At 48.0% G+C, this 70,259-nt stretch overlaps 4 protein-coding genes across 5 annotated transcripts in view; 2 read left to right on the top strand and 2 right to left on the bottom strand.

Moving 5' to 3' along the window:
• Positions 1-1,836: 1,836 nt before the first annotated feature.
• FPR2 (formyl peptide receptor 2) lies at positions 1,837-14,417 on the bottom strand. Its single transcript, XM_007997815.3, has 2 exons — positions 14,101-14,417; positions 1,837-5,539 (listed from the first exon to the last, which is right to left on the bottom strand). Exon 2 carries the CDS (start codon positions 5,526-5,528, stop codon positions 4,473-4,475), a length of 1,056 nt encoding a protein of 351 aa, XP_007996006.3. The 5' UTR covers positions 5,529-5,539; positions 14,101-14,417; the 3' UTR covers positions 1,837-4,472.
• A 5,802-nt stretch (positions 14,418-20,219) lies between these two features.
• Positions 20,220-26,482, top strand: FPR1 (formyl peptide receptor 1). Its single transcript, XM_007997809.3, has 2 exons — positions 20,220-20,330; positions 25,250-26,482. The coding sequence occupies exon 2, from the start codon at positions 25,261-25,263 to the stop codon at positions 26,317-26,319; it is 1,059 nt and encodes a 352-aa protein (XP_007996000.1). The 5' UTR covers positions 20,220-20,330; positions 25,250-25,260; the 3' UTR covers positions 26,320-26,482.
• Positions 26,483-41,239: 14,757 nt separating this feature from the next.
• On the top strand, positions 41,240-54,735 carry HAS1 (hyaluronan synthase 1). Of its 2 annotated transcripts, none has more exons than XM_073016111.1 (5): positions 41,240-43,011; positions 47,069-47,776; positions 50,371-50,596; positions 51,173-51,305; positions 53,737-54,735. In XM_073016111.1, the coding sequence occupies exons 1-5, from the start codon at positions 42,727-42,729 to the stop codon at positions 54,410-54,412; spliced, it is 2,028 nt and encodes a 675-aa protein (XP_072872212.1). In that variant the 5' UTR covers positions 41,240-42,726; the 3' UTR covers positions 54,413-54,735. The 2 variants fall into 2 exon arrangements, with proteins under 2 accessions (XP_072872212.1, XP_007996003.1); XM_007997812.3 differs by having other exon boundaries at positions 47,072-47,776.
• Positions 54,736-61,446: 6,711 nt separating this feature from the next.
• The window catches only part of SPACA6 (sperm acrosome associated 6), a 14,399-nt gene continuing 5,586 nt past the window's right edge, over positions 61,447-70,259 (bottom strand). The window contains exons 3-9 of the mRNA XM_007997808.3: positions 64,705-64,773; positions 63,813-63,836; positions 63,372-63,449; positions 63,133-63,242; positions 62,268-62,424; positions 61,974-62,184; positions 61,447-61,549 (exon numbers count right to left, since the gene is read on the bottom strand). Coding sequence (XP_007995999.2) covers positions 61,516-61,549; positions 61,974-62,184; positions 62,268-62,424; positions 63,133-63,242; positions 63,372-63,449; positions 63,813-63,836; positions 64,705-64,773 — 683 coding nt within the window. The 3' untranslated portion in view covers positions 61,447-61,515. The remainder of the gene's footprint in view (positions 61,550-61,973; positions 62,185-62,267; positions 62,425-63,132; positions 63,243-63,371; positions 63,450-63,812; positions 63,837-64,704; positions 64,774-70,259) is intronic.

Genomic DNA, 70,259 nt, shown 5'->3' on the forward strand with positions numbered 1-70,259 from the left:
GTTCTTTGGTATTTATCCAAACAAATTATAAACTTCTGTCCACATAAAAACCTGCATGTGGATGTTTATAGCATCTTTATTTATAATTGCCCAATTGGGAAGCAACCAAGATGTTTTTCAGTAGGCGAATGGATATATAAATGATGGTTCATCCAGAGAGTGGACATTATTCAATTCTAAAAAGAAATGAGCTATCAGTCTATGAAAAGACATGGAGGAAACCAAATGCATCCTAACTAAATGAGAGATGCCAATTGTAAAAGGCTACATACTGCATGATTTCTACTATATGACATCCGGGAACAGGAAAAAACTATAAACACAAAGAAAATATCAGTGGTTTTCCAGGGATAGGGAGGAGGGAGGGGTGAATAGGCAGAGCACAGAGGATTTTTAGGGCAATGAAATGAGTCTATATGATACTGTAATGGTGAATACAGGTCATTATACATTTGTCCAAACCCACTGTATTAGTCTGTTTTCATACTGCTATAAAGAACTGCCTGAGACTGGGTAATTGAGAAAGGAAAGAGGTTTAATTGACTCAGAGTTCAGCATGGCTGGGGAGGCCTCAGGAAACTTGCAATCATGGCAGAAGGCAAGGGGGAAAGAAGCTACCTTCTTCACAAGACAGCAGGAAGCAGAATTGCCCGGTGAAGGGGGAAGAGCCCCTTATAAAACCATCAAGATCTCATGAGAACTCAGTCACTACCACAAGACCATCATGAAACTGCCCTGGTGATTCAATTACCTCCACCTGGTGTCTTCTTTGACACGTGGGGATGATGGGGATTACAATTCAAGATGAGATCTGGGTGGGGATGGAAAGCCTAACCATATCACCCACTGAATGTAAAACACCAAGAATGAACCCTAATGGAAACTGTGGGTTTTGGATTAATGATGTATCTATGTAGGTCTAGCAACTGTGAGAAATGTATGACTCTGGTGGGGGATGTTGATAATGAGAGGAGTTGTGCATGCGTGGATGCAGTGGGTTTATGGGAAATCTCTTTATTTTCTTCCCAATTTGCTGTGAAGCTAAAATTGCCCTAAAAAATAAACTCTAGGCCAGGCACGGTGGCTCATACCTATAATCCTAGCACTTTAGGAGGACAAGGCAGGAGGATTGCTTGAGCTCAGGAGTTCAAGACCAGCCTGGGTGACTTGGTGAAACCCTGTCTTTACAAAAAATACAAAAATTAGCTGGGCATGGTGGCACAAGCCTGCAGTCTCAGCTACTCAAGAGGCTGAGGTGGGAGAACCACCTAAGCCTGGGAAGTCAAGGCTGCAATGAGCCGTCACTCCAGCCTAGGTGACAGTGAAACCCTGTCTCAACCAATCAACCAATCAATCAATAAACACTCTGCTAATAAAATAATGAGGCAGCCCCTTATGTACTAATATGATACTATTTTTGTATCTTATTGCTTGGAATTTACCCACATCTAACTGGAAGGATGACTGAGAAAATGATTATTTTAGCTGAATGAATTGCTGCCCACATTTGTTAATAAAGTAGGGGGAAGAATATTGGGTAGGCAGCTGGCAGTCTCCAGGGGAGCTTACACCTTTGGGTACTCAACATTCTCTACACTCTTCTCCCCAAACAGAAAAAGTGGTCTTGTTTTTCCCATGGACACTATCCCCAGAGTTTTATTTTCGACTTCCAGATTCAAGCAAGTCTGGAAATGTTTATTGGTGGCGAATGTCCCATAAACACCAAGAATCCTCAGCTTTTGAAGACCCCAGTATTCAAGGGTGCAATGGGAACTGAGAATCCACAGTGACAACTTCCAGTGAAGAAAAGAAAAATGGGGAGGATGCAGCAGGCCCTGTTCCACTGCAATTAACCAAGGCCAGTGGGAAGGAAAGTAAGACTCCTCTCTCCTGGTAGTGGAGGAAGGCTGTTAATTAGCCAATCCAGAAGCCCTAATTCTCCTGTCTCAAGGTCATAGGCTGTGCTTGGTTCCTGGTTTTTCCTTCTTGCATTTTCTCCTTGTTCCTTATTTTCTTGGGCCACAACTTAGTTGGGCATTAAAGGGTATACTTTTCTTAGGAACTGGAAAGCATTTCTAGGAGTCAAGAATGCAAATGAAAACCGGGCGCGGTGGCTCAAGCCTGTAATCCCAGCACTTTGGGAGGCCGAGACGGGCGGATCACAAGCTCAGGAGATCGAGACCATCCTGGCTAAAACGGTGAAATCCAATCTCTACTAAAAAATACAAAAAACTGGCCGGGGTGAGGTGGCGGGCGCCTGTAGTCCCAGCTACTTGGGAGGCTGAGGCAGGAGAATGGCGGGAACCCGGGAGGCGGAGCTTGCAGTGAGCTGAGATCCGGCCACTGCACTCCAGCCTGGGCGACGGAGCAAGACTCCGTCTCAAAAAAAAAAAAAAAAAAAAAAGGGAATGCAAATGAACTAAGTAAACTTCTCTGCTTTGGAAATGTTGGAAATGCAAATAACTTTAATAGAAACAGGAGGGAAAACGAGAGGAAATGTGACTGAGTAAAAACAGTGGAGTGAGTGAGGACGCTGATAACAGGACTGCCTCATATTCGCACAGAGTTGAGTCTTTTGCTAGCGCATCCGGAAGGTGCGTTCCGCACCGAAGGACCATTTCTAAGTGGTTATTTCCTGAAAGCAAAGTAAAGGGCTGAGTACTCTTGTGGGTTGATTTATTTCAAAACAAAGGCGTGAGGCAACAGTTAGCCACGGTACTTTCCTTAAAGCAGAAGCTCAAAACCAGAAATTCATAAAAAAGTAAACCACATGAGAATTTCTAAATATTGTGTGCTTGAGGATGGGTGTTTACTGGACATGGTCTGGTTCGTGTAATGAGGACTGGAGATAATTTTGATTTGATATGAAAAGCTCTCACTTGACACCTAGGTGATACTATTGTTTATTGATTCATTTATTCAATGAATATTTAATGAATGTCTATTACGTATCAGACAATATTTTACATATAGAGGATGAGGTTCAATCAGCAAACCATACAGACCAAAATCCCTGACTTCAGAGAGCTTACATTTTCATTGTTTAAAAGAAATCATACCTCCAAAGGCTGTGCTCTAGGATAATAACAAGAAGAAGAACAAAAATCAGAAATCAATAAATAAATAAAAGAAAGCATTTCAAGTTTCATGCTTTTTTTTTTTTTTCAGACAAAGTCTCACTCTTGTTCCCCAGGCTGGAGTGCAATGGCACGATCTTGGCTCACTGCAACCTCCACCTCCCGGGTTCAAACAATTCTCCTGCCTCAGCCTCCCAAGTAGCTGGGATTACAGGTGTGTACCACCATGCCTGGCTAATTTTTGTATTTTAAGTAGAACCGGGGTTTTACCATGGTGGCCAGGCTGGTCTCGAACTCCTGACCTCAGGTGATCCGCCTGCTTCAGCCTCCCAAAGTGCTGGGATTACAGGCATGAGCCACCGCGCTCGGCCAAGTTTCATACTGTTTTATAACTTTTAAACAGTTATTATACTATTTCATGCTGATGAGTTTGACAGTTTGAATTAAATGGCCAAATTCCTTAAAACTCACAGTTTACCAAAACTGACAGATAGGAAAAAACAAAAAACAAAAAAACAGAAGAGTCTAATGACTATTAAAGAAAACAAACCTGTTATTAAAAATCTTCCCAGAAAGAAAACACAAGACCAAGTTGGCTTCACTGGTGAGTTTTTCTGAATATTTAATGAAGACATAACACCAGAAAACAGAATCAGAGGAATTACTTCTCAATTCCTTTTAAGAGACCATTACAAGTTTGATGTAAAACTTAGCAAGGATAGTAGAAAAAGTGAAATAACAGAACCATTTTTATATAAACATAAACACAGAAATTCTAACCAACTCTTGTGAGATATAAATATTTAAAGTATATCAGGACTAAGTGTGGTTTATTCCAGGAATTCAAGAGTAGTTTAACATTCAGAACTTAATGAACATTATTTATGATGATTTACATAAAAGAAGAATAATATGACCAACTTAATACATGTAGAAAATGCATTTGATAAAATACAACGTCCATTCATGATGTAAGAAAAAGAAACAGAAAACTCTTAGCAAACTAAAAATAGAAGAAAACTTCCATAGTCTGATTTTTAAAAACAGCTATAAAAAACCTACAGCAAACATTCTACTTTGTACTTTAAAGTCTTCCCCTTATTATGCGCTATCTCATCTAAGTCTTACAAATTCCCACCACTCTTTCTCTTCTGTTTCCCACCTCCACTTACCCCAGTGTATAGGCAGAAGTCAAAAAAACCAAAAATAACAATAATATTATAGTAGCCTGACTGTCTATTTCTTAGCCCCAAATCGGGGACACAAAAGCATTTTTCCTGAATAAATACTTGAACTGTGCATCCTTGAATGCCTCAATATGACTCAAAGGTAGATCAAGCTGGAACTGGCATTAGGGTAGGATCAACAGAACTCAAAATAACCCTGACCCCATCCTCACATTGCCTGTAACTCAGTCTCTGCAGGAGGTGAAGCAGAATTGGCAGCCGTGTCATTGGTTGGGGCTGAGTCCTCAGACAGGGCCCTCTCCAGACTGGTGGGCAGGGAGTGAATCAGTCTCTCTCGGAAGTCCTGGCCCACAAAGACATAGAGCATGGGGTTGAGGCAGCTGTTGAAGAAGGCGAGGGAGCTCGTTGGGTTAACCAGGATATTAATGATTTTGTACTTGCCCTCGAACAACATCTCTTTGAGCCAGACGGTACTCAGAAGGGCAACCAGTTGAAAGGGGAACCAACAAATGAAGAAAGAAGCCACCACAGCAGTGAGGACCCGTAAGGGACGGCTGGATTTAATCATGCCCTTTTTGTGGATCTTGGCTGCAATGAGCCCATAGCAGATGGCAACAATGGACATCGGCATACTAAAGCCAATGACAAACCGGATAATCCCTCTGGCTGTCAGCATGGTAATGGCTACATTCTTCCTCTTCTCAGGGGTGTCACCCCAGGATGCAAAGTTGAAAGTACAGTACGTGTCCCCATTTGGAATAGTTACTGTAGTCAAAAAGAGGAAAACTGGCAAGGTAAGGACTAGGGCAAGAATCCAAGGTCCGATGATCACCTTCATGGCCAGACTCACGGTGCGGTGGTTCTGGGCCCAGACTGGATGCAGGACACAAATGCAGCGGTCCAGTGCAATGAAACCAATCAAGAAGACACTTCCAAAGAGGTTGATGTCCACCACGATGTGAATTAACTTACACAGGAACCAGCCAAAAGGCCATTTTTCTCCCATGGCCATAGAGACAATGAGGAATGGTAACGTGGCCGTGAAAGAAAAGTCAGCCAGGGCCAGGTTCAGGTAACAGATGGTGGTGACTGTGCGTGTCATCCGGAATCCAGCCACCCAGATCACAAGCCCATTGCCCAGGACCCCGAGGACAAAGGTGACCCCAAGCACCACCAACGGGAGGATCTGCAGAACAGTGTAGCCAGCAGACTCATAGGACGCTTCTTCATACTCATTCAGAGGAGTGGAGAGGTTGGTTTCCATCTTGCCCGCACCTGAAACATTCCAACAATGGCCATTTCTCAGCTGTGGAACCATCTTACAGCATCTGTATTTATAGCTCACATCAACTTCCACTAAATCTCCCACTCCTACCAGGAGACCCACTCTATCTACTAAGCCTTGTTGACAGTGGTGCTATGGAATTGGCATTCTCTTGGATGCTCCTTTGGGAAGGGATAGTCCTCCATATTCCCATCATTATCAATACGCACTTCACTTATCGGGCTGATCACTTCACCAAGAGGATTACAAGGCTTGTCCACCAGCAAAAATACTGATCTTATGTTGTACGGGCAATGGAAAATCGAGCATAGGCAGCCTGAACATTGTGAGGAAGGCATAAGACTCAGAGTCAGAAGGTTCACATCTGTGTCTCCCATCACTCAATGCAAACATGCTGGCAAGCTCTGCAACCTCTTTCAGCCCCAGGTTCTTCCAGTCTCCCAACTCCTGACCCTCACAGATGTGAGAACCCTTGACCTATTGCTTGGCTAGTACTCAAGATAAAGTTGAAGGGTTTGGCTTGAGGTTATTGTTGAAGAGAATCTTGAGAAGTCACTGGTAATATGTAGTAGTATGTTATATCCTGAGGATTCTGCACTAGAGGAAGTCAGCAAAGAGAGTTCTATCTCTGCTTTCTACCCTCTGCTTTTTCCTGTACCTGCTTGATGTGGAGCTCATCTCTGTTTGGAATGCAAATAATCAGTACCGATTTGTATAGCTTTGGTGTCTGTGGGATACAGACTATGAGAATAATAAGCCATATTAATACTTGTAATAGAGACTATGCATTGTGTTAATTACTACATACGGGATCCAGTTTGGCTTACGTAATAGCTGTGTAATATTCATTACTTCTAGTTTTCATTAGAAGAAATTAAAGCTCAGGGCAATTGTGAAATGTGTTGAAGGTCACTTAGGGAGTAGATAATAGATTAAGGACTTCAGTTCAGCTTGGTCTGACTTCTAAACCCTTACTCTTGACAGATATTGCTGGTTGCCCACCCAGCAACTGTTCCCCATTCTTCTCTGCCCAAAAAACCACAATCGTGTGTTTAGTTACTCACCCTGAAGAGAAGGTGTCCTTTCTCCATATTGGGAGTAAATCTTGACTAGTTTAATTAGCACTAACGAGAATTCCTTTTACTTTGCAAGGGATTGCTTTAGCAGTGGACATGTGACTGAATTGTGGACAATAGCATTGTAAGAATATAACCTGCAGAACTTCTCAGATCAAGTTTTGTTGTTTTTTTTTTTCTTTTAAGAACAAAAATCCAAAACATGTAGTGCCTGCCTCTGGTCCAGGTCACATCTGTAATTTTTGTATCCAATTCAACACAAAGTCCCATGCCACTTGAGCACATTTTCTTGGTTTTTTTTTTTTTTTTTTTTTCCTTGAAACAGAGTCTCACTCTGTGGCCCAGGCTGGAGTGCAGTGGCACGATCTTGGCTCACTGCAAGCTCCGCCTCCCGGGTTCATGCCATTCTCCTGCCTCAGACTCCTGAGTAGCTGGGACTACAAGTGCTCGCCACCATGCCTGGCTAATTTTTTGTACTTTTTTTTTTAGTAGAGACGGGATTTCACAGTGTTAGCCAGGATGGTCTCGATCTCCTGACCTCCTGATCCGCCCGCCTCGGCCTCCCAAAGTGCTGGGATTACAGGCGTGAGCCACCGCGCCCAGCCCACTTGAGCACATTTTCTTATGCTGTGGTCTGTGGACTTTACCAGAAACATCCAGGCTGCCTGTTAAAATTGTATTCATTATCCTTAGCAAACTAATACAGGAACAGAAAACCACATACCACATGTTCTCACTTATAAATGAGAGGTAAATGATGAGAACACATGGACGCAAAGAGGAAAACACTGGGGCCTACCGGAAGGTGGAGGGTGGGAAGAGGGACAGGATCAGGAAAAATAAGTAGTGGGTATTAGGCTTAATACCTCAGTGATGAAATAATCTGTACAATAAACCACCAGGATACAAGTTTACCTATATAACAAACCTGCACATATACCCCTGAACTTACAATGAAAATGAAAAATAATTATATCCATAAATCTCACTCTAGAATCTGTTTGTGTAAAAGTCAGGATGATTTATTATGGCCATGAGAATTTGAGAATCATCTCAGACTGGGCTATTCAGCATCTTTAAGAGAAATAGCAATTCCCTAGCACTTGTTCATATCTAATGCTCATAACATTGTGAAACAGCCGTCACATCCGAGGGAATTCGTGGCCTGGGGACTCCTGTAGTTTTTCAGCATCATGCCCAGCCAGTCAGTGGAGGCAGCAAGATATGAAAACCAAGATGAACAACTCCAGAGCCACTGCCTTTGCATACTGAAGTCCTGCCTTTGAAAGGGGGTCCCCCAAGATTACTAGGATAGGGCTATGCCCCAGTCTGATGATTTTTAGCCTTCTTCCTTTCACTTATTTCCTTCTTTTCCTCCTGCTATTACCAGTGAGTTTCACTGAGGTCTTCTTCCATGGGACATTATTTAATGTAGCTCAGGGTTTCTTAACCTTGGCACCATTGACATGTGGGTCTGGGTAATTCTTTGTTGTGGTGGACCGTTCTGGACACAGTAGGATGTTTAGCAGCACCCCTGGCCTCTATCCACAGATTCCAGTAGCAACTCCTGCTCCAGAAATGACAATCGACAGGTTCCATAAACATTGTCAAAGGTCCCCTCAGAGGCAAAGTTACCCCCAACTGAGAGTCACTGTTATAAAGAATACTGGGCTCGGCCGGGTGCAGTGGCTCACGCCAGTAATCCCAGCACTTTGGGAGGCCAAGGAAGGCGGATTGCCTGAGGTCAGGAGTTCCAGGCCACCCTGGGCAATATAGTGAAGCCCCGTCTCTACTGAAAATACAAAAAATTAGCCGGGCCTGGTGGCTCGCGCCTATAGTCCCAGCTTCTTGGGAGGCTGAGGCAGGAGAATCGCTTGAACCCGGGAGGCGGAGGTTGCAGTGAGCCATGCCACTGCACTCCAGCCTGGGAGACAGAGCGAGACTCTGTCTTAAAAAAAAAGAAATACTGGACTCTGGAGTCAGCTAGATCTCTCTTCTAATCTCATCTGTGATGTCTCCTCACTATGAGTTCTTAGTGATATCTCTTTAAGCCTCGGTTTTCTGCTCTGCAGAACGAGGACAATTTTATGGTGAAGTCTAACTTTCGGGTGAAGATTAAGTGAGAATAGACATGGAAATCTTTTAGGCTAGACTGAGTACATCTATGACAAATGGGAACTCTTGGCCCTCACCAGGCTGTGTGCTGTGTCCTGGGGCTCAATCCATTATGAAGCTCAAGGTCAGGACAAGAACGATGCTCAGAGCAACATTTGCTTCTACGTATGAACATTACCCACACGCCAAGAGCTTCTTTAGCCCTAACGACGCCTCTCACGGGATGTGTGGATGGGCTGTGTTAATATGTGTAAGCACTGAGCACACCCTCAGACACGGTGAATATTGACTAATCTTAGTGATATTAGGTTGGTGCAAAAGTAACTGCGGCTTTTGCCATTGAAAATAATAGCAAAAACAGCAATTACTTTTGCAGCAACCTAATAATTAGTATAACCATTGTACAGACAAGGAAGTTAAGATGGGCTTAGATGGGCTATGTTAATTGTTCAACGTTCCCAGGTAGAAAGAGGTAGAGCCAGAATTGGAGCTCAGCCAGACTGATTACAACAGAATTGTGCTGTTAACCCTTTTCCACCCCATAGTTCCTCAACAGACTCAGATTTTCTCTATCCACCCTCCAAACATTCTACGAGGCACTTAGAAGACATGATCTGTCCATAATCTCAAATTCATTTTAAAATGTTGATACAGGCTGGGCGTGGTGGCTCACACCTGTAATCCTAGCACTTTGGGAGGCCAAGACAGGTGGATCACTTGAGGTCACGAGTTCGAAACCAGCCTGGCCAACATGGTGAAACCCTGTCTCTACTAAAAATACGAAAATTAGCTGGGCATGGTGGCGGGTGCCTGTAATCCCAGCTACCTGGGGGGCTGAGGCAGGAGAATCGCTTGAGTCCGGGAGGTAGAGGTTGCAGTGAGCCCAGACTGTGCCACTGTACTCCAGCCTGGGCAAAAGAGTGAGACTCCGTCTCAAAAAAACAACAAAAAAAATGTTGATACAACAAGGAAGGATGATTGTGAAATGACAGGTGGGGACAGATTAACATGGCAAAAATTGCAAAGTTTTGGGTCCACCCTAGTTGTAACGTAAGGAGAAGAACTGCGAACCACAGGTGATACCTGTACTGATTATGCGGGCTGCTATTTGATGAGTCCTTAATATGTGCCAGTCACTGTATATTTTATCATCTCTGATTACAACATCCTTGCTTTGGGACAAGTGCCGTCCTTGCATAATATGTAGGAAAGTACGGCTCAAAGAGGGGAAGTGACTTGCACGATTATTGAGGGTTGCAATTGAATTTATGACCATAGATGTCAAATGAAAACTCAGCAGTTCCTCATTAGGTTACTCCACTTCTCCAGCGCGCTTGCTATCCCACACCTTAATTATTTCAGTCCTGCTTTCTCCAAAAAATACCTCATTTACTGTGTTTTTCCCACTCCCAGCAGATGCTGTTGACTGACATTATAATGAGAAAATGGTGATAACTAGATGTGAAATTTTCAACCTTTTCTCCCCTGACCCTCAGTCTACCTGCCCCTGTCACTGTGAATAAAGAATTCTTGTTCTTTCCAATAATTTCCCTCCCTACATGGGCCGGGGATGTCCTCTCACCTTCCCACAAACTTTGCCCCCTGCATTGGTCCTTCCATTTTCTGCCAAAACCGAACCCTCAAGATTTTATTTCTACTAGATCATTCTCACTATTACATAAACGTTATCCTATCCCCTCCCTATAAAAAGAAACTATTCTTGGCTGGGTGCAGTGGCTCACGCCTGTAATCCCACCATTTAGGGAGGTTGAGGCGAGTGGATCACTTGAGGCCAGGAGTTTGAGACCAGACTGGCCAACATGGTGAAATCCCATCTCTACTAAAAATACAAAAATTAGCCGGGTGTGATGGCGCGCACTTGTAATCCCAGCTATTTGGGAGGCTGAGGCAGGAAGACCTCTTGAACCCTTGAAGGCGGAAGTTGCAGTGAGCTGAGATCGCACCACTGCCCTCCAGCCTGGGCGACAGTGAGTCCGTCTCAAAAACAAACAAACAAATAAAACAAAACAAAACAAAAACAAAATAAAAACCACCCCCAAAAAACAACTGTTGGGAGCAAGCCCCCCCAAAAACTGGCCATAAACAAAATCTCTGCAGCACTATGGCATGTCCATAATGGCCCTAATGCCCAAGCTGGAAGGTTGTGGGTTTATGGGAATGAGGACAAGGAACACCTGGCCCGCCCAGGGCGGAAAACCGTTTAAGGCATTCTTAAGCCACAAACAATTAGCATGAGCGAACTGCGTCTTAACGGGGTGTTCCTGCTGCAGTTAACTAGCCCAACCTATTCATTTAATTCAGCCCATCCCTTCGTTTCCCATAAGGGATACTTTTAGTTAATTTAGTATCTATAGAAACAATGCTAATGACTGGTTTGCTGTTAATAAATATGTGAGTAAATCTCTGCTCGGGACTCTCAGCTCTGAAGGCTGTGAGACCCCTGATTCCTGACTTCACACCTCTGTATTTCTGTGTGTGTGTCTTTAATTCCTCTAGCGCTGCTGGGTTAGGGTCTCCCCGACTGAGCTGGTCTCGGCAAACAACCAAAAAGATCCTTGGACTATATTCCTCTCCGGTGTTAACCCTATTTCTCCTAAGAGAATTCTTTCTGTGAAAAGAATTTGCAGCCAGATTGTGGAAGGAGTTGTCTGTGTTTGCACCCTCAGATTCCTTGCCTCACTTTTTCTCCTGAATCCAGTCTGTATTGACTCCAGTCCTTAGCACTGACCCATGGTGCATTTTCCTGAGGATGCTTATGACCTCAAGGCTGCAAATGCAGTGGCTGCAAATCCATCTTGGTTCTTATCTCAATATCTTCGTGATATAGAACCCATTGGATCTCTTCCTTCTCCTTAAATCACGTTTTTCCTGTGCCGTGAGATGATAAATGTACACACAACACACTTTCACTTGCCTTTAAATCTCCGTTGGCCATCTCTTTTCAGTCCCCTTTGTTAGTATTTTCTGCTCTAAGTTTGACTCTAAATTTAGGAGTATCCTGCAGCTTTTACTTGTTCCCCACCTCTTTTATCTCTATATAGTCTTTCTACAGGTGATATTATCCAGTTTCAGGGCTTAAAATATCATGCTGTCTTTTCATCTAAATTATCAGCCTTGGCCTCTCTCTGGTGCTCCAGTCTGATATAACCTCTCCCCACGGGAGTCCCGTAGACACTCCAAACCTAACGTGGCTCAACCAAACAGCTGATTGTCTCATCCTCCCAAACCTGCCACTCTTCCAATATTTTGTGTCTATTTGAGTTTAAACATTCAGTTGTTAAAGCTTCCAAACTAGAACTTATCTTTCATTTTCCTTTCTCTCACCACAGTGCCATCCAAGTCCTATTAATTCTATCTGCAGAACCTGCTGAATGCACAACCAGAGCCATCTCCATCTCCACAACCTGTGTCCATGGTCCTGTCAGGCAGGAATGTTTGCACCAACTTTGCAAATAAACTTGTTCCTGGTCCTGCTTTTCCCTGCCCTACAATCCAATCTCCAGAAGAAAACCAAATGAGCTTTTTAAAAGTTCAGAAAGGGCCAGGCACAGTGGCTCACTCCTGTAATCCCAGCACTTTGGGAGTTCGAGGCAGGCGGGTCACCGGAGGTCGGGAGTTCGAGACCAACCTGGCCAACATGAAGAAACCCCATCTCTACTAAAAATACAAAAGTAACCGGGCGTGGTAGCACATGCCTGTAATTCCAGCTGCTCGGAGGCTGAGGCAGGAGAATCGCTTGCACAAGGGAGGCGGAGATTGCAGTGAGCCCAGATTGCGCCATTGCACTCTAGCTTGGGCAAAAAGAGCAAAACTCTGTCTCAAAAAGAAAAAAAAAAAAAAGTCCAATAAGGGCCAGCATGGTGACATGCCTCCCAGAACTTTGGGAGGCCAAGGTGGGTGGATCACCTGAGGTCAGGGGCTCGAAACCAACCTGCCCAACATGATGAAACCCCAACATGATGAAACCCCATCTCTACTAAAAATACAAAAATTAGCTGGGCGTGATGGTGGGAGCCTGTAATCCCAGGTACTCGGGAGGCTGAGGCAGGAGAATCGCTTGACCCTGAGAGGCAGAGTTTGCAGTGAGCCGAGACTGCGCTACTGCACTTCAGCCTGGACGACAGAGCAGACTGTGTCTCAAAAAAAAAAAAAGTCCAATAAAATGGTGACGTTTTCTTTTTTCTTTTTTTTTTTTTTGAGATGGAGTCTCGCTCTGTCGCCCAGGCTGGAGTGCAGTGGCCGGATCTCAGCTCACTGCAAGCTCTGCCTCCCAGGTTTAGGCCATTCTCCTGCCTCAGCCTCCCAAGTAGCTGGGACTACAGGCGCCCGCCACCTCGCCCGGCTAGTTTTTTGTATTTTTTAGTAGAGACGGGGTTTCAGCGTGTTAGCCAGGATGGTCTCGATCTCCTGACCTCGTAAGGCGCCCGTCTCGGCCTCCCAAAGTGCTGGGATTACAGGCTTGAGCCACCGCGCCCGGCCTGTGATGTTATTTTCAACACCTTCCAATGGGTTCAAACTTCTAACTTATCCTTATCTTAAGTTCCCTCAAGCACCCCTGGACCTGCCCTGTGCATCCCTCAGATCTCATTGCTGCACTCTCGTGGGGCACACTGTGCTCCACCCACAGCAGGCTCTGATTCCTTGAACATGCCACTCATTGTCATCTCAGGGCTTCTGCTTTCTCTGTTCCTTCTGCCTACCGTGCTCTTCCTCTTAAGCTTCTCACACCTGGCTCCTGCACATGTTTATTTATTTATCTTTGAGGTAGAGTTTCACTCTTCTCGCCCAGGCTGAAGTGCAATGGCGCGATCTTGGCTCACTGCAACCTCCGCCTCCTGGATTCAAGCGATTCTCCTGCCTCAGCCTCCTGAGTAGCTGGGATTACAGGCTCCCACCACTACGCCCGGCTATTTTGTTGTTGTTGTTGTTTTCTGTATTTTTAGTAGAGACGGGGTAATGCAAGCCCTAAATGCTAGCCACACACGTGACTTACAACTTTCTAGTAGCCATATTAAAAAAATAAAATCACTGGGATAAATTAATTATAATAATATGTTTCATTTAACCCCACAAATAAAAAAAGATCATTGGAACATGTAACCAAAATTAAAGTTATTAACGAGATAAGTTGTATTATTTTGATCATACTAGTGATTAAACTACACTAAGTATATTTCACACCTAAGCACATTTCAGATCAAGATAGAAACATAAGCACTCAAAAGTTGCCTGTGGCAAGTGGATACTCCATTAACAGCACTACTCTAGAATTTAGGGAGGTGTTTGTCAGAGAGCAGGAGTTCCAACGATAAATTTTAAATTGTCAGTCCCCAACTTACCAGCAGCTAAGCTCCTCTTCCTGTGTGTTTCTTGGCTTCCTGTGGAGTAACACAAGCTCTAAGGGCTTTTACAGAGACTACTAAATGACAGGGGAGGGACAATGGAGCTGGAACCAATCCCCTAACAGAAACTCAGGATATCTTATAATTTTCAGAAGACACCTTGGGTATGTTGTCAGTGGACTCTTCTTGGAAACCTATGTGTCTGAATGTTCCTTCATCTCTAGCTTTCTGTGAGAGACTAGAGTTAATGCTTCCAAATGTCAAGGGTCAAGGAACCTGAATGTCCAGCCCTTCCTTCTTCAGTTTCACGAAAATGAAAGAAACAATTACTGAAGTGAGAAGAGTTTCAGCCATATATTAAAGCCCAAATGGGATAGTTAAGTCAAACTCAATTCTCGACTTATGCAGTCCTTCTGGCATCAAATGTGTGGGTCTGTTCCATATCAAGCAATTCTCCAATTCTCTGGGGACATCACTGCGTATCTCACAATTCAGTTCAGCTCTGACACTGTCCACCTGGAGTTAGTGTCAGATCCCACAAGTTAAAGGGTTTACTCTCCCAAGACTGTCCTCACTTCAGACACCAATACAAGTCCCAGGTGGCCACCTGTACTTCTGACTGACTGGCTGTAAATTGGGGGTGGGGGATGTTTATAACCCCTTCCTCTCTTTTGATAATTTGTTAGAATGGCTCACAGAACTAAAGAAGGCACATTACTGGCCGGGCGCTGTGGCTGTCACTTGTAATCCTAGCACTTTGGGAGGCCGAGGTGGGTGGATCATTTGAGGTCAGGAGTTCAAAACCATCCTGGCCAACATGGTGAAACCCCACCTCTACTAAAAATACAAAAAAAAAGTTAGCTGGGCATGGTGGTAGGCACCTGTGTTCCCAACTACTTGGGAGGCTGAGGCGGCAGAATCACTTGAACCCGGGAGGCAGAGGTTACAGTGAGCCGAGATTGTGCCACTGAAATCCAGCCTGGGCGACAGAGCGAGACTCCGTCCAAAAAAAAGAAAAGAAGAAGGCACATTACCTACAGTTACTCGTTTGCTCTCAATGGAGTTCACATATCAAGAAATAGGAGGTGGTAGGTATTGTATAGGTGCAGGTCTCTAAAGAGGTGCTTCCTTGCTGGCTGCTGGAGACATAGAAATCAATCAGGCATGGGCTCTGCGGACCACCTGAATAGAGAGGTAAGAATGCAGTGCTTAGTTACAATAGGGTGGGGGTATGTAGTGATAGGCAGGCTCCTTGTGGGATCCCCTAAAAGGAACAACTAACTCAGATTCACAGATCTAGAGTCAATATCCGGAGGAGGGAACATCTAGGCTGAGTCTTATAGAATCAGGAGAGTCTTTAAGGAGACTAAAGGAGAACAAATAATGCATTCTAGTCAGAGGGGAGTAAAAACACCCAGGAAAGGGGTCACAAAAAAGCAGGTTACTTTTGGTTACTGGAGCACAGATGATGAGAGAGACAGCAATAAGCATTAAGTATGTAGAGGGTGGCAGAGGCAATTTCTTGGATGGTCTTGAATGCTACAAAAAGAACTTGGAATTTCTCTTTAAGAACACAAAAAGCTTATGAAAAGAGGAGAGTGACTAGTCAGATGTATGCTTCCAAAAAACATTGTTCTAGAGTCCTCCTGCAAAGGGATGGCTCTGAGAATGTTCCCAGTTGGAGGCAGAGGTCTTAAAGGGTAAGAAGTTGCCAGAGATCAAGGTGAACTTGCCAAATAGTTGCCTGTGCTGAAGTAGTGTGCTACAGGGGAGGGGTAGTTTAGGGAGCGATTTCCAGGCTTGGTAGACTGTGCTTGGAGACCAAATGGCTCTGGAGAATGAGGAAACATGAAGGGTCTTTATGAAGCCCGCATTCATAATTCATGATTGCTGTATAACCACCCAAATCATAGCATGTAAAACAACCATTTCATTATGTTCATGGATTATGTGGGTTGGGAATTAGGATAAGGCACAGAGGAGATGCTTGTCTCTGCCACCCAAAACTCAAAGGTTTAGGGATGACTAGAAGACTGGGTACTGAAGTCATCTGGAGCTCCTTCATTCACATGTCAGACGCCTGAGTTGGGATGACTCAAATGCTGAACTAGGCTGGGATTGCCTCAAGTGCCTACAGGCAGCCTCTCCAGCATGGTGGTCTCAGGGGAATCAGAGTCCCTACACAATGGCTGCCTTCCTCCAGAACACGTGTCCCAGGAGAACTGGAAGATGCTTCCTAGCCTTTCTTGACCTAGCCTTGAAAGCTATGTGGAGTCATTTTTACCATATTCTTCAGTCAAAGTAGTCCCAACCCTACCCAGGTTCCAGGGCAGAGGGGATAGAATATGCCTGTCCTCCTCTCAGTGGAGGGAGTGTCCAAGAATATTGTGGCCATTTTCTTCAGAACTGTTGCAGCAAGGTAACTGTGTGGATTTGGGGGCTGTCATTGAGATGAGAATCAATGAAAAGAAGCAGAATGTTTAGTTTGCTAGAGCTGCCATAACAAAATACCATTGACTGGGTGGCTACAACAATAGAAATATATTTTCTCACAGTTTTGTCAGCTGGAAGTATAAGATCAAGGTGTCAGCAGGGTTGATTCCTCCTGAGTCCTCTCTCCTTGGCTTGTAGATACCGCCTCCTCCTCATGTTTTCACCTAGTTTTCCCTCTGTGCCTGTCTGTGTCTGGATCTCCTCTTTTCATAAGGATGTCAATCATATTGAGTTGGGGCACACCCTAATGACCTCAGTTTCAGCTAACTACCTCTTTAAAGGTTGTATCCCCAAATACAGTCACATTCTGATGTGCTGGGGTGTATTAGTCAGTTCTCATGCTGCTAATAATGGCATACCTGAAACTGGGTAATTTATAAAGGGAAGAGGTTTAATGGACTCACTGTTCCACATGGCTGGGGAGGCCTCGCAATCATGGCGGAAGGCAAAGGAAGAACAAAGGGATGTCTTACATGGCAGCAGGCAAAAGAGGATGAGAGCCGAGTGAAAGGAGAAACCCCTTACAAAATCGTCAGATCTCGTGAGCCATATTCACTACCATGAGAACATTATGGGGGAAAACTGCCCCCATGAAACAATTATCTCCCACCTAGTTCCTCCCACATCACGTGGGAATTACGGGAGCTACAATTCAAGATGAGATCTGGGTGGGGACACAACCAAACCATATCATGGGGTTAGGGCTTCAACCTAAGAATTTGAAGGGGAGTGTGACACAATTTAGTCCTTGGAGTTATGGGAGAAGGTGAGGAGAACAAAGGCTGGAGATGAGTTTGAAAGGAAACAGGAACACAAAATGATGTGTCTGGACATCAAGGGTAGGTCTGAGCTAGAGACAGGGATCTGGTGAATGTTAGCTGAGGTGTGGTTCAAGTTTTAAGCATGGATGGGTTCACCACAGAGAATGTGAAACAGCAGAAAGAGAGGTTTATGTAATTACTAAGATATCAATAATATGTATTGCACTGGAATTCATGCCAAGTGCTTTGTATCACTGATCTTATTTGTTCTGCTCCAGAAAACACCTCTGTAAGTATCATTGCTCTCAATTCACAGGTGAAGTGACTGGGACTCAGTGCAGTTAAATTAGGGGTCAAATCTAGTCCACCACTTGTTTTTTTATGGCCTGAGAGCCAAGAATGGCTTTAATGTTTCTTACCAGCTAAAGAAAATCAAATGAAGGGTATTTTGTGCCATGTAAAACTTATATGAAATCAATTGTAGTGTTTTAAATAAAGTTTTATTGACACATAGTCATGCTCATCGTTTACAGCTTTGCTTGTGGCTGTTTTCAGGCTACAACAGCAGAGCCAAGGAGTTGTGATGGCCTGCCAAACGAAATATATTGACTCTCTGGCCCTTTATAGGAAATGTTTGTAGCCCATTGCAGTGGTTTCCTCCTGTAATCCCAGCACTTTGGGAGGCCAAGGCGATCGATTGTTTGAGGTCAGGAGTTCAGGACCAGCCGGTCAACATGGCAAAACCGCATCTCTACTTAAAAATTACAAAAATTAGCCAGGAGCGGTGGCAGGCACCTGTAATCCCAGCTACTGGAGAGGCTGAGGCAGGGGAATCGCTTGAACCTAAGAGGCAAAGCTGCAGTGAGCCAAGATCACACCACTGTACTCCAGCCTGGGCGATACAGTGAGACTCTGTCTCAAAAAAAAAAAAAAAAAAAGTTGGGGGAAATGTTTCAGACCTCCGGATTAGCTGGCTTGTCTGGAGCTAGTGAACAGTGTTCCTGGGATTCTAGTCCAGGCAATCTAGCTTCACCACCTCAGTCCAGTGCTTTACGGGGAAGTTGTACTGCTCGTCGAGGCCATTTCCGATGTTTCAGTTACCAGAAGGGTCAGGGATTTTTGCAGCACAGACAGCAATATCCCCATCCGGTCAACCCTAAGGCATCTTCCCTTTTAGCCTTACGCAAACACAGAAGTGAAAGTCCATTTTAAGACTTTCCTTTTTTTCTTCACCACAGTCACCTTGGAACATATACTTGGCTCTGTTTTTGCCCAACCTAGTGTGCTAATCATGGGCCATTTTGTAGCAAGGAAAAAAATCTACTTGTGTTTTAGAAAAGAGGGCTCATGGGAAACAGGCAGGGGTATCCCAGAAGCCCCGTTTTAGGAAGAACAGTCAGACTTCAAAAGACCTACAAATTTTTCTGGCAATTACTCTCTGTGGAGTTCCTTGTCTCTTGTTTTCTCTTGATATCTGGGCCCTTCTCCTCCGTGCATAAAGATGTCCTCTGCCATTCCCTTTATTTTAATCCCCTTACAAAATGCTGGCTTCCATGTGACTCCTAGATACGTCTTCATGTGTTACCCTTCATACCTTGGGAACCTTCTAAAACGCATCTGTTGTTATGATCCCAAGAAAATGTTTATAAAATACAAACACAAATGTTTATAGAGTACAAATGAACATATCACCCTTCTGATTAAAGATCTTCAGTGATTCTCCATCTTATCCCCATTCTCCTCGTGTGGGATGCTGGAGTGCAGCGGTCCCCAACCTTTTAGGCACCAGGGGCCAGTTTCATAACAATTTTTCCGCAGACTGGGGGTTGGCGGGGTGGATGGTTTCAGGATGATTAAAGCACATTGCATTTATTGTAGACTTTATTTCTATTATTATTATTATTACATTGTAATATTCAACGAATAATTACACAACTCACAATGGTGTAGAATCCCTGGGAGCCCTGAGCTTGTTTTCCTGCAACTAGATAGTCCCATCTGGGAGTGATGGGAGACAGTGTGGGTCAGGGAATGCAAAAGATTGGACCACCCCCGGTTTAAGCCATTGTGAGGTGTAATTGTAAATTGTAAATTTCTTAGTATTAAAAACAGCCTGGCTCAAGCCTGTAATCCCAGCATTTGGGGAGGCTGAGGCAGGAGGATCACTAAACCCAGGCGTCTGAAACATGCCTTGGCAACATAGCAGGATACCATCTCTAAAAGAAAAAAACAAAACAAAACAGCTTTAATGAAACAAGGTCTTGGTAATAATGCTTTTAGAATCAGTGTCGTTATCTCTGGTTCTGTAACTGCCTTACTGTATTTCTCCATATCACTCTGATACCCTTGGAATGATGCTTAATATTTCAGAAAAACAGTTATTTCTTTGCAATAGAAGACTACAAATGAGCTTCCACAAGATCAGAGGATTATGGGGTTAATCTTGATGGTGTGCGTGGGTGTGAACGCGCTGTCCTGCCAACTGTCTCAACTTCCCTGCCTCCCTTACCTCTGTCTGTGTTTCCGGTCTCCATCCCTCACGACTCCTTCTCTGCCTTTCACTGCTTCCCTCTGATTCCTCTCACCACAGTACTTGCTCCTTTCTTTACCTTGACCCTTGGAGGGAGCAGGGGCCTGGACACCTGGATTTCTTGACCCTTGATGTTGAGAGCATTGAACCTCTGCATCCCACAGGGACTGAGTTTGAGAAATACAGTCAGGTACATGAGTTTCTAAACAGACCCAGCCCACTGTCCTAATGCCATTAAAGCAGACAATATATTGATGTACTCTTGGGGTCATCAGAAGTTCTGATTTCCTATTTCCTCTTACCCAGCTGATTTCAGTTCCTTTACCCCTCCTCCTGTTCCTTGGGGTATGTTTTGCTGAGATCATTAGAGCCTGAGTCACTCTCCCCAGAAGACCCAGACCTAGAACTACCCAGAGCAAAACCACAGCTGGTGGACAGTCCGGGTAAGAATCAAATTCTGGGGGACTGGGTTGCTTGGCATAGACACACTTAATACACTGGTGAACACAATAGACTCTCTGGTTGAAGAAGGATGTGGAGCTGAAGAATAATTTTTTTAAAGAGGTTCTAGACAGGCCGGGCACGGTGACTCATGCCTGTAATCCCAGCACTTTGGGAGGCCAAGACAGGTGGATAACTTGAGGTCAGGAGTTCAAGACCAGCCTGGCCAACATGTCGAAACCTTACCTCTATTAAAAATACGAAAATTAGCACAGTGTGGTGGTGGCCGTCTGTAATTCAAGCTACTTGGGAGGCTGAGGCAGGAGAATTGCTTGAATATGGGAGCCGGAGGTTGCAGTGAGCTCAGATTGCCCCAATGCACTCCAGCCTGGGTGACAGAGTGAGACTCCATCTCAAATAAATAAATAAACAAATAGGCTTTAGACTTTATTGGGTTCTTGATGGGAATAATGGAATATAGAGACAGTATGATGTTGCAGGGGAGAGAGGGGATAAGCGAAGGAGGGAAGTTCTTGAGTAAACGGGGGAATGAGTTTTGCGGGACCAGTAGAGGGTAGTTCTTGGATGGGAACAGTTGTTTTCTGGTCACTGAGGTGAAGGCAGAGAACAGTGATGCAGGAGCCGGCAGGAGGAGAATCTGGTGGGGGAAGAGGCAAGAGCATCAGCTTGAGGGCATGAGTCGGGGTGGGAAAGGATGTTTGGTTTGAAGCTTTCAGGAGAAAGCAAAAGAGCCCTCATGATTTTGATGGGCCATGGGGAAATGAGTGTTATACAGAAGCAGTCACCTTTCAGATCAGTGATGAGTCTCCACATGAAGACACTGGTTCTGCGTGGTGCGTGGGACCCAGCGGCAGAATACAGCCCTGCCCTCTCATGAATTTGCAGACATTGGCTGGTCATTTCTCATCAAGCTCCTAGTTTCCTCTTCTGTCACACAGTGATGATGATGTGTAATCAATGCTGTGCTTGTTGAGATCAGAGGCAAGAAAGTTGAGGATGTGGTACAATGATTGCCAAGTATAAAGTGCTTCATCGACGGCGGCCACCATGGTCTGTGTTCATTGCAAATCACAGGATTTCTCCCTTGAACCATAATTGGACAAAATTGCACAGGTTTTCCTCTCTGGTATGTTCTGGCTCATTATTGCAGAATCTTCCTCATTCATTGCAACAATCTTCTGAACTGGTTGCCTTAGAGATTCTTGAAGACAAACAGTCCTCAGGGTATTTTGGTGGTTGGATGGGTGGTAGGGGAGGGAGACATCTCTGAGTTATTTCTGAGATTGTAGAGTATCAAAGTTCATTAGAAATGTGAGCCAAATACGTAATTTCAAAGTGTCAAGTAGGCGGTTTAAAAAGATGGAGAGAAACAAGTGACCTTAATTTTAATAAAATATCTAAGGTAAACTTACATAGCCAAATTATTATCATTTTAACATGTAGTCAATATAAAAACTATTAATGAGATGGTCACAATATTTTTTTCATACGAAGTCTTTGAAATCTGATGGGTATTTTATTCCTGCAGCCCATCTCCAGTTGGACTAACCACATTTCACGTGCTTAAAAACCCCATGTGGTGAGTGACTAGTGTATTAGACAGCTCTTCTGTGCCGGTAGCGTGGCAAGGCAGAGGCAGAAAGAGACTTTTGCTGGAATTTGACAGCCTGGGTTTTTGGTTGGCTTTAAGGAATTAACTGAAATGCTCTAAGTCTCACTTTCCTCATCTGAAAAATGGGTACCATAAAGAAAGTGACCCTTATAGTAACACTTTGGAGGAAGCCTCCTGCAAGCATTAGAAGAGAAGATCAGGCCAGGCACAGTGGCTCACACCTGTAATCCTAGCACTTTGGGAGGCTGAGGCAGGTGGATTGCCTGAGCTCTGGAGTTTGAGACCAGCCTGGGCAGCATGATGAAACGACATGTCTACTAAAATACAATTTAAAAAAAATTAGCCAGGCATGGTGGTGTGCACCTGTAATCCCAGCTACTCAGGAGGCTGAGACAGGAGAATCGCTTGAACCTGGGAGGCGGAGGTTGCAGTGAGTTGAGATCATGCCACTGCACTCCAGCCTGGGTGATAGAGAGAGACTCCATCTCAAAAAAAAAAAAAAAAGAGAAGACCAGCTCTTGGCAAGAACCTGACATGCACTTTGCATACCTGATCTAATGAAATGTCATACCCAATACGTATTTAGACTATTATTTCTATCACGGTCTTCTGCATCCCCAAGAGTGCTGAGCCCATCCAATGGATGGAGAAGCACCTCCCATCCATCTGGCCAAGGTAACCGCAGAGACAAGAGTGGAAACGGAGTCTGTTGTTCTGACTTCTTGTAGCATAGAATCCATTGGATATAATACTTGATTATCCATCGTTTATTATCATTCACGGATCCATTTGGCCTATCTTGGAAAACTAACCAAATACTATGCCTTGCCTCCCATGATGAGAGAGGAAAGGGAGATTTCATGACCTTAAAGAGAGAGAGGGAGCAGAATTTGGAGTGGAGAAATTGCATATCTTTTTTTTTTTGAAATGGAGTCTCGCTGTGTCACCCAGGCTAGAGTGCAATGGCGCAATCTCTGCTCACTGCAATCTCCACCTCCCAGGTTCAAGTGATTCTCCTGCCTCAGCCTCCGGAGTAACTGGGACTACAAGCGCCCGCCGCCATGCCTGGCTAATTTTTGTATTTTTAGTAGAGACGGGGCTTCACCATGTTGGCCAGGCTGGTCTCGAACTGCTGACCTCGTGATCCGCCCGCCTTAGCCTCCCAAAGTACTGAGATTACAGGCGTGAGCCACTGGGCCCGGCCAAGAAGTTGCATATCTTATAGTTCTTATGCAGAGTCATGGGTGAGAGAAAGTCTTAGTCCACGTTTGCATGGCACTAGGTCACTGTAGCTGTCACCCACTGATTTTCTGATATCATACATTGTTATTTTTTCTTTATTAAATTGATGGTAAAATACACATAACAAAAAGGTAACCATTTTAAGCTGGGCACAGTGGCTCACGCCTATAATCTCAGCACTTTGGCAGGCCAAGGTGGGCAGATCACCTGAGGTCAAGGAGTTTGAGACTAGGCTGACCAACATGGTGAAGCCCCATCTCTACAAAAATATAAAAATTAACCAGGCATAGTGGCAAGTGCCTGTAATTCCAGCTACTCAGGAGCCTGAGGCAGGAGAATCGCTTAAACACGGGAGGTGGAGGTTGCAGTCAGCCAAGATTGCACCACTGCACTCCAGCCTGGGTGACAGAGCAAGACCATGTCTCAAACAACAACAAAAAAGTTAATCATTTAAATGTACAGTTCAATGGCATTAAGTACATTTACAGTGTGTTGCAACCATAACCATTATCTAGTTCCAGAACTTTTTTATCACACCAAACAAAAACTGCATAAGCATTAAGCAATAATTCCCCACCTCCTACTTTCCCTAGTCCCTGGCAATCACTAATCCACATTCGGTCTCTGTGAGTTGGCTACTCTGGATATTTCATGCAAGTGGAATCATACAATATGTGACTGGTGTTGTCTTCCTTCTTTCTCTCCTTCCTTCTTTCTTCCTTCTTTCCTTCCTTTCTTTTTTCTTTCATTTTAGAGACAGGGTCTCGCTTTGTTGCCCAGGCTGGAGTGCAGTGGCTCAATCATAGCACACTGTTAACCTTGAATTCCTGGGCTCAAATGAGCCTCCCATCTCACCCTTCTGAGTAGCTAGGACTACAGGTGTGTGCCACCACATCCAGCTAACTTAATTTGATTTAATATTTTTGTTTTGTAGAGATGAGGATCTTGCTGTGTGACTCAGGCTGATCATGAACTCCTGAGCTCAAGCAATCCTCCTACCTCAGCTTCCCAAAGCTCTGGGATGACAGGTGTGAGCCACCACATCCAGCCCTCTTTTGTTTAGCGTCATGTTTTCAAGGTTCATCCACATTGTAGCGTATATCAGTGCTTCATTCTTTCTTACGGCTGAATAATATTCCATTGGATGGATAAACCACATTTTGTTTATCCATTCATCTGTTGATGGACATCTGGGTTGTTTCTACCTTTTGGCTATAGTGAGGAGTGTCTCTATGAACATTTTTGTTTGAATACATGTTTTCTCTGTACATCTTTGGCCCCATATTCTCCTCTTGGAGGTCAAGGACCCTATTTCCTTAGCCATTTAATCTCCCTGTTAGGGGCTCGCATGTTAGCAATTATGAGGATGTGTCATAAGATGCAATCTTGGCCACGCACGGTGGCTCAGGTCTATAATCCCGGCACTCTGGGAGGCTGCGGCAGGTGGATCACCTGAGGTCGGCAGTTCAAGACCAGCCTGGCCAACATGGCAAAACCCCACTTCTACTAAATATATAAAAATTAGCTGGGTGTGAGGTGGTGCACACCTGTAGTCCCAGCTACTCAGGACACTGAGGCAGGAGAATCGCTTGAACCCAGTAGGCAGAGGTTGCAGTGAGAGATCATGCCACTGCACTCCAGCCTGGGTGACAGAGCAATATTCCATCACTAAAAAAAAAAAAAGAAGGAAGGAAGGAAGGAAGGAAGGAAGGAAGGAAGGAAAGAGAGAGAGAGAGAGAGAAAGAAAGAGAAAGAAAGAAAGAAGAAAGAAAGAAAGAAAGAGAGAGAGAGAGAGAGAGGGAGGGAGGGAGGGAGGGAGGGAAAGAAAAAGATGTAATCTTGCCTAACAGGTACAATAAAAGATTGCCAATGTATACATGTGGACATGTGTAAGGGACAGTGGTGAAGATGTTCCAGCTGTTGTGGGAGCTCTAGGGGAAGGTGAGAAAGCTATCAGTGGGAAAACTGGCAGGGGCAGAAATGAGGGGATGGGGAAATGGTGCGGAGGATCGTAACTGAGGAATGACCATGACTGCACTATTTCAGGAGTGGACAAAATGGAGACAAATTCCTCTCTCCCCACGAACATCTCTGGAGGGCCACCTGCTGTAGCTGCTGGCTATCTCTTCCTGGATATCTTCACTTATCTGGTATTTGCAGTCACCTTTGTCCTTGGGGTCCTGGGCAACGGGCTTGTGATCTGGGTGGCTGGATTCCGGATGACACACACAGTCACCACCATCAGTTACCTGAACCTGGCTGTGGCTGACTTCTGTTTCACCTCCACTTTGCCGTTCTTAGTGGTTGTGAAGGTCATGGGAGGACATTGGCCTTTCGGTTGGTTCCTGTGCAAATTCATCTTTAGCATAGTGGATATCAACTTGTTTGGCAGTGTCTTCCTGATCGCCCTCATTGCTCTGGACCGCTGTATTTGTGTCCTGCATCCAGTCTGGACCCAGAACCACCGCACCGTGAGCCTGGCCAAGAAGGTGATCATCGGGCCCTGGGTGATGGCTCTGCTCCTCACATTGCCAGTTATCATTCGTGTGACTACAGTACCTGGTAAACTCGGGCCAGGGACAGTAGGCTGCACTTTTGACTTTTCACCCTGGACCAACGACCCTGTGGAGAAGACGAAGGTGAGGATTGCCATGTTGACGGTGAGAGGCATCATCCGGTTCATCATTGGCTTCAGCGTGCCCATGTCCATCGTCTTTGTCAGTTATGGGCTTATCGCCACCAAGATCCACAAGCAAGGCTTAATTAAGTCCAGTCGTCCCTTGCGGGTCCTCTCCTTTGTCGTAGCTGCCTTTTTTCTCTGCTGGTTCCCATATCAGGTGGTGGCCTTCATAGCCACAGTCAGACTCCATAACATATCACAAGGCCTGTCCAAAGAACTTAGAATTGCAGTGGATGTGACAAGTGCCCTGGCCTTCTTCAACAGCTGCCTCAACCCGATGCTCTATGTCTTCATGGGCCAGGACTTCCGCGAGAGGCTGATACACTCCCTGCCCACCAGTCTGGAGAGAGCCCTAACCGAGGACTCAGCCCAAACCAGTGACACAGCCACCAATTCTACTTTACCTTCTGCAGAGGTGCAGTTACAGGCGAAGTGAGGAGGGAGCCAGGGGACACTTTCGAGCTCCCAGCTCCAGCTTCGTCTCACCTTGGGTTAGGCTGAGCCACAGGCATTTCCTGCTTATTTTAGGGTTACCCACTCATCAGAAAAAAAAGCCTTTATGTCCCCTGATTTCGGGAGAATAAACAGATATGAGTTTATTATTGACTTCTTTTTTGATTTTGGACCTCAGCCTTGGGTGGTCAGGATGGGAAATGGTAGGAAGAAGCTGTCATCTGCATCCTAGTTTGCCTGAAATGAACCCAAATATACCCATCATGATTAGTCCTGAATTATGAGTAGTGAATGATACCCTCATTCTGGCATAATGCTGAGTAGTGTCCACTTCCATTCTGAAAAGTGCCCTGCTATGAAAAATAAATTATGTAGTCATCCTAGGTAAATGAAGGAGGAGGGAGAAGTGTGAAAGAGTATGGCTAAAATCAGGCAAGATATACAAGAAAATACTTCATATATGCCAAGTCCGGTGGCTCACACCTGTAATCCCAGCACTTTGGGAGGCCGAGGCAGGCAGATCACCAGAGGTCAGGAGTTCGAGAACAGCCTGGCCAACATGGTGAAACCCTGTCTCTACTAAAAATACAAAAATTAGCTGGGCGTAGTGGCAGGCTCCTGTAATCCCAGCTATTCAGGAGACTGAGGCAGGAAAATCACTTGAACCCGGAAGGCAGAGGCTGTAGTGAGCCAAGAAAACGCCACTGTACTCCAGCCTGGGTGACAGAGTGAGACTTCGGCTCAAAAAAAAAAAAAAAAAGAAAAAAAAAAAGAAAATACTTTATATAAAGTCCTCAGCCTTTATTGGTCAACAACTCAGTAAAAATATAAAGTTATGGAGATGTCAGTTGAAGACCCCTCATCCCCTTGAGGTCTACCTGATTGCCTAATCTTTTACACCATAAATTTTGGGAAACAGATTGTCCTCCCCACAAGGGAGGGCCCCCAGAGCCTGTGATTTTACCTGTGGCTCTAAGTCTTGCTTCAACTGAGTTAGTCCAATTCATACAATGTCTGGTGGTTGCTGCCCTGAATGAAATTAACCCAGAGAGGAACTCAGACATTTCCCTCAATTTCCTGAAAAGCTACCTGCACAAGGTATTTAAATATGAAACACGCTTTACAGAAAGAAGCTTGGCAATGTGAGAGTAGGCAACTGGCCAGCAACAGACAAACATGAAAGCTTTCCGTTGAACTTAAGACATCCTTTTAAAAGTCCACCCTCCCTCCTATCTCCTCACCTTCAGATTTCTGCTTTTTTTTTTTTTTTAAAACGCGGAGAAATTTAGCCATCTTACCCTTGACTCTGACTCTATCCCTCAGGTCTCCTTTCCCAACTCAAGTCATTTATCAATAATAGCATCCTCCTTAAGAAGATTTCTGGTGCCAGCTCTTTTTTTTTTTGAGACAGAGTCTCACTCTGTCACCCAGGTTGGAGTGCAGTGGCACAATCTCAGCTCACTGCAACCTCTGCCTCCTGGGTTCAAGTGATTCTCCTGCCTCAGCCTCCAGGGTAGCTGGGACTACAGGCACACGCCACCATGCCCAGCTAAATTTTTTGTATTTTTAGTAGAGACGGGGTTTTGCCATATTGGCCAGACTGGTTTTGAACTCCTGACCTTGTGATCTGCCCGCCTCGGCCTCCCAAACTGCTGGGACTACAGGTGTGAGCCACAGCACCCCATCAAGAAGATTTCTGTTGCCAGCTCTTGAAGCAATCATTTAATTACCATTACAGACATCTATTTAATTTAATTTAATTTTATTTATTTTATTTTATTTTATTTTATTTTATTTTATTTTAAGACAGAGTTTCACTCTTGTTGCCCAGGCTAGAGTGCAATGGCGTGATCTCGGCTCCCTGCAACCTCCACCTACAGGGTTCAAGCGATTCGCCTGCCTCAGCCTCCAGAGTAGCTGGGATTACAGGCATGCATCACACCCGACTCATTTTGTATTTTTAGTAGAGACAGAGTTTCTCCATGTTGGTCAGGCTGGTCTCAAACTCCCTACCTCAGATGACCTGCCCACCTCAGCCTCCCAGAGTGTTGGGATTACAGGCATGAGCCACCGCGCCCAGCCATCATTTTATTATAAATAAGAAACAGAAGAGAAAAGGAGAATGAATGGAAAGAAGAGAGATGAAGGAGTGGCCTGGAGCATCCAAAGTTAACCTACAGCAGAACCTGTCTTTGGGTGAGGAGCTGGGTGATGAGGGCTGATTTCATTCCAGTGCAAGGGGAGATTCCTGAGTTTTGATGACATGATGTGGTCCTTGGGAATCTAGCTCATCTCTGGACTCCCATGATGGTTTTTTCTGCATACCCCCACACCCCCCATGAAGCTCTGCAAGCTTTACTCATCAGCATCTAATGCATTTATTTAATCTATGCCACTGACCCCAGAGCTTCTGGAGGGCATTGTGTTATCCTTGCCTTCCCCCTGCATACAAAAGGCTTCAATAAAGGATGGTTTAACTAAACTTTTTGCTTCTGTACCTCTTTTATAATTAACCAGGATACTTGCAAATCCAGGAACCCCTTAGGTCACCAACTCCAGGAAGTCAGCGAGTTCTTCCTATGTTGACACATGGAGAAATTGAGGCCTAGAAGGACAGTGCAGTAAAATAGGACCCTGCTACAAAGTTAGGGGGCACCGCCTTCGTATGAGACCACCCTTGCTTCTGACACCAACCGCAAATTTGCAGAATCTCCAGAACACCCTCCGGCTGGATCATTTGCTAGAAAGAGTCACAGAGAGAGAACGGAGCAGAGGATTTAAACAGAGAAGAAGTGAGAGATGATGAAGCCCCAGATTGCAAGGGTGGGGGGGAGAGAAGCTACCAGATAATGTTCTGGTTCCTCTAAGGTCTAGACACACTGTCTGCAGTTGGCTTCCTTTAAATTCCCTTGTGTTCTTCCAGCAAGCAGGTTTAACTTAAGCCAGTTTGACTGAGTTTCGACAACTCACAACTCAACCATCCATTCCTAAGCTACCTATAATAATCGTCAGGATGAATCAACCACAGGGTGGTTCCTGTGACTGAGGCTGAGCAAGAGAATGGGGAGAGACATGGCTTGCGGGGGATGGGTATTACCCTTCAGATCACTTACTGGGGGAGCTCCTGGTCTTGCATGAACCAGCAAACAGAGAAGAGGCAATGGCCTATGATGTGGTCAAAGAACAAGAATAAATGATAGCCCCGGTTGGCTCCCAAATCCTAACAATATCCAGCTCACCCTGAATGGTGCCTCTATGGGGGAAAGAAATCCCTCTTGTAGAATTTAGACATTAAGAATAGAGACGATCCTAACAAGTTGCCTGGGCAACAGAGCGAGACTCCAGCCCCCAAAAAAATATAAACTAAAAAATAAAATAAAAACTGGTACTGGATTTTGCAAGAAATAGCAAGTCACCCTGAAGTTATAATTGTGTGGTATTTACAATAAAGAGAATTTTAGATTATATTATTATTCTTTGTAAAGTGTGTGGTACGTATCTTTATAATCAGTACAATTACAAAATTTATTGTAAACATATGTGTTTATACACAGACATACATTTTTCCCCTTGGAGAGCCAGTTGTTAAACATTTACCGGCACATCACAGTGTAGTCGTGTTCAGATCCCAGCTGTCACTACTTGTGTGACCTCAGACAAGTCATTTCCCTCTTTGAATGTCAATTTTCTCTTCTTTAACATGGGAGCAGTAATAGCTACCTGAGGGAATCTTTTGGTTGGAGCTCATGAAGATGAGACAGGAAGCACAGAGCTGAGCATCTGTATCACAGCTGGCCAGGCACAGTGGCTCACGCCTGTAACCCCAACACTTCAGGCCAAAGCAGGCGGATCACTTGAGCCCAGGAGTTCCAGACCAGCCTGGGCAACATGGCAAAGCCGTGTCTCTACAGAAATAAAAAAATAAAAAACACAAAAATCAGTCAGGATTGGTGGCGCACACTTGTAGTCCCAGCTACTCAGGAGGCTGAGGCAGGAGGATCGAGGCTGGGCCTGGGAGGTCGAGGCTGCAGTGAGTCATGATCGTGCCAATGAACTCTAGCCTGGGCAGTAAGAGCAAGACCCTGTCTCAAAGTAAAATAAAATAAAAACATATAGATCATGGCCACCATCAACATTATGACCATTTCCACTTGCTGGAGACAGGGTTGTTTTCTCTGTCCTCTGCAACCACAGTGAGGTGACACTTCCTGTATGACCCACCCTCTCCCACCCTCATAGTCTTTTTTGCCCCTTACACCTCCCTTTGTCAAGCAACAGAAGTAGGGGGGTCATTTAGTAGGCATCACTCTGAAGTCCCTGCACCTGGGGTTAGGGGAGAGGAAATGCTCCCCTAGTGATCCGCTCGATCGTATGTACCTTAGAAGAGCATGCATGAGCCTCCCCAGGGCACACAGCGGGAGCTTGTTCACCGTACGCTCCATATGTGCCCTGCACTGGGCTGGCTTGTTAGTTTGTTAGGGTGCTGTAACTCATTACCACAAACCAAGTGACTTCAAACCACAGAAATGGACTGTCTCACAGTACTGGAGGCCAGAAGTCTGAAATTAAAGCATCGGCAGGGTTGGCTCCTTTTGGAGGCTCTGGGGGAGACTCCCTTCCACGCCCCTCTCCTAGCTCCCGGTGGCGGCTGCCACCCTTAACATTCCTTGGTGTTAAGGATGTAATTTTGTCCTCCCCACAGCCTCCATTCCTACATTGAAGTCCTAACCCTCAGCCCCTCGGAACATGTCCTTATTTGGATACTGGATCATGGCAGATGTAATTATTTAAGTTAAGATGAGGTCATACTGGTCTAGGGTGGACCCATAGTCCAACATGACTGGTGTCCTTACGAAAAAGGGAAATTTGGACGCAGATGCACACACGGGAAGAACACCATGTGATGAGGGAGGCAGAGGTGGCAGTGATGCTTCCACAAGCCAAGGAACGCCACAGACTGTCAGCAAATCACCAAAGATTGTCAGTGTCAGGCACCAGAAGCAGTCAAACACAGTGGCTCATGCTTGTAATCTCAGCACTTTGGGAGGCTGAGGTAGGAGGATGGTTTGAGCCCAGGAGTTTGAGGCCAACCTGGGCAACATAGCAAGATCCCATCCTTACAAAATATTAAAAAGTGAGCAGGGTGTGGTGGTGCACACCTATGGTCCCAGCTACTTGGGAGGCTGAGGCAGGAGGATCACTTGAGCCCAGGAGTTCCAGGTTGTGGTGAGCTATGATCACACCACTGTACTCCAGCCTGGTGACAGACCAACACCCTGTCTAAAAAATAAAAATAGGCCGGGCACTGTGACTCACACCTGTACTCCCAGCACTTTGGGAGGCCGAGACAGGCGGATCAACAGAGGTCAGGAGTTTGAGACCAGCCTGGTCAACATGGAGAAACCCCGTCTCTACTAAAAATACAAAAATTAGCAAGGTGTGGTGGCATGTGCCTGTAATCTCAGCTACTCAGGAGGCTAAGGCAGGAGAATGGCTTGAATCCGGGAGGTGGAGGTTACAGTGAGCCGAAATTGAGCCACTGTACTCCAGCCTGGGCGACAGAGCGAGACTTCCTCTCAAAAATAAATAAATAAATAAAAATAAAAATAAAAAACAAGCTAACCAGGTGAGGTGTCTCCCACCTATAGTCTCAGCTACTTGGGAGGCTGAGGCGGGAGGATTGCTCGAGCCCAGCAGTTCAAGGCTAACCTGGCAATGTAATGAGACCTCATCTCTACCAAAAAAAAAAAAAAAATGTTAATTAGCTGAGCATGGTGGCCTGCGCCTGTAGTCCCAGCTATTTGGGAGACTGAGATGGGAGGTCGGCTAACGCCTGAGAGGCAGAAGTTGCAAAGAGCTGATTGCGACTGGGTCAGTTCACTGGCTCAGAGGCTAGTGGGCGGTGAGCCGACTGTACTCCATCTTGGGCAGCACAGAAAGAACCTGTCTCAAAGAAAGAAAAAAAAAAAACACCAGAATCTAGGCAAGAGGCATAGAATAGATTCTGCCTCACAACTCTCAGAAGAAACCAAGCCTGCTGGAACATCCTGATCCTGGACTTCTAGCTGGCAAAACTTTGAGAGAGTAAATTTCTGTTGTTTAATCTGAGTTTGTGTCACAGCCGGCCCTTTATACTTCTGGTTTCTACGTGTAAGGATTCAACCAATCACGAATAAAAAATATTTGAAAAAAGTAATAAAAAATAATACAAATTAAAAAAAAAAAAACCTCTCTCATTCACTTTGTATTAGGTATCATAAGTAAGCTAGAGATGGTTTAAAGTATATGGGAGCACTTTGGGAGGCCGAGGCCGGCAGATCACTTGAGGTCAGGAGTTTGAGACCAGCCTGGCCAACATGGCAAAATCCCGTCTCTACTAAAAACACAAAAAATAACCGGGCATGGTGGCGGGTGCCTGTAATCCCAGCTTCTCAGGAGACTGAGGCAGGAGAATCGCTTGAACCCGGTGGGCAGAGCTGAGATTGCGCCACCGCATTCCAGTCTGGGTGACACAGCAAGACTCTATCTGAAACAAATAATAATAATAAACAAACAAAAATAAAGTCTGTGGGAGGATGTGCATAGGTTATGTGCAAATACTGTACCATTTTATGGAAGTGTCTTGAACTCATCTGTGCATTTTAGTATCCACAGGGTCTTGGAAGCAATCCCCAGAGAATACTGAGGGGCAGCTGTATTTTTTATTACAGAAGTCTTAGAAAATGAGTACACTTAGCTTGTGATACATCACTCCAATCTCCGCCTATGTCTCTGCAGCACTTTCTTTATCTTTTTGATGTAGGGTCTCCCTCTGTCACCCAGGCTGGAGTGCAGTGGTACAATCATAGCTCACTGCCACCTCGATCTCCTGGGCTCAAGTGATCCTCCCACCTGAGCCCTTCAAGTAACTGGAACTGTAAGCCTACGCCACCACATCCAGCTAATGTTAAAATTTTTTGTAGTGACGAGGTCTTACCGTGTTGCCAGGCTGCTCTCGAACCCCCTGGGGCTCCCACCTCTGCCTCCCAAAGTGCTGGGATTACAGGCATTCAGTCTTATTATTTCACTTTGGGAGGCGTTTTTTTTTTTTGTTTGTTTTTTCCTCCTAATCAGATGGTTCTCAAACTCTATGTAAGAATTACCTGGGGCGTTTGTTTAAATCATTTCCACAGCCCTGAGCTCACAAAATCTGAAGAAATGACAGTGAAGACCAGTAGTCATCATGTTTAGCAAATGCACACAGATGATGTGGATGCTTTGGAGTCCATGGACCAGTTTTGCAGAATTATTGAACATACGATGACAAGAGCTGATAGCAGAGGCCGTGTCTCATGTGCTTTGGGGCAGCTTCCTTCATCTCTGTGTTCTCTCTCAACATTTGGAAAATGGAAATTATCACAAGGACCAGAAGGGCGTTGGCCAGGATGGTATCAGGATTGAAAAGTCAGATCTCATCTCAAAATCCTTCACTTCATGACACCTGCAAAAGCTGTTAAAACCCTGTATCCAAATAAGGTCACATCCTTAGGTTCCGCAGGTTGGGACTTAGATGTATCTTTTGGGGGTCACCTGTCAACCCCGCTGCATGTGGAACCAAGGACACCAAGGGACAGTTGTACTTTGTTATTACAGAAGCCTTAGAAAACGAATACATCTGGCTTGTGGGTGCATCACTACTGCAATCTCTGCCCCCGTCTTCACATCACCTTCTTCTCTGTGTTTGGCGTCTACCTTCCTCTGCCTCACTCATAAACACCTGCCATGGCGTTTGGGGCTGACCTTAAATCTAGGATATGCTCAAATCTTGAAATTCTTAACTTTACAACATTTGCAAAACTTCTCTTTCCAAATAATGTTACGGTCACAGCTTCTGGGGGTTAGGACATCCTCTTAAGTAATCCCCTCATGGGAAACCACGGCCGCGTTACTTCCTCTTCGTCTTACAGCATTCACTGGGAATGACAGCATTGTGGTTTTGAGCCTCTGGACTGCGGGTGCCTGCAGGCCAGGTCACAGAAAGGGGCCACTGGACTTCTGCAGCTCTGTGTTCTCTATCTGGAGCCCACAGGCGTGCCCCTTTGATGACACACTCTCTGTGCTGCACAGTGTGGCTGCTCACCAAACTGTTTGGAGCTTTCTGCTATGGCCCAGGTTAGAGGGTCTATTCGCCCCATGCTTGAGAGACTAGGAAGCCGGAGCCCAGGGATTAAGTGGATGCCAAACCGAGTTCCACTTCCTGCATCAACATGGGGAAGGGTTCTCCTTGTCTGCAGGTGGCTAAGGTGGAGGGGGAGGCTCAGAGTCAGGAGGTGGCTTGCACAAGGCTGCCTGCCTTGAAACCCAGGGGTGTCTCATGACAGAGTGTGGGCTCCTCCCAGCTCCAACCTGGCTTACTCCTCAGAGGAGAGGTGGGGTATCCAGGGAGGGTGAAGGGGTGGTGTATCCAGGGAAGCATCTCCCTGTTACCACCTGCATTAGTCTTGGAGACCTTCAGCCTCTACTCTTTCAGGAATGGCTAAACTCACCTCATATTCCAATGTGCCAGACAGACTCTGTCTCTTAATCTTGAGGGCTCTCCTATGAAGGACAAATTGAGACAGTCCCATTTTACAGACGACAAAAGAGAGGCTCAGAGGAATGAAATGGCTCCATGCCAAGAACAGGTCACTAACTGATGGAATAAGTGTTCGGGTCCCCTCAACTTCATTGTTGAAATCCTAATCCCCAAGGAGGTCGAGGCTGCAGTGAACAGTGACTGCACCACTGCATTCCAGCCTGGACCACAGAGTGAAAACTTGTCTAAAAATAAATAAATATATATTTGTTTTCTGCCCCTAATTTCTAGCACAGAGCTCCTAAAATTCTTGTAACTTCCTGAGTGAGGAGGTGAGAAAAGCATATTTTGTTATTCATAATTAGCCCCTATCAGTCACACCTGAGTTTATACTAACGAGGCAGATCTGGGCGGATCGGGGATGGTTGCCAGAGAGACGAACCCTGTGATCCCAGTGGAATTTTTAGCCTCATGCCCCAAATTCCAAGAGGGGAGAGGGGCTGGAGATTGACTAACCACCAGTGGCCAATGATTTAATCAATCATGCTATAAAATAAAAATAAAATCCTAAGGCCCTCCCTCCACCTTACCACCACCACACTGACTCAACAAGACCCTTTCTTAGCCAAAGGGATCCCAGAGAAACCTAAAAACTGAGTTCCTGGCCGTGACTTGAAGGCGAGTGGGACATGCCTTCTTATGCCCCTTCCCTTTTGGAGTTTAGGAGGGACAGAAGACCAGCATTATAGGTAAAATAAGATTGACAAAACACTCTTTGTGATGATAACATACCAAATTACATACAAGACCTAAGGCAAGTGTTAAGTCACTTCTAAGGACCATCAATCTTGTTACACTGCATCCTTATCGTAAAACATTCTTTTTTGCAGACTCCAGGTTTTAAGCAGACCCTTACTCCTTTAACCACTGCAAATCAAAGAATCCCTGAATCCATCTGTAACCTGTAAGCCCGCCCCTCTTCAAGATATCCTGCATTTTCAGACCAAACCAATGTATGTCTTCCATGTATTGATTTACGACTTTGCCTGTAACTCCTTTCTCCCTAAAATGCATCAAATCAATTTTTACTTTAAGTTCTGGGATGCATGGGCAGAATGTGCAGGTCTGTTACGTGGGTATACATGTGCGATGGTGGTTTGTTGCACCCTCATCTAGGTTTTAAGCCCCGCATGCAGAGTCTAGGGCCCCAGTCCATCCTCCCTCAGATCCAGAAGTCCAGGTCCAGCCCCTCCTCCCTCAGATCCAGAAGTCCAGGTCTAACTCCTCCTCCCTCAGATCCAGAAGTCCAGGTCCATCCCCTCCTCCCTTAGTCCTGGGAGTCCAGGTCCAGCTCCTCCTTCCTCAGACCAGGGAGTTCAGACCCCAGCCACTCCTCCCTCAGACCCAGGAATCCAGGCTCTCAGATCTTAGTCTAAGCCCCTAGTTCCTCCTTCCTCTGTGACTGGCAGGGTATAGTCTAGTGACTTAATGCCTAATGCCTGTTTTCTGTTACCCAGCCACGCTGCCTGTGTGCTGTATCACTTGTCCCAGGAAACGACTCTTCTTTTGCCTCAGTTTCCCTATCTGGAAAATGAGTCTCCTCCTCTCTTGCTTCCCTGGAGGGTATAAACAGCTTTTACAAAAGGAAGCGCCTCCCTCCCTCTCCCTCTGTTTGGCTCTTACTGTCTCTATTTCTCTCCAGGGAAAGGGGCAGGAGAGGTGGTGGGTGCTGGGGTAGAAAGTGCCTTCCACTGGATACAGGCAGGGCCCTCCTCCTCCAGGCCTTTCTCTCCCTCCTCCCAGCTCTGGAAGTCCTACAGTTTCTCACAGAGGCACTGGCTAGAGGCAGAAGGTGGATGTACAGTCATCATTGCTGGCTAGGCTCCCTCCCTCCCTGGATTTCAGCAGAATCATGGAAGCCTAGGGGTTTCCCAGAATATGCGTGTGGGGGAGAAAAGGTTCCGTCTAACTCTAGCCCATCCAGGGCTCTGAGTTCCTGGAAGTCCAGAGGCAGTCTCTTTCCAGACTTGGGGTCTGTGCTGATGCTGGAGTCTTTTTTGTCTAAGGTCCCACCTCCCCGGAGTTCCTCAACGCATCCTCCCAGGACTGGCCACTCTGAGTGGTGTCCATAGAACTATTTTGTAGGGGTGGGGTGGGGGGGTCCCAGCTGCTGGGCCCTCTCTCCCCACTCTCCCCCACTTCTCTCCTCCCCGTCTTCCCTATCCTTCCCTCTCTCTCTCCTTCCTCCATTCTCCTCCTCTTCTGACCTTCCTCCCCCTCCTTCTCTCTTTCCCTCCCTCCTCTTCTCCTTCCTCCTTCTTCCCTCATCTCTCCTTCCCCTCCTTCCTTCCTCTCCAGTTTTTTTTTTTTCCCCAAACAGAGTCACTTTGTTGCCTAGGCTGGAGTGCGGTGGCGTGATCTCGGCTCACTGCAAACTCCACCTCCTGGGTTCAAGCGATTCTCCTGCCTCAGCCTCCTGAGTAGCTGGGACTACAGGCATACACCACCACGCCTGCCTAATTTTTGTATTTTTAGTAGAGACGGGGCTTCACCATGTTGGCCAGGCTGGTCTCGAACTCCTGACCTCAAGTGATCCACCTGCCTTGGCCTCCCAAAGTGCTGGGATTACAGGTGTGAGCCACCGTGTCTGGCTGCTCTCCTTTTTCTTTCCCCTCTCCATCTACCAATCTGACTTTCTATCCTGATCTCACATATTTGTTCAACACATATTTGTTGAGCACCTACCAGGTACTAGACACAGGTCCAGGCTCTGAGGAATGAGCCATGAACAAATCAGATAAAGACAGCTGCCTGTCTAGAGCTTGCATTCGAACCAGGAAGACACACATTGTACAAAAACGATACTAAATGTACCTTATGCAAGTTATATGTTATATAGGAAGGGGATCAATGCTATGGGGAAAAAGGAAAAGAGAAAGCAGAGGAGAGTAAAGCGGGTCAGGAATCCAGGGGTAGGGCAGGTTTCGCTGTTGAATAGATGGTCGCGGAAGCCAGCTTCTGTCTTTCCTCTCTCTCCCTACCTCCTTTTCTCCTCCGTCTCTAGTTATCTAGATCCCCGCAATGTGCATTTCCCTTCCCAACCCAGGACACCTAGCAAAGAAACCATCTACCTGGATTCAAGCATTTAATAAAACAAGGATCTCTTCAGGTTACTGCCCAGGAGCCCCTTGCCCTCAATGGTTCCCCAGGAGGTACTTGCCTGAGATGGAGCAAAGGGAAGAGCAACTGTAACCAGAACTAGCTGAGGTTAGGGGTTTGGCAAGTTAGCCCGCCATGTCTGTGTCCATCTCCCAGTCTTCTTGGTCCTGGATCCTCGGGGTCCTGCACCTCTGCCCAACCTTACTCACACTTCCTCTCTACCCTGGAAAAGCCCCAGGGATCTCTGATGCAACCCCACCACCCAGCGACTCATCCTGGCCCAGAGCCCCTGTCTCTCCCTCCAGTTTAGCCCTTGCTCAGACCGAGAGCTGATCCTGCCCCTCCCTTGCTCACAGCCCTTCCATGGCTCCCCAGTGCCACCAGAGCAGGTCTAGCCTCTGACTCCTGCATTCAAAACCCAACATGTTGCATGCTTTAAATAGCTTGACTTAGCCATTTCACAATGGATTATATATATAGAAAATGTCATGCTATATATCATAAATATGTATAACTGTTACTTAGTTAAAAAAAATTTTTTTTGAGACGGGAGGCCGGAGTGCAGTGGTGCAATATTGGCTCACTACAACCTCTGCCTCTTGTTCAAGTGACTCTCCCACCTCAGTCTCTTGAGTAGCTGGGATTACAGGTGCACGCCACCACACCCGACTAACTTTTGTATTTTTAGTATAGATGGAGTTTCACCATTTGGGACAGGCTGGTCTCAAACTCCTGACCTCAAGTGATCTTCCTGCCTTGGCCTCCCAAAGTGCTGGGATTACAGGCATGAGCCACTGTGCCTGGCCAAAAAAAATTTTTTAAACCCAAATGGGTAGACCTCACTAGGGACCCTCAAACCCCCACACCCTTGTTTCACTCACTATGCTTCACAGCATCAATCTGCCCTTACTTTTTTGACTGGTCACACCATTTCTTGCCTTGGATGCCCCTTTCTAGCCCCACCTTCCACCCCCACCCTGACCATGGCTAACTTCTCATCAGCCAGCATCACCTCCTCCAGGAAGCCCTCCCTGACTCTTGGGCTGGGTTGGTGCATCCTTGCACTGTTTTGTGGCCCTCTGTTTACACAGCTGTCTTCTCCACCAGATTGGCATCTCCCCAAGGGCAGGGCCCAGGGCTGAGTCATCTCTGTGTGCCTGGCATCGCCCAGCCCAGCCCCGTCCACCAGGGCTCAGGAGATGTCCCTAAAATGAATGAATGTTCTCTCCTCTGCCTTTGCTCCATTTTTGCCTTACCTCTCCCACCCTGTGCTCCTTCTGTCCAGGTATTCTGTAAGCTGTACCCTGAGGTTTCTTGATGATGGCTGAAATGCTGGGAAGGCCACTGTGGACCCAGGGCAGGAACTGGAGAACAGCCACCACAGGAGTGGGAGTTTCCAGGAGCCATGGGTGTTAGTGAGGGGTGTGGGGTCCCTACCTGTCTCTCCACCATCAGCCCCGGCCTCCTGTGGGAGTTTCCAGCTTCACTGCTCCGTCTTTCAGCACTTATCTGGGCTGCTTCCAGCCTTGGTCATCTCTTCCTGCAAGAAATTCTAGGGGCTGGACATGTAGGTCCAAGGGAGAAGGAAGCTGGGAGTTGAGACTCTTGGGTCTGAGGGAGGAGGGGCTGGGGGCCTGGATTCCTGGGCCTGAGGCAGGAGGGGCTGGGGGCCTGGACTCCTCGGTCTGAGGGAGGAGGGGATGGGGCTTGGGCCTGGACTCCTGGGTCTGAGGGAGAGGGGACTGGGGGCCTGGACTCCTGGGTCTGAGGCAGGAGGGGCTGGGGGCCTGGACTCTTGGGTCTGAGGGAGGAGGGAATGGGGGCCTAGACTCCTGGGTCTGAGGGAGGAGGGGATGGGGACTGGGCCTGGACTCCTGGGTCTGAGGGAGAGGGGACTAGGGGTCTAGACTTCTGGGTCTGAGGGAGGAGGGGCTGGGGGTCTAGACTTCTGGGTCTGAGGGAGGAGGGGCTGAGGGCCTGGACTCCTGGGTCTGAGGGAGGAGGGTCTGGGGGCCTGGGCTCCTGGGTCTGAGGGAGGAGGGGCTGGGGGTCTGGACTCCTGGGTCTGAGGGAGGAGGGGCTGAGGGCCTGGACTCCTGGGTCTGAGGGAGGAGGGGCTGGGGGTCTGGACTCCTGGGTCTGAGGGAGGAGGGTCTGGGAGACTGGGCTCCTAGGTCTGAGGGAGGAGGGTCTGGGGGCCTGGACTCCTAGGTCTGAGGGAGGAGGGTCTCGGGGCCTGGGCTCCCGGGTCTGAGGGAGGAGGGGCTGGGGGCCTGGACTCCCGGGTCTGAAGGAGGAGGGGCTGGGGTCTGGACTCCTGGGTCTGAGGGAGGAGGGGATGGGGGTCTGGACTCCTGGGTCTGAGGGAGGAGGGGCTGGGGTCTAGACTCCCGGGTCTGAAGGAGGAGGGGCTGGGAACCTGGACTCTTGGGTTTCAGAGGAGGGAACCTTTGAGAATTAAAGCCCTCGTTATCCTTCCTCATCTGCACTCTGGTTTTAGAAACATCTGGTTTTATACAGCTGCTCCACCCGAGCAGGGCGGGGTGGGGGCTGGGCAGCCAAATGCCCCACTTCTGGGGAGGGGCCTGTGCTGCCCCCTCCCACTGGGCGGAGGACTCACCCTCCCCTTCGGCTCCGGGCTGGCCTCAGATCATCTGAGGATCCATCATCCTGACACAGCCAGACACCAGGCGGCCCGGCTCCCAGCAACAGCGTCAGACACAGCCCGGCCCGCCCTGGTGGGTGGGCGGGGCGTTCGGGGTCCTTGGGAATGAACCTTCTCCCTGACAGCCAGGCCCGGGCAGAGGCTTGGCCTGGCGCATCCTCCTCGGGAAAACTCCAGGGTGTGCGGATTTGGTGTCCGGCAGGGGAGAGCTCCGGGACAGGCTGGAAGAGATGGAACTGCAGGGAGAGAAAAAGATGTACAAACAGAGAAATGGAGAGAAACAGTGAATGAGAGAGAGAGAGAAACACATACAGAGATAGAGTCTCACAAAGAGATAGGTGTGGTGGCTCACGCCCGTAATCCCAACACTTTGGAAGGCCAAGGCAGATGGATCACTTGAGGTCAGGAGTTCGAGACCAGCCTGGCCAACATAGTGAAACCCCATCTTTACTAAAAACATACGGGTGTGGTGGTGCATGCTTGTAGTTCCAGCTACTCAGGAGGCTGAGGAAGGAGAATCGCTTGAACACGGGAGGCGGAGCTTGCAGTGAGGCGAGATCATGCCACTGCGCTCCAGCCTGGGTGACAGAGTGAGACTCCATCTCAAAAAAAAGAAAAGAAAAGAAAAGAGATGGGGATGCAGAGAGATGGAGGGAGGATAGAGACAGAGATAGAGAGGGAGATAGAGGGAGAAAGAGAGACAGAGAGAGAGAGACGCACATACGGACACACAGTGAGAAAGTCACTCAGAAAGAGGGAGAGCCACACAAGAGGAAAGTCAGGGAGACCTCAGAAATGCAAAGGGACAGACACTCCTGGGTAAAAACAGAGAGAGAATGGTTGTGAGGGGAGATGAGGAGGAGAAACAGACAGGAATACACAGAGGCAGAGACCCAGATAGATGGACCAAGAAACAGAGATGGGGAGACAGATACAAAACAACAGAGACTCGGGGAGAGGCAGACAAAGAGAGAGAAGGACGGGGGAATTTCTCTCTGCTGCTCCATGTCTTTCAGCCTGTCCTGGAGCTGGACCCTGCCAGACACCAAAGGTCATCGGAGTCATAGGCAGGGAGAAAAGAATGAGGCAGCTACCAAGGCAGAAAGTGAGACATCAATAGTTCGCAGTAAGAGGAGGAAAGAGAAGAACAGAATTAGATACAGATAATTTTTAAAAAATTCATAGAAAGAAGGGCATGGAAACAGACATTTATTGCAGATCTTCTGGTCCTGAGGGGCTGGGGTCTGGGCACCCCAGGTCCCGCATTTCTTTTCCACCCTTCCTCTGACTCAGTTTCCCTGATGGGTGAAAGCACTGACAGACCCCGGCTGGATCCCCAGGCCAGCTGACTGACAACTCTCTGTGTTCATCCCTGAGTCCCTGGGGATACAAACCCCAGTGCTCCAGCCCTCCACCCCAGGCCCTGGTGCACACACGCAGACCCACGTCAGTTAGGCACTGAATAGACAGACGTTCACTCACAGCTCCGATTCCAGGCAGCCGTGCCTTGGGCCAGCGCAGACACAGACACACCCACAGCACGCACGTGTGTGTGTTTCGTTCCATCTACCAGTTGCTGAGACATGTCCCTGGGGGGCCCAACCCAGAGATGGATTCTGGGGACAGGAGAGGCAGCTGAGGGAGAGGCAGGGCGGGGGTGACTGGGGAAAGCGAGAAGGGGGAGGTGGGGAGAGCTTTAAAGCAAGAAGAGAAACAAATGAGGGTGAGAGGAGGCAAGAGAAGTGGAGAGGAAGAAAGGGATGGAGAGAAAGACAGAAACTTGGAGAAATGTGGTAATGGGGAGAGAGAGAAGGGTACCAAGAAAGAGATGAAGATAAATAGTGGATTGGGGAGAAAGAAAGGGACGGAGGGAAATACAGGGATAGGGGATGAGGGGAACCCCCAAAATGCAAGCAAGGTGGAAGAGAAAAATCAGGGGAGACAAGGGACAAGAGTGGGGAGGAAGAGAGAAGAAGACATAGAGGAGAGAGGCTGGGAGAGGAGGGGGAGCGATGGCAGAGAGGACTAGAGGAGGGGCGCGGGTAGACATGGGGGCCTGGGAAGGGAGGCCCGTCTGGCTGAGCGGGGTGGGAGTAATAGCGGGAAGCGGGTGGAGCTGCCCTGCCATGACCTCAGAGCCCCTGGCCCAGCTTAGCCTGACTGACGTCAGCACTTGCTCCCGCCCCCGCCTGTGCTGGTCTTCAAATGACCCCCCTGCAGCTCTCTGGCCACAGAGAGGCTGGGAGAGCAAGCAGGAGAGAAGAGAGTGCCCGGCCAGACCCACTGCGATGACACAGGTTGTGTGTGTGTGTGTGTGTGTGTGTGTGTGTGTGTGTGTGTGTACAGTCATGTGGGGGAAACTACTGCCATATGTGTGACCACGAGTGTTGGGGAACTGTGTGCGCATGATTTCATGTGTGTATCCATGTGCGTGACAGTGACCATATGTGTGTAGGGGACAGTGAGCATGTGAGGCTGAGTGTGCAGGTCTGTGTATACATTGCCCTGTGTGGGCGGCCATCCCAAGTACATGTAGGTGAGATGTGCCATGTCTGTATTTCTGTATCTGTGTATCTTGCTATAAATTTGTGTATGTCTATGTTCCCTGGGAGGCAGACAGAAAGAGGGAGTGAGACAGTAAGTGAGCAAGTGAAAGAGACTGAGTAAGAAAGAGAGTTGGATTTGCCTGTGGCACGTGGGAATGGATTTCTGTTTCATGCGTTCAATAGCTATTAAGTTGAACCAAATGAAATCACCGATACTGAGCCACTCTAAACTTGGAAGAACAGCAATTTCATCTGGTTCAGTATCAGCTTGACAGTCACCTGTCAAGATTTCCCTTGAAATCTTCCCTGTGTGTCCCATTGCCCCAGACTCTCAGTTGGGGCTCTGTGTGCTTGTGGCCACGTGGGCATCCCCTTGCTGGTGTTGCTTTTCCCTGCCGAGGGGTGTGTGTCTGCAGGTTCACCTGTGTGGCTGTCAGCGGGGGTCATGGGGTCGCTTGTTTGGCCTGAGTGGGTGTCTGGGGTCATCCTGTAGAACACGAGTAATTTCATTCTGTGTGTCACTCATCACGTGTGGGGGGGTGTGTCTACACGTGTGTTCATCTGTGTTTCTAGAATCAGCTCTCTGGATCCCTAGCATGAATTGGGCCATCCTTAGGAACTCAGGCAAGGCCAGGTTTGAGGCAAGGGAAGAGACAAGGGGGATTCGAGAAGAAAGAATAATGTTTAATGTTGAGAGTTTAAAAGCTGTACCTCAGCTTTGTCCTCTAGAAATGTAACAAAAACCACAATATCTAATTTAAAACGTTCCTGTGGCCACATTTCAAAAAGTAAAAACAAACAGGTGAAGTTAATTTTAATAATGTATTTTTATTTAACCCAGTGTGTCAGGGGCCAGCATATTTTTTTTGATAAAGGGCCCAATATTAAATATTTGAGGCTCTTGGGGGGTCATCTGGTCTCTTTTGAAAGTACTCAACTTCCATGTTGTAAATGTAGAATCAGCCACAGATGATGTATAAACCAATGAATGTGGTTGTGTGCAAATAAAGCTTCCTTTAAGGACACTGAAATTTGAATTTCATATTTTTCATGCTCCACAAACTATTATTCTTCTTTTGGCTTTTAAAAACCATCTAAAAATATCAAAAAAAAATTCTTAGCCTGCAGGCTGTAGCAGGTCTTAGCATGCTGACCCCTGCTACGTATGAGATATGATAATTTCAATATGTAATCAATACATAAATGTTAATGAGCTATTTCACTTTCTTTTCCCCAGACTTGGGCTTCAAAATCCAGTGTGTTTATTGCGCTTCTCACTTAGATGCTACCTTTTCATTGGAAATACCTAATCTGTGTTTAGATTTTATAAAATTTACAGTTACAAAAGGAGCATCATAGATGCAACTTGTTCCAAACATATTTAAAAGTTTTCTAATAACTGAATCAAGTAAGAGTTTTTAAAATTTAAATGAATTAAAATTAAAATAAAATTTTAAACTCAGTTCCTCGGTGATACTGGCTGCATTTCAACTGCTTGGTAGATACATGTAGCTGGTGACACCTGTATTGGACACAAAGATCTATATCTTAATGATGCATTTAAATAACCCACAGTAAGCCTATGGTGGCGTAGGAGGCAGTTTAGCGTAGAGAGGATGCCAGAGCCAGACTGCCTGAGTTTTATTTCTAACACTGCTTATTACCTGAGTGACCTTGGGTAAAAGTATTTGCCTCTCAGTGTCTCAGTTTCCTCATCTATAACAGAAGACAGTAGAGGTACCTGCTCTATGAGGTTGTTGTAGAGACCGGGTGCAGTAGCTCACGCCTATAATCCCAGCACTTTACGGGGCCAAGGCAGGAGGATCGCTTGAGCCTGGGAGTTCAAGACCAGCCTGAGCAACACAGCAAGATCCTGTCTCAATTATTATTATTATTATTATTATTATTATTATTATTATTATTATTTTGAGATGTAGTCTTACACTGTCACCCAGGCTGAAGTGCAGTGGTGCCGTCTTGGCTCACTGTAACCTCCAACTCAGGGGTTCAAGCAATTCTCCTGCCTTAGCCTCCTGAGTAGCTGGGACTACAGTCATGCGCCACCAAGCCTGGCTAATTTTTGTATTTTGGTTTCACCATGTTAGCCAGGCTAATCTTGAACTCCTGACCTTAGGTGATCCACCTGCCTCAGCCTCCCAAACTGCTGGGATTACAGGTGTGAGCCACAGTGTCCGGCCCCCTGTCTCAATTTTAAAAAACTATATATATATATAAAGGTTGCTGTACAGTAGTGTCTGGCACACGGAAAGTACTCTTTCCTCTGATTCTGGGCTCTTCCAGCAACATTTACTGGGGCACCTGTTCTGCTGGGGAGCTGGGCAGTGGAAAAACAGAACGAGGCTATGCCTCTGGAAAGTCAGAAAGAAGAGTCCTCCACTGTGGGCTGCTGACCCTATGCAAGTCACTCCTTCTGGCCGTCAGTCCTCAGTTTGGCCACCTGTATGGTGGCAGCGAGCACTATCTGTCCCCCAGGGCTCTCCCGAGGGCTAAAGGTTGAGGTTTAGCGATTCAATTCCTAAGGTTCAAATCCAGGCTCCTCTGCTTTCCAGGGATGACCTTGGGCAGGATGCTGAACCTCTGTGTGACTCAGCTGCCTTATCTGTAGAATGGGGATAATAATAACAGTACCTACCTTATAGCGCTGTTGTAAGGATTAAAATAAATTCATTTATCTTAAAGACTTAGAGCAGGGACTGGTACATAGCATTTTGGTTTTTTAGTACATGTTATTATTATTACTGTCTCAACCCTAAGAAACCTTTGATTGGGAGATAAATCCTCATTGTATGTGCCACTAAGAAAGAGGAGGGAAACACCCTGGTAATTAAATTGTGACACTCCATTGCATGCAATCATCCTCACGGATTTAAGAGATTTCAAAACGTGGAAAAAAATTGTATTGGAAGGAACAAAATCAGGCTGGGCTTGGTGGCTCATGCCTGTATTCGTAGTACTTTGGGAGACTGGGGCCTGGGCAGCATAGTGACTCCTCCTCTAAATTTTTTTTTTTTTTTAAATTAGTAAGGCATTGTGACTCCAGCCTTGTGGTCCTAGCTACTTGGGAGGCTGAGGTGAGAGGATCACCAGAGCCTAGAAGTTAGAAGCTACAGTGAGCTGTGATGCTGCCACTGCACCCCAGCCTGGGCGACAGAACAAGACGCTGTCTATAAAAATAAATAAATAATAATGAAAAGAAGGAATCTAATCAGCATGAAGCCTAGATAGCTATTTGCCCCAATTATTTTCGTTAATGAAAATGATTCTGGGTCCGGCGAGGTAGCTCATCCCTGTAATCCCAGCACTTAGGGAGGCCGGGGCAGCCATGTCACTTGAGCCCAGGGGTTCCAGACCAGCCTAGGTAACGTAGGGAGACCCCCGTGTCTACCAAAAATTTAAAAATTAGCCAGGAGTTGTGGCACATGCTTTGTAGTCCCAGCTATTAGGGAGGCTGAGGTAGGAGGCTGAGCCTGAGTTTGGGAACCTGAGGCTGCAGTAGGCCCAGACTGTGCCACTAGGCTGGAATGAAAAGAAAAAAAAAAAAAAACACAAAAGGAGAGAGAGAGAAAGGGAGAGCGAGAGCAAGAGAGAGAGAGAGAGAAAGAGAGAGAGAGAGACAGAGAGAGAGAAAAAGAGAAGGAAGGAGGAAGGGAGAGAGGGAGGAAGGGGAAGGGGAAGGGAGGGGAGGGGAAGGGAAAAGGAAGGAGAGAAGCAAGGAAGGGATTTTGTAATCTTCTCTCAGAGGAGGCCCTCGGGACTCATGCCCCTTCCTTTCCACTCTGGCTCCCAGCAGGACGCGCCCAAGCCCACTCCTGCAGCCCGCCGCTGCTCCGGCCTGGCCCGGAGGGTGCTGACCATCGCCTTCGCCCTGCTCATCCTGGGCCTCATGACCTGGGCCTACGCCGCCGGGGTGCCGCTGGCCTCCGATCGCTACGGCCTCCTGGCCTTCGGCCTCTACGGGGCCTTCCTCTCGGCGCACCTGTTGGCGCAGAGCCTCTTTGCGTACCTGGAGCATCGGCGGGTGGCGGCGGCGGCGCGGCGCGCAGCGGCGCGAGGGTGCCTGGATGCAGCCACGGCGCGCAGCGTGGCGCTGACCATTTCCGCCTACCAGGAGGACCCCGCGTACCTGCGCCAGTGCCTGGTGTCCGCCCGCGCCCTGCTGTACCCGCGCGCGCGGCTGCGCGTCCTCATGGTGGTGGACGGCAACCGCCCCGAGGACCTCTACATGGTAGACATGTTCCGCGAGGTCTTCGCCGACGAGGACCCCGCCACGTACGTGTGGGACGGCAACTACCACCAGCCTTGGGAACCCGCGGCGGCGGGCGCAGTGGGCGCCGGAGCCTACCGGGAGGTGGAGGCGGAGGATCCCGGGCGGCTGGCGGTGGAGGCGCTGGTGAGGACTCGCAGGTGCGTGTGCGTGGCGCAGCGCTGGGGCGGCAAGCGCGAGGTCATGTACACGGCCTTCAAGGCGCTCGGAGACTCGGTGGACTACGTGCAGGTGAGTAGAGGCGCCCTCAGCCCACTCGTGACTCGAACACCCGGATCCCACTTTCCTGGGGTCTTTCCTTCAGTGTACAGATTTGAATGACTCTCTCCCTTTCTTTATTCATTCATCTATGCAGTGGAGAGATTCTTTCCTTCACTCATCCATCCATCCATCCGTCCATCTATCCCTTTATCCAATATGGAGATCATTCGTTCATTTCTTCATTCATTTACCCATTCAATGTAAAGGCATTCTTTCCTTTCTTCATTCACCTACGCATTCCAGGAAGACACAATTTCACACATTCTTGACTCATCCATTCATGTATCCATCCATTCAACAGATTCATTCGTTCATTCATCCATTCATCCAATGATTCAGTTATCCATCCATTCAGTGTAAAATTAAGTCCTTCCAGCCGGGCACTTTGGGAGGCTGAGGTGGGCGGATCACCTGAGGTCAGGAGTTCTAGACTAGCTTGGCCAACATGGTGAAACCCTGTCTCTACTAAAAATACAAAAATTAACTGGGCGTGGTGGTGAGTGCCTGTAATCCCAGCTACTCGGGAGGCTGAGGCAGGAGAATCTCTTGAACTGGGAGGTGGAGCTTGCAGTGAGCCGAGATCGTGCCATTGCACGCCAGCCTGGACGACAAGAACGAGACTCCATCTAAAAAAATAAACTAAATCCTTCCTTTCTTCATTCAGTGTAGACACTCTTCTTCACTCATTCAGTCATCCATCCACCTACCCATCCAATATGGAGAATATTCATTCCTTCATTCATTTATACATTCAGTATAGAGTCATTTCTTCCTTTGTTTATCCACCCATTGGAGGCAGATACTTAATTTCACGCATTCATTCACTCCTCCATTCATTTATCCACTCATTCAATATAGAGATTCATTCACGCATCCATCCATCTATCCACATTTCCATCCATTCAATATAGAATTAAGTCCTTCCTGGCCAGGCGTGGTGGCTCACGCCTGTAATCCCAGCACTTTGGGAAGCTGATCTGAGGTTGGGAGTTCAAGAGCAGCCTGACCAACATGGGGAAACCCTGTCTCTACTAAAAATACAAAATTAGCCTGGCGTGGTGGTGCATGCTTGTAATCCCAGCTACTTGGGAGGCTGAGGCAGGAGAATTGTTTGAACCTGGGAGGTGGAAGTTGCGGTGAGCCGAGATCACACCATTGCACTCCAGCCTGGGCAACAAGAGCAAAACTCCATCTTAAATAAATAAATAAAAGTTCTTCCTTACTTCATTCAGTGTAGAAATTATTTTCTTCACTCACTCATTCATACACCCATCTATCCATCCAATATGGAGATCATTCGCTCATTTATTCATTCATTTATCTATTAAATGTGGAGATTTCCCTTTCTTCTTTCCTTCTTCCCTCCTTCCTTTCCCCTCCTTCAGTGTTGAGATTCTTTTGTTCATCCATTCAACCATCTATCTATGTATTCGATATTCAGATTAATTTCATTTATGTACTCATTCATCCATCCCATTTGGTGTAGCAATCTTTTGAGATGGAGTCTCACTCTGTTGCCCAGGCTGGAGTGCAATGGTTCAATCTCGGTTCACTGCAACCTCCGCCTCCTGGGTTCAAGTGATTCTCCCACCTCAGCCTCCCCAGTAGCTGGTATACAGGCATCTGCCATCATGCCCAGCTAATTCTTGTATTTTTGTAGAGACACGGTTTCACCATGTTGGCTAGGCTGGTCTCAAACTCCTGACCTCAGGTTATCTGCCCACTTCGTCCTCCCAAAGTGCTGGGATTACAGGCATGAGCCACCACAGCCGGCCTGGTGTAGCAATTCTAATGCTTTATATTAGTTTTCCATTGCTGCATAACAAGTTACCATATGTTTGGCAACTTGAACAAAACACATTTATTACCTCATAGTTCCTATGAATCAAGAGTCAGCACAGCTCAGCTGGGTCCTTTTTTTCAGGATATCACCAGGTTGCAATCAGGGTATCAGCTGGAGCTGGTTGCAATCAGGGTATTAACTAGAGCTGGGTCTTTTTTAAGCCTTGGGGTTATCTTTCAAGCTTATGCATTTGTTCGTTGGCAGAATTCATTTTCTTGCAGCCACAGAACTCATGGTAGCAGTAGCTTGCCTCTTCAAGGCCAGCAAGGAACCCTCTGACATCTAGATCTGCTTTTAAAGGGTGTTCCTGATTAGGTCAGGCCCACCCAGGATAATCTCCTTTTGATTAACTTATAGTCAAGAGATTTGGGGACTTAATTACATTGCAAAACCTATTCACCATTTCCATATTAGGTAATATGATCATGGCAGTTATATCCCATAACTTCTGCCATATTCTATTGCTTAGTAGCAAGTCGAGGTCTCACTCACACACCAGAGGAGATGGTATATGTCTCATTGTTCATGTTCATACAAGGATGTGCATCTTGGAGTACATGTTAAACTGTGATTGCACATTGAAAATGACTAAAAAAATCTCAAAATTGCATTCAGATCGGTTGCAGAGTGCCCCAGCTGCATTGAACCCCTTGGTGCCCTCCTCTCAAACATCAGTCCGATGCAGGGGTCTGTGCTGATCCTGTCCCCTTCCACCTCACAGGTCTGTGACTCGGACACAAGGTTGGACCCCATGGCACTGCTGGAGCTCGTGCGGGTCCTGGATGAGGACCCCCGGGTAGGGGCTGTTGGTGGGGACGTGCGGATCCTTAACCCTCTGGACTCCTGGGTCAGCTTCCTAAGCAGCCTGCGATACTGGGTAGCCTTCAATGTGGAGCGGGCTTGTCAGAGCTACTTCCACTGTGTGTCCTGCATCAGCGGTCCTCTAGGTAAGCAGCGGCAGAGATTGGGAGGGCCGTGGATGGGGTGGAAAGGGAGAAGGGAAGCTGGATGGGGCTGAGGATGTGACTGGGGTTGGGGACAAAGATGCAGCAGGGCAGGAACTGGGGATGGGGTAAAACTGGAAGTTGGCGGTGAGGATGCTATTTGGGTTCGAGCTGAGTTTGGTGTGGGGAGTGAGTTTGGAGAAAGGATATGGATGGGGATTGGGGCTGGGCCTGGGGAAAAAGATGGGATAAGCTTGGAGTCAAAGACAGAGTTGGAGCCAGGTTTGAGGTTGCAGTAGGTTTTGGATGGGGCTGAGAATGGATATGGGATTGGTGATGAGACTGGGATGGGCAGGTTTGCAGTCACAGTGGGTATAGTTCAACGACAGGGAAGTTGGAGTGGATATGAGGTTGAGGACAGGATTGGGGCTGGAGTTGGGATTAGAGATAGTGCTGAGATTGAGATTATGATGACTGAGGATGGGGTTGGAACTGGAGATGGGGTTGGGGCTGGAAACAGCATTGGAGTTGATGTTGGTGACAGCAGAGACTGACTCTTTCACACCTCCCCTCACCCAGGCCTATATAGGAACAACCTCTTGCAGCAGTTTCTTGAGGCCTGGTACAACCAGAAGTTCCTGGGAACTCACTGTACTTTTGGGGACGACCGGCACCTCACCAACCGCATGCTCAGCATGGGTTATGCTACCAAGTAAGCTGAGGGGACCAGGTGGTCGGGTATGTGTGGAGGCCAATGAGTATCCCAGTGTGTGTGCATGCTGAGAGTTCTTCAAATCCAAAGTAACTCACCAGACCATGGGCTCTATCAAGTGAGACTTTAGAGGAGAGAGGAAGATACCATAATGGGCAGAGGGGCCATTTGCATTGAGCCAATGGACTCTACCAAGTGAGATATTAGGGGAGAGGGGAAGATACTATAAGGGACAGGGCTGGCATTTGCATTGAACCATGGAATGCAGTGAACTCTACCAAGAGAGGCAAGGTGAGGGTAGAGAATTCCACCTAGAATTGAGTTAGGGTGAGTTGGTTCTGCCATGGAGACTAAGGTAGCACAGTGGGGAGTGAAGTAGGAAGGGCAAGAGACAAATGGATAGAGTGGGATCTAACTAGTGAGAGAGCCGTGGAGAAAGAATCAAGTGAGAGAAGAGGAGCACCCGAACTCTAGCAAGTTCTTCAAGAGAAGACAAGTAATTCCATGAGACTCAGGGGAGGATGATCTAGACCAAGTGAAGTTCAGGGAAGAGTGATTTCTGCCAAGTCAGGTCCACTGAAAGACCCAGAGGGAACTTGGGATAATCCAAGGGAATCCATGCATTAATTCACTCAACAAATATTCACTAGGTGCCTAGAATGTTTAAGCTGCGGGGATACAGCAATAGGCAGACAGGACACCAATTGATTACATCAGTAGGGGAGACACACAAGAAGTAAATAAGCAGAACATACAGTATGTTCATGATATGTGTTATGGAGATAAATAATGCCGGGCAGGGGGATGGATAGGAAGTTTTGGGGTGGGGAGTGAAGTGTTAAGTGGAGTGCCTGAAGTAGGATGGGGCTCAAGGCTGAGAACAGTGTGGCTGGAGCATGGAACTGAGGGAGTATTAGGAGAGGAGGATGGAGAGTCAACAAGGGGTCCACTCATGAAAGGCTTATAGGTCTAAGGACTCTGACTAAGATGAGGGAGCCATGGGAGGGTTTTAAGCAGAGAAGTGACACGTTGTAATGGGATCCCTCTGGCAGCTGTTTTGGATATAGACTGCAGAAGGCAAGGTCGGAAGCAGGGAGGCCACTGAGGATGCCAAGTGACACAGGGGAAGGAGACTGGACACTGTCAAGTAATGCCCATGATTCTAGTCTTGTGTGGGCTTGGCTGGAACCTGTGCAGGGATTGATTAATGATGTCTGCCACAAAACAGGAAGGAGGCCTGATGGTTCCCTTGAGAAGTTCCAATACATAGACTACCCTGGGTAGCGACCACACCCATCTTGCTCCTCACTATAGGGACTGCCAGTAATAGTAAGCATGACAGTATTAGTAATATGTTAGTGATAGTATTAGTAATAGTGTCAGTAACCAACATGATATTAGTAACGGCAATAGTAATGGTATTAGTCACAGTAAAAATAGTAGTAACTAACATTTATTGAGCAAATACTAGCTACTGGTCCTAAGCACTTGGCGTTTAATCTTCATTTAATCCTCACAGTATCCTTGTCATATGAGAACCTTTTTTTTTCAGATGGACTCTTAGGCTGGACGCGGTGGCTCATGCCTATAATCCCAGCACTTTGGGAGGCTGAGGCAGGTGTATCACCTGAGGTCAGGAGTTCGAGCCCAGCCTGGCCAACATAGTGAAACCCCGTCTCTACTGAAAATACAAAAAATTAGCTGGGCGTGGTGTCGGGCACCTGTAATCCCACCTACTCTGGAGGCTGAGGCAGGAAAATCATCACTTGAACCCAGGAGGCGGAGGTTGCAGCGAGCTGAAATTGTGCCATTGCACTCCAGCCTGGGCAACAAGAACGAGATTCCATCTTAAAAAAAAAAAAATGAGTCTTTCTGTGTTGCTCAGGCTCAGGCTGGAGTGCAGGGGCATGATCACAGCTCACCGCAGCCTCAAACTCCTGAGCTCAAGTGATTCTCCCATCTCAGCCTGCAAAATAGCTGGGACTGCAGGCACACATCACCACACCTGGCTATTTTTTTTTTGTTAGAGATGGGGTCTCACTATGTTGCCTAGGCTGGTCTCGAACTCTTAGCCTCAAGTGATCCCCCCACCTCAGCCTCCCAAAGTGCTGGGATTACAGGCATGAGCCATTGCATCCTGCCCATTGGTGCTTATTTATTTATTTGTTTATTTAGTAGAGATGGGGTCTTGTTATGTTGCCCAGGCTGGTCTTGAACTCCTTATGCCTCAGCCTCCCAAAGTGCTGGGATTACAGGCGTGAGTCACCCTGCCCGGCCTATCAACCCTACTCTACACATGAGAATGCTGAGGCCTAGAGAGATTAAGAAACTCGCCCCCAGTGGCCATCCACAGTGGTCACTTCTGCCTCCAGAATCCTGCCCAGGCCCCAGGGAGCATGCGATGATGTCCTTATTCCTCGCGCCCATGCAGGTACACCTCCAGGTCTCGCTGCTACTCAGAGACACCCTCGTCCTTCCTGCGCTGGCTGAGTCAGCAGACTCGCTGGTCCAAGTCGTACTTCCGTGAATGGCTGTACAACGCGCTCTGGTGGCACCGGCATCACGCCTGGATGACCTACGAGGCGGTGGTCTCGGGCCTGTTCCCCTTCTTCGTGGCGGCCACGGTGCTGCGTCTGTTTTATGCGGGCCGCCCGTGGGCGCTGCTGTGGGTGCTGCTATGCGTGCAGGGCGTGGCACTGGCCAAGGCGGCCTTCGCGGCCTGGCTGCGGGGCTGCCTGCGTATGGTGCTGCTGTCGCTCTACGCGCCCCTCTACATGTGTGGCCTCCTGCCCGCCAAGTTCCTGGCGCTGGTCACCATGAACCAGAGTGGCTGGGGCACCTCGGGCCGGCGGAAGCTGGCCGCTAATTACGTCCCGCTGCTGCCCCTGGCGCTCTGGGCGCTGCTGCTGCTTGGGGGCCTGGTCCGCAGTGTGGCACACGAGGCCAGGGCCGACTGGAGCGGCCCTTCCCGCGCAGCGGAGGCCTACCACTTAGCCGCGGGGGCCGGCGCCTACGTGGGCTACTGGGTAGTCATGTTGACGCTGTACTGGGTGGGCGTGCGGAGGCTTTGCCGGCGGCGGACCGGGGGCTACCGTGTCCAGGTGTGAGTTCCAGCCACGCGGATGCCCCCTCGAGGGTCTTCAGGGGAGGCCAGAGGAGACCTGCAGGGCCCCTGAGCCACGAACTTGCTGGGTGGTTCTCTGGGCCTCAGTTTCCCTCCTCTGCAAAACGAGGGGGTCAGCAGCCCAAGATTCTTCAGTCTGGACTATATTGGGACTGGGACTTCTGGGTCTCTAGGGAGGGGTATTTATTGGTCAGGGTGTGGGATTTGAGGAGCGGAGGGGAAAGGGTCCTGCTTTCTCCTCGTTCTTATTTAATCTCCATTTCTACTGTGTGATCAGGATGTAATAAAGAATTTTATTTATTTTCCCTGAGTCTCCTCCTTTTTTGAGAACTAAGGGGACTGGATGATTGAGAACTGGGGACGCTGGGCTCAGTGCTGGGTGCTAGCCGTTTGAACCTGGACAAGACACTCTCCTTCCTTGGAACCAGGGGTTCCCTCTTTTGAAAACAGGGATTATTAATCCCATGGGGCAGGGTTGGTGTGAGGGTTACTCAACTCATTCACGGGTTCTTACGAAGCACCTGCCACCTGCAGCACACTGTCAGGTACTGCAGATGATGCTTTTATCTCTGGTCCGTCTACTCAGAAGGGTAACACATCCCTTTTCTCTTCAAACCTCCAGCACCTCCTCCCCCAGCCTCTTAGCTGACTTCCTATCTCGCTGAGAAAATAGGGGTTAAAAGAGAAAACTTTTGCTGGAGTCCTCATCTCCACGTCTTCCCACTCACTTGCCCCTGTGTGCATACACTCCACCTTCTTGCTGTTGCTGAGGGTGACCTGTCTGTGCTCCAAGCCAATGCCAACCTCTTCCATCAGGGCACCAGACCCTATGTCCTCTTTGTCTGCTCGAAGACTTCACTCCAGCAGTTCCTTCCACCTGATCCTCCGTCAATTCTCCTTTCCCTTCGGAGCCTTTCCCATCAGCATCCGAACATATTGTTACTCTCCCATTTTTAAGACTCCCTCTCTTGACCTCAGTTTCCCCATAAACAACTGTTCCATATCTATTTCTGTTAATAGCAAATTTCCTTGAGAGCGTTGTCCATATTTGTCTCCAATTTCTCTCGCACAGAGTTCACTCGTTCAAAGTGTACAATTCGGCCGGGCATGGTGGCTCACGCCTGTAATCCCAGCACTTTGGGAGGCCGAGGTGGGCAGATCACTTGAGGTCACGAGTTCGACACCAGCATGGCCAACATGGTGAAGCCCCATCTCTACTAAAAATACAAAAAAATTTAGCCAGGCATGGTGGCATGTGCCTGTAACCCCAGCTACTCAGGAGGCTAAGGCAGGACAATCACTTGAACCTGGGAGGCAGAGGTTGCAGTGAGGTGAGATCATGCCACTGCACTCCTGCCTAGGTGACAGAATGAGTCTCCATCTCAAAAAAAAAGGGTACAACCCAATGGTTTTTAGTAAGTTTACAAGTTTGCACAGCCACTACCATAATCTAATTTTAGAACATTTTCATCACCCCACAAAAGGAACCCCATCCCCACTGGCAGCTCACTTCTCCTTTCTCACCCCTTTATCCCCCTAAGACCTAGATAGCTGCTCATCTGCTTTCTCTTTATAGATTTACCTATTCTGACTATTTCATATAAATGGAATCCTACAGTATGTGCTTTTTTTTGTGACTTCTTTCATTTAGCATATCAAGGTTCATCCATGTTGTTGCATGTATCACTGATTCATTCCTTTTTTATGGCCAAATAATATTCTGCAGTATGGCTATATTGCATTGTGTTTATGCATTTATCAGTTGATGGCTATTTGGGATGTCTCCACCTCTTGGCTGTATGAATGATGCTACTATGAACATTCATGTGCAAGTTTTGGTGTGGGCACAGCTTTTTAATTTTCTTGGGTGTATACTTAGAAATGGAATTGCTGGGTCCTATGTTAATTCTGTGTTTAATTTTTTTGAGGAACTGCCAGACTGTTTTGCACAGGGACTGTACCATTTACATTCCCGCCAACAATGTATGAGGGTTCTAATTTCTCTACGGCCTTGCTACATTTTGTATTACCCGACTTTTTTTATGACAGCCTTCCTCGCAGGTGTGAAGTAGCATTTCATTGTGGCTTTGACTTGCACCGCCGTAATGACTAATGATGTTGATTTTCATTAACTCTTAAACCCACGCCAATTAGATGGTCAGGCTTTCCTCTAGTTCTCCATAGAAACTGCTTTTGCCAAGTTCATCAATGATATCCACGTCGCTAAAGCCAATAGCCAATTCTCAGCCCTATTTCATGATTTGGCTGTGTCTGGCACAGTTGGTCACTCCTTCTTGAAACTCTTTACTTGACTTCCCTTTTTTCTTTTTTGAGATGGAGTCTTGCTCTGTTGCCCAGGCTGGAGTGCAGTGGCGTGAACTCAGTTCACTGCAACCTCTACCTCTCAGGTTCAAGCAATTCTCCTACCTCAGCCTCCCAAGTAGCTGGTACTACAGGCATGTGCCACCACATACAGCTGATTTTTGTATTTTTAGTACAGACAGGTTTCACCATGTTGGCCAGGCTGGTCTCAAACTTGTGACCTCAAGTGATCCACCCACCTCAGCTTCCCAAAAGTGCTGGGATTACAGGCGTGAGCCACCGTGCACAGCTACTTGGCTTTCAGAAAGCCACAGTTACCCTGCTTTCCTCCACCTTGTTTTCTTTCCTGGATCCTCTCATCCTCGTCTCTTATCCATCTATACCCACTTCCCTTGTGCCTCCAGTGTTAATGGCTCTGAATACTTCATTCATGCTCCTTGTAGGCATCTCAATCCAGATTCCTAATATCTTCTCCCCTTCCTCCCTGCTAATCCCCACGAAACCTGCTCCTCCAACAGTCTCTCTGTCTCAGTAAACAGAACTTCATCCTCCCAGCTGCTCAGGCCAAAAACTGCTAGAGCTGTAACTGTCCATCACTAGCCACTACCACATGGAAGTCTAAACAATTTTTTCCCGTTCATGCATTCCTTGATTCATCAGTCACCAAAACATTCACCAAGTACCTATTGAATGCCTCACACTCTGCCTAGTTTGCAAGTATAGAAACAATTAAGAAGCTTGCCTTCAAGGAGCTCTTAGTCAAATAAACAAGAGTTCAGAGTGATCCACAGGGAAGAATACTCACACAGGCCTCTACGATTCTGTTGTCAAAGAGCAGGAACTATGTAACGTTAACGTAATTAAAGCTACCAGAGTTGATTTTTTTCTTTTCTTTTTTTTTTTTTTTGACACCCTTTCTTGCCTGAAGAGCTACCTAAGATTATGAGTTCAGTTCCTCAGTTGCACAGGTCACCTTCATGTGCTTCACGGCCACATGTGGTTGGTGCTGCGCTACTGGACAGTGCAGATCTAGAATATTTCCAGCATGGCACAGGGTTCTACTAGATAGTGCCACCATGGTTATTCTTGGCCTCTCTCCTTTCATCCAACATTCTGAACCATCAGCAAATCCCACTGGTTCTACCTTCAAGATATATCTAAAACCACTGCTCCCCACCACCTTGTTTGCCGGGGCCGCATCTCGTCCCTGGATTACTGCAGCACCTCTCAGCGATGCCAGCTTCCACCTTGCCCCAGTTCTATGTGTTATGCCCCAGTAACACATAGTAGCCATGGAAATCAAATTATGACCTGCCTTTGCTTGGCTCAAAAGCCACCCGTGACTCTCATCTTTTTTTCTTTCTTTTTTTTTTTTTTTTGGTGACAGGGTCTTGCTCTGTAGCCCAGGTTGGACTGCAGTGGTGCAGTCATGGCTCACGTCATCTCTTTTTTTTTTTGAGATGGGAGTTTCACTCTTTTTGCCCAGGCTGGAGTGCAATGGCGCGATCTCGGCTCACTGCAAGCTCCGCCTCCCGAGTTCAAGCTATTCTCCTGCCTCAGCCTCCCAAGTAGCTGGGATTACAGGCGCCCGCTACCACGCTTGGGTAACTTTTTATTTTTAGGAGAGACAGGGTTTCACCACATTGGCCAGGCTGGTCTCGAACTCCTGCCCTCAAGTGACCCGCCTGCCTCAGCCTTCCAAAGTGCTGGGATTACAGGCGCGAGCCACTGCACCTTGCCCTTTTTTTTTCCTTCTGAGTCAGGGTCTCACTTTGTAGCCCAGGTTGGACTGCAGTGATGTAGTCATGGCTCACTGCGCCTTGACCTCTCAAGCTCAAGCCTCAGTCCCCCAAAGTGCTGGGATTACAGGTGTAAGCCACCACACTCAGCTGACCCTCATCTCTTACAGAGGTAAGTCTAGACTTTACAGCAGCCAGTGGCACCATCTGGTCCCCATGGTCTCTGACTTCACTGTGTATTCACTTCCTAAGGCACTGCTCCAGCTACATTGGCCTCCTGGATGTCCTCCCGGCTGTCTTCCCACGTGCCTGGCACTCCTGCCTCAGGGCTCACTGTAACTTCCGCCTCCCGGATTCAAGCGATTCTCGTGCTTCAGCCTCCTGAGTAGCTGGGATTACAGGCATGTGCTAGCACGCCAGGCTAATTTTTGTATTTTTAGTAGAGACAGGGTTTCACCATGTTGGCCAGAGTGGTCTCAAACTCCTGACCTCAGGTGATCCACCCGCCTAAGCCTTCCAAAATGTTGGGATTACAGGCATGAGTCACCTCGCCTGGCCACCAGAACACTCTTCACACAAATATACATAATGGCTCATACAGTCATCCCCTTCCAGTTTTTATTCAAATGTCACTTTCTCAGTGAGGGCTTCTCCAAAGATCCTACTGCTACTTCCCCCAGCCCCATATTCCGTTTCTCTGCTTATCTTCTCCATCACACGTTACCATATAATTTCGTATTTTGTTGTCTTATTTATTGTCTGTGACGTAAGAAATACATACTTGGTGTCTGTCCCTGGTTTCTGACAGTCTTAAACCCTCGTAATTTCTGGAGTGATGTAGGCAACAGAAGCGTCTTACATAGAGCTCCTAATCTCTTGAATTTCCTGGGTGAGAGCAGCATCGTTTGTTCTGCTCAAGTGACTCTTGGTGGTCTCCTGGATGGGCACTGGTCACAAAGTGAGACTAGGCCATGATTGGGAGCTTAAGAGCTTTCGGCCTCACCCGCCCCCTCCAGTCCTTGGAGAGGGAAAAAGGGGTGGAGACTGAGTTAATAAGTGATCACGACTACATGACGTAGCCTCCAGAACAATCCCTAAAATATGGGGTTTGCAGAGCTTCCAGGCTGGTGAATGCATCCACGCACTGATAGGCTGCTGCATCCCAACTCCCATGGAGACAGAAACTTCTGCACTTGGGACCCTTCTGGACCTCACCCTATCCCTATCTACCTCTTCATCTGGCTATTAACCTATTTCCTTCATACTCTCCTTCATAATAAACACGTACGTTTCCCCGAGTTATTCGAGCTATTCCAGCGAATTACTGAGCTGGGGGGCTGCAGGTTGCAGGAGCCCCGGACGAGCGACTGGTGTCTGAAGTGGGGTCAGTCTCGTGGGCCTGAGCTCTCAAAGCTTGTGTAGTGTGACGCTAACCCTGGGTTGTTTATTTTAGAATTGAATGAATTATAGGACACTCAACTGGTCTCTGGGAGAGTTGGAGAATCGGTTGGTATGGGGTCAGGAGGTAGAATCCCACACATTTAGTGTCAGAAATGTTGGGAGTAGACAAACAGTTTTTCGGCCAGGAGCGGTGGCTCACGCCTATAATCTCAGCACTCTGGGAGGCTGAGGCAGGCAATCACTTGAGGTCAGGAGTTTGAGACCAGCCTGGCCAACATGGCGAAACCCTGTCTCTACTAAAAATACAAAAATTAGCTGGGCATGTTGGCGTACGCCTTTGTAGTCCCAGCTATTTGGGAGGCTGAGGCATGAGAATTGCTTGAACCCAGGGGATGAAGGCTAGAGTGAGCCAAGATTGTGGGACTGCACTCCAGCCTGGGCGGCAGATCAGGACTCCATCTCAAACAAAAAAAAAAAAAAAAAGAGAGAGAGAAACAGTTTTCTTTTACTGTCCACTGGAATCTAAGTTTCATGTGAGTACTATACAAACTTTTTGTCTATTTCTTCATTGGGATCTCTACAGTGCCTTGAAAATATATGACAAAATAGTAAACACTCAATAAATATTTGCTGAATGAACAAATTAATAAAGGGAAATAGACCAGTGAACAAGAATGAGTACATGCTCAGAAGGAGCTTCCCTTTCAGGTAGGAAAGGCAAAACCAAATTAAAAAATGAGTTAACGGCTGGGCGCGGTGGCTCACGCCTGTAATCCCAGCACTTTGGGAGGCCGAGGCGGGTGGATCACTTGAGGTCAGGAGTTTGAGAACAGTCTGGCCACAAGGTACAACCCTGTCTCTACTAAAAATACAAAAATTAGACAGGTGTGGTGGTACATGCCTATAATCCCAGCCACTTGGGAGGCTGAGGCAGGAAAATTGCTTGAACCTGGGAGGCGGAGTTTGCAGTCAGCTGACATCACACCACTGCACTCCAGCCTGGGCCTTGGAGTGAGATGCTGTCTCCAAATAAAATAAAATAAAATAAATCAAAACAAAGCAAGTCCTGCTGGTATGTAGAGAATGGGCTAGAGTGGAGAGAGGCCAAGGAGAGGCGGGGGGCTGCTCCACTGATCCAGACATGAGGTGGGGGTGACTGGGACCACAGAGAAGGCAGCTTCACGAGATACTTAGGAGTTGAAAAGTCTGAGAGTTGGAAATGAAAATGAATTGGAAGTGGAGGAGGAGTCAGATTCCAAGGTTTCTGGTTTGAGCTGCTAGGTGGATGGTGTTGCTCTTTCTGGTAGGAGGAAAGCCTTGGGGAGGAACAGCCTCTGAAGGCAAAATGGAGGCCTCTATTTGAGGGTGCCTTCTGCAGGTGGAAATGTCAAGGAGACAGCCAGTAACCTGAGGGGGTATCTGGGTTCCCACCTAACTTGCACTGCGGTAGCTATGCCTAACTGTCATTATGCGGGCCATATTCATCTGGGCATGTGTGGGCTTGCTGCACCTCCAACCTGACCTAGTAGTGACCACCTTCAGAAATGAAACAATCCAGAGTTGAAATATATTCTTTATTTTCACAATGGAAATAGGATAGGGAAGGAGGAAAGAGATACCTTTGTTAGTCGCCACTGCAGTACCATCGAAAGAATATCCTGGGGAAACAAAGAGGTATGTGTGTTACAGGAGGGGTTGGGGACTAGAAACTTAAGTCCTGGAGGCCTGGACACCAGGGTCGAAAAGGTGGACAAGGGCCTGGACTCCTGGGTCTGAGGGAGGAGGGGCTAAGGCCCTGGACTTCTGGGTCTGAGTGAGGAGAGGTGTAGGGGCCTGGACTCCCGGGTCTGAGGGAGGAAGGGCTGGGGACCTGGATTCTTAGATCTAAGGGAGCAGCGAGCTGGGGACTTGGATTCCTGGGCTGAGTAAGGAGGGGCTGGGACCTGGACTCGTGGGTCTGAGAGGGGAGGGACTGAGAGTCCGACCTCCTGGGTTGGAGGTTGGTGGGAACCCAGACTTCTCGGTGGGGATCTGAGAGAGCGGGGAGCTAGATGCTGGGGCGCCGGGGTACCGAGGACTCACCACGCCAACACGGTCGCACTCGCGGATGCCAGGGCCCCGAGGGCTGCAAGCAGGAACAGGTTGCTGGGCGTCAGAGCCTCGGGCCTGACCAGCAGCTCGCCCAGGCTGGGCCTCCAGGGCTCGATCAGCTCGGCGTCCCGCGGCGCCCAGCTCAGCACTTCCCGGAACGAGGCCTGCAACTCTGTCTCCGCCCGCGGGGGCGGGCCCGTCACTGCGGGGGCGCGCACGTCAGTCAGGCACGAGCCCCACCCCTCGCCCCGCCCCCCTCGCTAGCGCCGCCGCGCCCCGCCCCACCGTTAAGAAAGAAGTAGAGCCGGGCCAGGGGGCGCTGGTCTTGCTTGATCACGCAGGAGAACGTGCCGCGGTGCGTAAGCTGCGCCGGACGGATCCGCGCCAGGTATCCTTCGGCCCGCGGCATATCTCGGAAATAGGACAAGTCCTGAGTCCGGAGCTGCGAGACGCGCGGGCTTAAACTCCTCAACTCCGGCTTGCCACTGAGTAACCTACAAGCCCCGCCCCCCGAGCTAGACCACGCCTCCTGGAGTCCCGGCCCTGAGCCTTGAGCAGCCCGCCTCCGAGCCTTCTACTTGCTCCTGTGCCGTAAACGCACCTCTTCCCCTCCTTAAACCCTTACGCATAACCTACCCCTAGAACCTGCTTTTATTTATGTATGTGGTGTTTATTCTTTTTTCTTTTCCAGACAAGGTCTCGTTTTGGCGCCCAGGCTGCACTGCAGTGGCGTGATCATAGCTCACTGCAGCCTCGAACTCCTGGACTTAAACAATCTTCCCGCTCAGCCTCCCCAGTGTCTGGGACTATAGGCGTGCACCACCACGCCCGGCTGTTTTTAAAATTTTTTGGTAGAGGTGGGGGGGTCTTAGTATATTGCATAGGCCGGTCTCGAACTCCTGGCCTCAAGCCATCCTCCCGCCTTGGTCTCCAAAAGCGCTGGGATTACAGTTGTGAGCCACCGCCCCAGGTCCTTGGTCCTGCATTCTGATCTTCGAGCTCTCCCCTAAATCCTGGGACCCTCCTCTTGCTGATGCCTGTGTCCAGACGGAGCTTTGTGGAGTCCAGTCCCCGAAAGCTGACTCCCCAACCTCTAGTGAAGCCTAACTCGCCCGTCTAAACGCTTCGCGCCTGCCCCGCCCCGACTCACACCTCCTCCTGCGAACTTCCAGGAATAGGTGATCTCCTCCTTTGGCAGCTGGAAGTTCACGATGCAAGAAAACATAGCCTGGTCGCCCCGAATCACTGTCACATCCTGAACTGAAGACGGAGCTGGGTTCACTCGCTGGGCCCCGCCCACATCTGGCTCGCCACCAGCCAGCTCATGCCCCTCGGTGCTCTGGTCCCATTTTCTCTAGTCTCCTGCACCCCGAGGTCCCGCCCCTTCACCTGGGCAGTCCAGCGGGAGGTCGCAGACCCTGGAGTAGCACCCGCTGCAGAGGAAACGCCGGGCGAACTCCTGGAGACCTGTGGGGCGGGAACGCTGCGTCAGGCGCCACCTGCCCTCCCAAGCCCGGGGCCCTTGGCCCATTTGAGATCCATGTAGCTTCCCAGGGTCCATAGGCCAGGTGGCATCTTGACCTCGCCCTCCCTGCTGTCCTTAGCCGACTCTCACGCCCTCCGCCCTCTAGGATTCCTATTGGTTTGCTTCGGCTCTCACACCCACTTTCTGAGGATTTAGAGCAATACCTGGTTTACTTCCTTTTCTCCAGGCCTTATTGGCCTCCTAAGGATTTGAAGCCCACCCGATTTCCCCCACTTGATGTCGTAGGATTCGGCCCCGACCGCCTCCCTTACCCCGCAATTCCAAGTTTTAGATGAAGTCCTTACCGCAAGGAGGGATGCAGGCCTGGGCTGTGGAGGAAGAGGAAACATCACTACCTTAAAGTCGCGGGAAGAACCCTGCCTGATGCTCCCCTAACGGATGTTACAAGGCTGGACGCATTGCTCCGAGGAGGTAGGGCCAAGCTTTCGTCATAACCTGGGGGCGGGGCCAAGCCTGAGCATTCCATTACAAGTTCAGGCCCAGGCCTGCTGCCAGCCTTCTACTTGGGGTTTAGGGGGAGCCACACTGGTTTGTTGTAGGCCCTGAGGGGGATGGGCAGTCCAGGTGTATTCCACCGAGGAGGCGGGGCTAGATCCTGGGCGATCCTTGCAGGAGACCGGGGCTAAGGTGGTAGCCCACTAAAAGAGGCGTGGCCAGGCTAGAAGTAGTCCCAGAAAGGGACTCAGTTGGAGGGGAAACTTCATCGAAGGGGCGGAGCTGGATCAAAAATGGTCCATGCGGGGTAAGAGTCCTTGCTCAAGGTCTGAGGCTCAGAGATGGGACCAGGGGATTGAAGGGGAGTGGATGGGGGTCTCAGGAGTGGGTTTTGTTTTTAGATGGTATCTTGCTCTGTCATCCAGGCTGGAGTGCAGTGGCACAATCTCCGGTCACCTGCAACCCCGCCTCCAGGGTTCAAGCGATTTTCCTGCCTCAGCCTCCTGAGTAGATGAGATTACAGGCATGCGCTACCACGCCCAGCTAATTGTTATATCTTTAGTAGATATGGGTATCACCATGTTGGTCAGACTGGTTTTGAACTCCTGACCTCAAGTGATCTGCCCGCCTCAGCCTCCCAAAGTGCTGGGATTACAGGCGTGAGCCAACATCCCCGGCCAAAAGTGGGGTTTTCTAATTGTGTTTGTGTGTCTGGGAGAGGAGAGATGGAGTGTATTTTACCTTCTTTTAGCTGTGTAATGACCTTCTTCATTTTCTCTGCAGCATCAGGGAAGGCAACCTCAAAGGATCCTGGAGAGTGGAGGGGAGGACGGCCTGTGTAGTAAAGCCCTTCCCCTACGGCTTGGTCCTTGGTCCTGCATTCTGATCTAGCCTGGCTAGGGCTATGCTGGCCCTAGCTCACAGGACGTGCTGTCATGGTATCTGCCCTTTCCCGGCCCCTCTTCACCCCTCTCTTATTGCCATATCCTCTGCTCCTCTTCTTATCTCTCGCCTTGTGTACTTGAAGGCTAACAAGTCCCTAAGTCTCCTTCTTCTGCCTCCTGAATCTCTCCAGGATGGAAGCCCTCCTGGACACCTGTGTATAGCTTGTTGCGGGGAGAAGGGCAGGATAAAGATAAAATTCCTCCCCAAGGCCTATTAGGTCTTACGTGGTTTGGCCTAGTTCCCCCTCCCTCCCTGTCCCATCCCTACTGCCCACCTTTCATTTCCTTTATTTTTTTGAGACAATGTCTCACTGTCACCCAGGCTGGAGTGCAGTGGCGTGATCTCGGCTCACTGCAGCCTCCGCCTCCTGAGTTCAAATGATTCTCCTGCCCTAGCCTCCCCAGTAGCAGGGACTGCAGGAATGCGCCACCACGCCTGGCTAATACTTGTGTTTTTAGTAGAGATGGGGTTTTACCACGTTGGACAGGCTCGTCTCGAACTCCTGACCTCAAGTGATCCACCCACCTCAGCCTCCCAAAGTGTTGGGGTTACAGGCATGAGCCACCATGCCCGGCCTCATTTCCTTTCATATGAAAACCACCACATTCTCTAGCACCTCAGGGCCTTTGCACATGCTGGCTTCGGTTTTTAACACATTTTTCCTTCTCCTAATCATCCTTCCATCACCACAGATCTAACCAAGTTCCCTGTTTTTGTCTCTCATTGCCATCATTTCATTCCTAGCTCTCATCCGTCTGCAATTACATATATTTATATATAGATGATCATCACGTATGTCTGTCTCGTAAGTAAATTAAACATGTTCTTCTGTAGCGCTGTGTCCTCTGAATCCTGGAGAGGGCCCTGAGTCTTAAAAGTGCTCAGTTAGTATTTGTACAATGAATTCCAGGATCCAACTCAAACTAGAGACCCCAACTGGTGGCCTATGGCCCAAATCCATCCCTGGGATGTGTTATATTTGGCCTGGAAAATGTTTAAAAGAAAATGAACCAGTTGCCAACATATAAAATTTGGAATGTCACATAAAACATTTGGCATCTTTTTACAAAGTTCGAAGAGCTGTAACACAAAGATCGTATTTCCATAAGGCAGCGAATAGCTGGAGATGAGTAGCAGCCATTCCCTTGAAATGGGGCACACACTGGCCACTTCCATGGTCCCCATCCTCTATTCACTTCTATATTTACCCATCTTTTACTCTTTTATCTTCCTCGTCTTTGTAGGTGTTTTTGTTTTGTTTTGAGATAGAGTCTCGCTCTTTGCCCAGGCTGGGGTACTGTGGCGTGATCTTGGCTCACTGTAACTTCCACCTCCCAGGTTCAAGCAATTCTCCTGCCTCAGCCTCCCCAGTAGCTAGGATTACAGGCACCCACCACCATGCCCAACTAATTTTTGTATTTTTAGTACAGATGGAGTTTCACCACGTTGGCCAGGCTGGTCTCAAACTCCTGACCTCAAGTGATCTGCCCACCTCAGCCTCCCAAAGTGCTGGGATTACAGGTGTGGGCCACCATGCCTGGCCTTGTGTTTTGACCACTGCAGTGGTCTCCAAATCCAAACTGTATGGGTTTGTGGCTTGTTCCCGTGGAATAAGAAAAAGGAGACAGCTGACTTGATCTCGTGGTAGTTTGTGGAAATCAGAAATGTGGCAGGGTTTTATAGGCTAAATTGTGCCCCCCTCAACCAAATTTGTATGTTGAAGTCAGAATGTGACTGTACTTGGTTCTTAACGAGGTGATTAAGTTCAAATGAGGTCATTAGGGTGGGCCATAATGCTGTATGATTGGTATCCTTATGAGAAGAGGAAATCAGGACAGAGATGCACACAGGGACATATGAAGAAAGCATCTACAAGCCAAAGAGAGAGGCCTTAGAAGAAACCAACCCTGCTGACACCAAAACCTTGATCTCAGACTTCCGGAAGGCAGACACTTCTGTTGTTCGAGTCACCCAGTCTACGGTACTTTGTTACAGTGGTCCCAGCAAACCAATACCCAGGAATTGTCCATTGCCTCCAAATATCTGTATATCGATATCCACAGAACACAGATAAAAGGCTTCATCTCCCAGCCTGCCTTGCAGTTGTGGTCATGTGACCAAGTTATAGCCATAGGATGTAAATGGATGTGTTATATGTGAGTCACAGGAGGTGGCCTTAAAAGGGAGGTGGTACCGCACCTGGAATCCCAGCTACTCTGGAGGCTGAGGTGACGGGATCACTTGAGGCCAAGAGTTCAAGATAAGCCTGGGCAACATATCAAGACACCATCTCTAAACAAATTTTTATAGATTAGCCAAGTGTGATGGCATGTGTCTGTAGTCTTAGCTACTCAGGAAGCTGAGGTGGGTGGATGGTTGAACCCAGGAGTTCGAGGCTGTAGTGAGCTATGATTGCACCACTGTACTCCAGCCTGGGCAATACAGCAAGACTCTGTCTCTAAAAAACAGAGAGAAGGTGGTGCCATCTTATTGTTCCCCTCATCCATCCTGCTGCCTGAAAATTTGTTTTGATGGCTGGAGCTCTAGCAGCCACATAGGACCATGAGGAGGACAAGGGCTATTCCCTGGGATATTAAGTCTTCAAGGAGCTTGGATCCCCAAGAAACGGAGGTGCCACACTACCCTTAAGTGCCTACCTCAAGACTTACTTTATATAGGAGAGAGAAACTTCCTATGGGCTTAAGCCATTGCAAGGACAGGGGAAAGCGTCCTCTGTGATTAAAGCCATACAAAAAGGGAGGGAACTGAGGATACTGGCAAGAGAGTGGCTGAAACGACGATCATTGGATATACAGTTGGAGGGAGGAAGCACTGATGCCGAGAAGTGAGTTTCAAATGAGGACCTAGTGGTCCCTCCTTGGCCACAGAGCAAGAGTGTGGTCTCAAGATGGCAGGATGATCAGGAGCATGTGGTCAGACTGGGGTGCACAAATGAGATGCCAGGATGTTGCAGGAGTCATCCAAAGAATGTCTATGGGCCAAATCAAAGGACTAATGGGCAGGGTGAATGTGGGATATACCAAGTAAGCCATGGTGGTGGGTTGGGCTTATAACCCACCAGGGGAATATGAATGGAGTGAAATGTTCCAAATGGCCTGGGTTATAGCAAGCAGGCCACAAAGAGGCATGGGTGGGTGTTGTAAAGTCTCCCCCAGAGGAGTTGCATATCATCAGGAGCTCTGACCCTGGTTCAGATCATCTGGGGCCTGAGTCCTGGCGCTTCCATCTTGAGTACACCTGTCTCAGATCTGAGTATCAATCACAAGCCCTCCTCCCCATGTGACCTTGGCCAAGTGACTTCACCTTCCTGATCCTCAGTCTCCTCATTCATCAAATGGGGATGATAGCAGTGTCTGTATGACAGGGTTGGGAAGGATGAGATGCCATACAACCATGAAGGCTTCCTCATCCCCACTCCTTCAGGGCATCGTTTAAGGATTGTATGAGATGGTGTTGCTAAGCATGTAGAATGGCTCCTGGCACATAGTGAGTGTTAGAGAAGGTTGGCAAACTTAGGATTGCCATCTCCAAGTTTGAGATGGGGAAACGGAGGCGTGGGGAGATTACAGAAGTGGTCCAAAGTCACATGGCTACGTTTGACCCTGGTGATCAGGCTACAGAGCCTCCATACCTAATCGCTGCATGCATAATCTCCACACCTAATACTGCATCTGGTCTGTACCAGGTCATCCACTCCATGGTTTATGTATACATATATACAAATAAGATCACCTGGGATCACCGAGAGGCAGTCAGCCTACGTCAGCTCCTCCATCTCCCTGCTCCTCCCTTTGGAGGAGACGCAAAAGTCATCCTTGATTCTTCCCGTTGCCCTCACCCACCTACATCTGGTCCAGTCTATCTCCAAATATATCCCAGGTCTACTGTTCTTGTCCAGAAGAGCCCCAGCGTTCCCATCTGATAAGCAGGACTATAAAACCCAGCCTCACAGGGCCAGTAGAGGATATCCTTTAGGAAGATACTTAATATGAATGACTCTGTGTATGGCAAACACAGCCTCTAACATGCATGGGCAGGCCTGGCACACGGTCAAATCCTTATGCCCACCCCCCTCTGCTCAGACCTCATCTGGGCCCCCCAGACCACTGTGACTGATCCAAGCCACCACGGGCAGGCTTCTCACTGGAAGTCGGAATTCCTGCCTTTGTCCAGCACCCACATAGCTGCCAGAGAGATCTTGTTAAATCCCAGGTCAGATCCTGTCTCTCCGTGTAAAGTCCTCCAATAACTCCCCCATTTCAAGAGCAAAAAACAAAAGTCATTCCAAGGGCCTACAACAGCAATTCTCAGAGTGTTCCCGGAGCCGCATCATGAGCATTGCCTGGGATCTTGACAGAAATGTCCATTTCTGGGCCCTACCTTGGACCTGCTGGTCGGAGGCGGTGGGGTCCAGAAATCTGCATTTTAAATAAGCTCCCAGGGGATTCTGATGTATGCTGGGCCTTGAGAACCACCTGTCTATGAGGATAGCTACTTGGGAGGCTGAGGCAGGAGAATGGTGTGAACCCGGAAGGCGGAGCTTGCAGTGAGCCGAGATCGCACCACTGCAGTCCAGCCTGGGCGACAGAGTGAGACTCTGTCTCAAATAAATAAATAAGTAAATTAAATTTTAAAAAAGAAAACTATCCCCCCTTTCTCTTCCCCTTCTCTGTTTTCCTCCACAGCAGGGATCACCAACTGACATACTAAGATACTAAGATATTTTATTGTGTTTGTTGTCTGTCTCCCCAGACTCCGCCCCAATATAAGCAACCCGAGGACGGGTGGTTTGCAGTTCTGTTCACAGCTGTGTTCCCAGGGTTGTTCCCGGCACATTCGGTAAATATCATTGAACGTATTGCACCAGCTTCTCCCAGCCTCCAGACTCTCCCTCTGGGCCATCTTCCACACGACCCCAGAGGGTTCTTTCTACAGCCAGAGCTGCCCCTACTTCTCTGCTGTTCACACTCCTGCTGTAGCTCCCCAGTGCCCTGAAGAAAGAGACTCAAAACTCTGACTTTTTCTGCTGAACCCTGCACCTGGGTATCTAGCTGCCTCCTAAACGTCCCGGAGACTCCTCGAAGTCACTACATTCACTACATGCTCATCATCTGCCCCTGGCTCTTTCTCTCAGGCTCCTTACTTCAGTGATGACCCACGGCCCAACAGGCACGAGCAGGGCCTGTGTCAGACGCTGTTCTTTAGGCTTCCCCAAACAGCCCAGCAGACCTAACTCTGGCCCTGGGCCTTCTTCTCCACCTTCACAGCCCCAGCCCCCACTCAGCCCTCCGCTCTGGCCTGGACCCTCACCCAGCCTCTTCTCTCTCCCC

This window comes from Chlorocebus sabaeus, chromosome 6 (genome assembly GCF_047675955.1).
Source record: "Chlorocebus sabaeus isolate Y175 chromosome 6, mChlSab1.0.hap1, whole genome shotgun sequence".
Taxonomy (NCBI): Eukaryota; Metazoa; Chordata; class Mammalia; order Primates; family Cercopithecidae; genus Chlorocebus; species Chlorocebus sabaeus.

Coding starts and splice junctions, on each gene's coding strand:
- FPR2 (XM_007997815.3), bottom strand. CDS start 5,528: ATGGAAACCAACCTCTCCACTCCTCTGAATGAGTATGAAGAAGCGTCC.
- FPR1 (XM_007997809.3), top strand. CDS start 25,261: ATGGAGACAAATTCCTCTCTCCCCACGAACATCTCTGGAGGGCCACCT.
- HAS1 (XM_073016111.1), top strand. CDS start 42,727: ATGGCAGAGAGGACTAGAGGAGGGGCGCGGGTAGACATGGGGGCCTGG. Junction 43,012..47,068: donor GACCCACTGCGATGACACAG/GTTGTGTGTGTG, acceptor TCTGGCTCCCAG/CAGGACGCGCCCAAGCCCAC. Junction 51,306..53,736: donor AGCATGGGTTATGCTACCAA/GTAAGCTGAGGG, acceptor GCGCCCATGCAG/GTACACCTCCAGGTCTCGCT.